The sequence below is a fragment of the Tenrec ecaudatus genome, unplaced genomic scaffold (assembly GCF_050624435.1).
Source record: "Tenrec ecaudatus isolate mTenEca1 unplaced genomic scaffold, mTenEca1.hap1 Scaffold_266, whole genome shotgun sequence".
Lineage (NCBI taxonomy): Eukaryota > Metazoa > Chordata > Mammalia > Afrosoricida > Tenrecidae > Tenrec > Tenrec ecaudatus.
The window spans coordinates 184,388-256,052 of NW_027458836.1; positions in this window are offsets into that span (position 1 = coordinate 184,388).

Sequence of the window (71,665 nt, forward strand, 5' to 3'; positions counted from 1 at the left end):
TAGATAGTCAAAGTGCCTGCTAGGTAACCTAGATAGTCCAAGTGCCCGCTAGGTAACGTACATAGTCCAAGTGCCCGCTAGGCAACCTAAATAGTCCAAATGCCCGCTAGGGAAACTACATAGTCCAAGTGCCCGCTAGTTAACCTAGATAGTCAAGTGCCCCCTAGTAAACCTACATAATCCATGGGCCCGCTAATTAACCTACATAGTGGAAGGGCCCGCTAGTTAACCTAGATCTTGCAAGTGTCCGCTAGTTAACCTACATAGTCCAAGTGCCAGCTAGGTAACCTAGATAGTCCAATTGCCCGCTAGGGATCCTTCATAATCCAAGTGCCTGCTAGGTAACCTAGATAGTCCAAGTGCCCGCTAGTAAACCTAGATTGTCCAAGTGCCCGCTAGTTAACCTAAATCGTCCAAGTGTCCGCTAGGTAACCTACATAGTCCAAGTGCCTGCTAGGTAACCTAGATATTCCAAGTTCCTGATAGCTAACCTACATAGTCCAAGTGTCCGTTCGTTAACGTAGATAGTCCAAGTGCCCATTGGATAACCTACATAGTCCAAGTGCCCGCTTGGTAACCTAGATAGACCAAGTGCCCGCTAGTTAACCTACATAGTCCAAGTGCCTTCTAGGGAGCCTACATAGTCCACGTGACCGCTAGGGAACCTACATAGTCCAAGTGCCCGTTAGGGAACCTACATAGTCCAAGTGCCCGCTAGGTAACCTAGATAGTCCAAGTACCCGTTAGCTAACCTAGATAGTCCAAGTGCCCGCTAGGTAACCTACATAATCAAAGTGCCCGCTAGGTATCCTAGATAGTCCATGTTCCTGTTATTTAACCTAGATAATCCTAGTGCCCGCTGGGTAACCGTACATAGTCCAAGGGCCCGCTAGGTAACCTAGATAGTCCAAGTGCCCGCTAGTTAACCTACATAGTCCAAGGGCCCGCTAGTTAACCTACATAGTCCAAGGTCTGCTAGTTAACCTAGATAGTCAAAGTGCCCGCTAGGTAACCTAGACAGTCCAAGTGCCCACTAGGTTACCTACATAGTCCAAGTGCCCGTTCGTTAACCTACATAGTCCAAGGGCCCGCTTGGTAACCTAGACAGACAAAGTGCCCATTAGGTAACCTAGATAGTCCAAGTGCCTGCTAGGTAACCTACATTGTCCATGTTCCCTCTAGGTAACCTAGATAGTCCAAGTGCCCGTTACCTATCTTAGATAGTCCAAGTGCCCGCTAGGCAACATACATAGTCCAAGTGCCCGTTCGTTAACCTAGAAGTCCAAGTGCCCGCTATGTAACCTAGACAGTCCAAGTGCCCGCAAGGTCACCTGAATAGTCCAAGTGCCCGTTCGTTTACCTAGATAGTCCAAGTGCCCACTATGGAAACTATATAGTCCAAGTGCCCGCTAGGTAACCTACATAGTGCAAATGTCTGCAACTTAACCTACATAGTCCAAGTGCCCGCTAGGGAAGGTACATAGTCCAAGTGCCTGCTAGGTAACCTAGATATTCCAAGTTCCTGATAGCTAACCTACATAGTCCAAGTGTCCGTTCGTTAACGTAGATAGTCCAAGTGCCCATTGGATAACCTACATAGTCCAAGTGCCCGCTTGGTAACCTGGATAGTCCAAGTGCCCGCTAGTTAACCTACATAGTCCAAGTGCCTTCTAGGGAGCCTACATTGTCCACGTGACCGCTAGGGAACCTACATAGTCCAACTGCCCGTTAGGGAACCTACATAGTCCAAGTGCCCGCTAGGTAACCTAGATAGTCTAAGTGCCCACTAGTTAACCTACATAGTCCAAGGGCCTGCTAGTTAACCTACATTGTCCAAGAGCCTGCTAGGTAACGTAGATAGCCCAAGTGCCTGCTAGGTAACCTACATAATCAAACTGCCCGCTAGGTATCCTAGATAGTCCATGTTCCTGTTAGTTAACCTAGATAGTCCTAGTGCCCGCTGGGTAACCTACATAGTCCAAGGGCCCGCTAGGTAACCTAGATAGTCCAAATGCCCGCTAGTTAACCTACATAGTCCAAGGGCCCGCTAGTTAACCTACATAGTCCAAGGTCTGCTAGTTAACCTAGATAGTCAAAGTGCCCGCTAGGTAACCTAGACAGTCCAAGTGCCCGCTAGGTTACCTACATAGTCCAAGTGCCCGTTCGTTAACCTACATAGTCCAAGAGCCCGCTAGGTAACCTAGACAGACAAAGTGCCCATTAGGTAACCTAGATAGTCCAAGTGCCTGCTAGGTAACCTACATTGTCCATGTTCCCTATAGGTAACCTAGATAGTCCAAGTGCCCGTTACCTAACCTAGATAGTCCAAGTGCCCGCTAGGGAACCTATATAGTCCAAGTGCCCGCTAGGTAACCTACATAGTGCAAGTGTCTGCTACGTAACCTACATAGTCCACGTGACCGCTAGGGAACCTACATAGTCCAAGTGCCCATTAGGGAACCTACATAGTCCAAGTGCCCGCTAGGTAACCTAGATAGTCCAAGTACCCGTTAGCTAACCTAGATAGTCCAAGTGCCCGCTAGGTAACCTACATAATCAAAGTGCCCGCTAGGTATCCTAGATAGTCCATGTTCCTGTTAGTTAACCTAGATAGTCCTAGTGCCCGCTGGGTAACCTAGATAGTCCAAGGGCCCGCTAGGTAACCTAGATAGTCCAAGTGCCCGCTAGTTAACCCACATAGTCCAAGGGCCCGCTAGTTAACCTACATAGTCCAAGGTCTGCTAGTTAACCTAGATAGTCAAAGTGCCCGCTAGGTAACCTAGACAGTCCAAGTGCCCGCTAGGTTACCTACATAGTCCAAGTGCCCGTTCGTTAACCTACATAGTCCAAGGGCCCGCTAGGTAACTTAGACAGACAAAGTGCCCATTAGGTAACCTAGATAGTCCAAGTGCCTGCTAGGTAACCTACATTGTCCATGTTCCCGCTAGGTAACCTAGATAGTCCAAGTGCCCGTTACCTAACCTAGATAGTCCAAGTGCCCGCTAGGCAAGATACATAGTCCAAGTGCCCGTTCGTTAACCTAGAAGTCCAAGTGCCCGCTATGTAACCTAGACAATCCAAGTGCCCGCTAGGTCACCTGCATAGTCCAAGTGCCCGCTCATTAACCTAGATAGCCCAAGTGCCCACTAGGGAACCTATATAGTCCAAGTGCCCGCTAGGTAACCTACATAGTGCAAGTGTCTGCTACGTAACCTACATAGTCCAAGTGCACCCTAGGGAAGGTACGTAGTCCAAGTGCCCGCTAAGGAAGGTACATAGTCCATGTGCCCGCTAGGTATCCTAGAGAGTGCAAGTGCCCGCTAGATAACCTACATAGTCCAAGTGCCTGCTAGGTAACCTAGATAGTCCAAGGGCCTGCTAGTTAACCTACATAGTCCAAGTGCCCGCTAGGTAACCTACATAGTGCAAGTGTCCGCTAGTTAACCTACATAGTCCAAGTGCCCGCTAGGTTACCTACATAGTCCAAGTGCACGTTCATTAACCTAGATAGTCGAAGTGCCCCTGGTAACCTACATAGTCCAAGGGCCCGCTAGGTATCCTTGATAGTCCAAGTGCCTTCTAGTTAACCTACATAGTCCAAGTTCCCGCTAGGTAACCTAGACAGTCCAAGTGACCATTAGGTTACCTACATAGTCTAAGTGCCCGTTCGTTAACCTCCATAGTCCAAGTGCCCACTAGGTAACGTAGATAGCCCAAGTGTCCGCTAGGGAACGTACATAGTCCAAGTGCCCGCTAGGTAACCTAGACAGTCCAATTGCCCCCTAGTTAACCTAGACAGTCCAAGTACCCGATAGGGAACCTACATAGTCCTAGTGCCCGCTAGGGAACCTGTATAGTCCAAGTGCCCGTTCGTTAACCTAGATAGTCCAAGTGCCCACTAGGGAACCTATATAGTCCAAGTGCCCGCTAGGTAACCTAGAGAGTGCAAGTGCCCGCTAGTTAACCTACATAGTCCAAGTGCCTGCTAGGTAACCTAGATAGTCCAAGGGCCTGCTAGTTAACCTACATAGTCCAAGTGCCTGCTAGGTAACCTACATAGTCAAAGTGCCCGCTAGTTAACCTACATAGACCAAGGGCCCTCTAGTTAACCTAAATAGTCCAAGTGCCCGCTAGGTAACCTACATAGTCCAAGTGCCCGCTAGGTAACCTATATAGTCCAAATGCCCGCTAGGGAACCTACATAGTCCAAGAGCCCTCTAGTTAACCTAGATAGTCCAAGTGCCCGCTAGTTAACCTAGATAGTCCAAGTGCCCGCTAGTTAACCAGGATCATCAAAGTGCCCTCTAGTTAACTTACATAGTCTAAAGGCCTGCTAGTTAACCTACATAGACAAAGGGCCCGCTAGTTAACCTAGATAGTACAAGTGCCCGCTAGGTAACCTACATAGTGCATGTGTCCGCTAGTTTACCTAGATCGTCCAATTTTCCGCTAGTTAACCTACATAGTCCAAGTGCCCGCCAGGTAAACTAGATAGTCTATGTGCCCGTTCGGTAACCTAGATAGTCCAAGTGTCCTTTTGGGGAGCCTAGATAGTCCAAGTGCCCGCTAGGGAACCTACATAGTCTAATTGCCCGCTCTGGAACATACATAGTCCAAGTGCTCGTTAGTTAACCTAGATAATCCAAGTGCCCGCTAGTTAACCTAGATAGTCCAGTGCCCGCTAGGTAACCTACATAGTCCAAGTGCCCGCTAGGTAACCTAGATAGTCCAAGTGCCCGCTAGTTAACCAGGATCATCAAAGTGCCCTCTAGTTAACTTACATAGTCTAAAGGCCTGCTAGTTAACCTACATAGACCAAGGGCCCGCTAGTTAACCAAGATAGTCCAATTGCCCGCTAGTTAACCTACATAGTCCAAGTTCCCGCTAGGTAACCTAGACAGTCCAAGTGACCATTAGGTTACCTACATAGTCTAAGTGCCCGTTCGTTAACCTCCATAGTCCAAGTGCCCACTAGGTAACGTAGATAGCCCAAGTGCCCGCTAGGGAACGTACATAGTCCAAGTACCCGCTAGGTAACCTAGACAGTCCAATTGCCCCCTAGTTAACCTAGACAGTCCAAGTAGCCGATAGGGAACTTACATAGTCCTAGTGCCCGCTAGGGAATCTACATACTCCAAGGGCCCGCTAGTTAACCTACATAGTCCAAGTTCTTCTCGTTAACCTAGATAGTCAAAGTGCCCGCTAGGTAACCTAGACAGTCCAAGTGCCCGCTAGGTTACCTACATAGTCCAAGTGCCCGTTCGTTAACCTAGATAGTCCAAGTGCCCGCTAGGTAACCTACTTTGTCCAAGGGCCCGCTAGGTAACCTAGACAGACAAAGTGCCCGTTAGGTAACCTAGATAGTCCAAGTGCCTGCTAGGTAACCTACATTGTCCAAGTTCCCTCTAGGTAACCTAGATAGTCCAAGTGCCCGTTACCTAACCTAGATAGTCCAAGTGCCCGCTAGGCAAAATACATAGTCCAAGTGCCCGTTCGTTAACCTAGAAGTCCAAGTGCCCGCTATGTAACCTAGACAGTCCAAGTGCCCGCTAGGTTACCTGTATAGTCCAAGTGCCCGTTCGTTAACCTAGATAGTCCAAGTGCCCACTAGGGAACCTATATAGTCCAAGTGCCCGCTAGGTAACCTACATAGTGCAAGTGTCTGCTAGGTAACCTACATAGTCCAAGTGCCCGCTAGGGAAGGTACATAGTCCAATTGCCCGCTAGGTAACCTAGAGATTGCAAGTGCCCGCTAGTTAACCTACATAGTCCAAGTGCCTGCTAGGTAACCTAGATAGTCCAAGGGCCTGCTAGTTAACCTACATAGTCCAAGTGCCCGCTAGGTAACCTACATAGTGCAAGTGCCCGCTCGGTAACCTAGATAGTCCAAGTGCCCTTTACGGAACCTAGATAGTCCAAGTGCGCGCTAGGGAACCTACATATTCCATATGCCCGCTCTGGAACATACATAGTCCAAGTGCCCGTTAGTTAAACTAGATAATCCAAGTGCCCGCTGTGTAACCTAGATAGTCCAAGTGCCCGCTAGGTTACCTGCATATTCCAAGTGCCCGTTTGTTAACCTAGATAGTCCAAGTGCCCACTAGGGAACCTACATAGTCCAAGTGCCCGCTAGGTAACCTATATAGTCCAAATGCCCGCTAGGGAACCTACATAGTCCAGGAGCGCTCTAGTTAACCTAGATAGTCCAAGTGCCCGCTAGTTAACCAGGATCATCAAAGTGCCCTCTAGTTAACTTACATAGTCTAAAGGCCTGCTAGTTAACCTACATAGACCAAGGGCCCGCTAGTTAACCTAGATAGTCCAAGTGCCCGCTAGTTAACCTAGATAGTCCAGTGCCCGCTAGGTAAACTACATAGTCCAAGTGCCCGCTAGGGAACCTATATAGTCCAAATGCCCGCTAGGGAACCTACGTAGTCCAAGAGCCCTCTAGTTAACCTAGATAGTCCAAGTACCCGTTAGCTAACCTAGATAATCCAAGTGCCCGCTAGGTATTCTAGATAGTCCGTGTTCCTGTTAGTTAACCTAGATAGTCCTAGTGCCCGCTGGGTAACCTACATAGTCCAAGGGCCCGCTAGGTAACCTAGATAGTCCAAGTGCCCTTTCGTTAACCTACATAGTCCAAGGGCCCGCTAGGTAACGTAGACAGACAAAGTGCCCATTAGGTAACCTAGATAGTCCAAGTGCCTGCTAGGTAACCTACATTGTCCATGTTCCCTCTAGGTAACCTAGATAGTCCAAGTGCCCGTTACATAACCTAGATAGTCCAAGTGCCCGCTAGGCAACATACATAGTCAAAGTGCCCGTTCGTTAACCTAGAAGTCCAAGTGCCCACTATGTAACCTAGACAGTCCAAGTGCCCGCTAGGTCACCTGCATAATCCAAGTGCCAGTTCGTTAACCTAGATAGTCCAAGTGCCCACTAGGGAACCTATATAGTCCAAGTGCCCGCTAGGTAACCTACATAGTGCAAGTGTCTGCTACGTAACCTACATAGTCCATGTTCCCGCTAGGGAAGGTACATAGTCCAAGTGCCCGCTAGGTAACCTAGAGAGAGCAAGTGCCCGCTAGTTAATCTACATAGTCCAAGTGCCTGCTAGGTAACCTAGATAGTCCAAGGGCCTGCTAATTAACCTACATAGTCCAAGTGCCCGCTAGGTAACCTAGATAGTCGAAGTGCCCGCTAGTTAACCTAGATAGTCCAAGTGCCCGCTAGTTAACCTAGATTGTCCAAGTGCCCGCTAGGTAACCTAAATAGTGCACGTGTCCGCTAGTTAACCTAGATCGTCCAATTTTCCGCTAGTTAACCTACATAGTCCCAGTGCCCGCTAGGTAACCTAGATAGTCCATGTGCCCGTTCGGTAACCTAGATAGTCCAAGTGCCCTTTTTGGGAACCTAGATAGTCCAAGTGCCCGCTAGGGAACCTACATAGTCCAATTGCCCGCTCTGGAACATACATAGTCCAAGTGCCCGTTAGTTAACCTACATAATCCAAGTGCCCGCTAGTTAACCTAGATAGTCCAGTGCCCGCTAGGTAACCTACATAGTCCAAGTGCCCGCTAGGTAACCTAGATAGTCCAAGTGCCCGCTAGTTAACCAGGATCATCAATGTGCCCTCTAGTTAACTTACATAGTCTAAAGGCCTGCTAGTTAACCTACATAGACCAAGGGCCCGCTAGTTAACCTAGACAGTCCAATTGCCCGCTAGTTAACCTACATAGTCCAAGTTCCCGCTAGGTAACCTAGACAGTCCAAGTGACCATTAGGTTACCTACATAGTCTAAGTGCCCGTTCGTTAACCTCCATAGTCCAAGTGCCCACTAGGTAACGTAAATAGCCCAAGTGCCCGCTAGGGAACGTACATAGTCCAAGTGCCCGCTAGGTAACCTAGACAGTCCAATTGCCCCCTACTTAACCTAGACAGTCCAAGTACCCGATAGGGAACCTACATAGTCCTAGTGCCCGCTAGGGAACCTACATACTCCAAGGGCCCGCTAGTTAACCTACATAGTCCAAGTTCTTCTAGTTAACCTAGATAGTCAAAGTGCCCGCTAGGTAACCTAGACAGTCCAAGTGCCCGCTAGGTTACCTACATAGTCCAAGTGCCCGTTCGTTAACCTAGATAGTCCAAGTGCCCGCTAGGTAACCTACTTTGTCCAAGGGCCCGCTAGGTAACCTAGACAGACAAAGTGCCCGTTAGGTAACCTAGATAGTCCAAGTGCCTGCTAGGTAACCTACATTGTCCAAGTTCCCGCTAGGTAACCTAGATAGTCCATGTGCCCGTTACCTAACCTAGATAGTCCAAGTGCCCGCTAGGCAAAATACATAGTCAAAGTGCCCGTTCGTTAACCTAGAAGTCCAAGTGCCCGCTATGTAACCTAGACAGTCCAAGTGCCCGCTAGGTTACCTGTATAGTCCAAGTGCCCGTTCGTTAACCTAGATAGTTCAAGTGCCCACTAGGGAACCTATATAGTCCAAGTGCCCGCTAGGTAACCTAGAGAGTGCAAGTGCCCGCTAGTTAACCTACATAGTCCAAGTGCCTGCTAGGTAACCTAGATAGTCCAAGTGCCCGCTAGGCAAAATACATAGTCCAAGTGCCCGTTCGTTAACCTAGATAGTCCAAGTGCCCACTAGGGAACCTATATAGTCCAAGTGCCCGCTAGGTAACCTACATAGTGCAAGTGTCTGCTAGGTAACCTACATAGTCCAAGTGCCCGCTAGGGAAGGTACATAGTCCAAGTGCCCGCTAGGTAACCTAGAGAGTGCAAGTGCCCGCTAGTTAACCTACATAGTCCAAGTGCCTGCTAGGTAACCTAGATAGTCCAAGGGCCTGCTAGTTAACCTACATAGTCCAAGTGCCCGCTAGGTAACCTACATAGTGCAAGTGTCCGCTAGTTAACCTACATAGTCAAAGTGCCCGCTAGTTAACCTACATAGACCAAGGGCCCTCTAGTTAACCTAAATAGTCCAAGTGCCCGCTAGGTAACCTACATATTCCAAATGCCCGCTAGGTAACCTATATAGTCCAAATGCCCGCTAGGGAACCTACATAGTCCAAGAGCCCTCTAGTTAACCTAGATAGTCCAAGTGACCGCTAGTTAACCTAGATAGTCCAAGTGCCCGCTAGTTAACCAGGATCATCAAAGTGCCCTCTAGTTAACTTACATAGTCTAAAGGCCTGCTAGTTAACTTACATAGACAAAGGGCCCGCTAGTTAACCTAGATAGTACAAGTGCCCGCTAGGTAACCTACATAGTGCATGTGTCCACTAGTTTACCTAGATCGTCCAATTTTCCGCTAGTTAACCTACATAGTCCAAGTGCCCACCAGGTAAACTAGATAGTCTATGTGCCCGTTCGGTAACCTAGATAGTCCAAGTGTCCTTTTGGGGAACCTAGATAGTCCAAGTGCCCGCTAGGGAACCTACATAGTCTAATTGCCCGCTCTGGAACATACATAGTCCAAGTGCTCGTTAGTTAACCTAGATAATCCAAGTGCCCGCTAGTTAACCTAGATAGTCCAGTGCCCGCTAGGTAACCTACATAGTCCAAGTGCCCGCTGGGTAACCTACATAGTCCAAGTGCCCGCTAGGTTACCTAGATAGTCCAAGTGCCCGCTAGTTAACCAGGATCATCAAAGTGCCCTCTAGTTAACTTACATAGTCTAAAGGCCTGCTAGTTAACCTACATAGACCAAGGGCCCGCTAGTTAACCTAGATAGTCCAAGTGCACGCTAGGTAACCTAGACAGTCCAAGTGACCACTAGGTTACCTACATAGTCTAAGTGCCCGTTCGTTAACCTCCATAGTCCAAGTGCCCACTAGGTAACGTAGATAGTCCAAGTGCCCGCTAGGGAACCTAAATACTCCAAGGGCCCGCTAGTTAACCTACATAGTCCAAGGTCTGCTAGTAACCTAGATAGTCAAAGTGCCCGCTAGGTAACCTAGACAGTCCAAGTGCCCGCTAGGTTACCTGCATAGTCCAAGTGCCCGTTCGTTAACCTAGATAGTCCAAGTGCCCACTAGAGAACCTATATAGTCCAAGTGCCCGCTATGTAACCTAGACAGTCCAAGTGCCCGCTAGGTTAACTGCATAGTTCAAGTGCCCGTTCGTTAACCTAGATAGTCCAAGTGCCCACTAGGTAACCTACATAGTCCAAGTGCCCGCTAGTTAACATAGATAGTCCAAGTGCTCGCTAGGTAACCTAGAGAGTGCAAGTGCCCGCTAGTTAACCTACATAGTCCAAATGCCTGCTAGGTAACCTAGATAGTCCAAGGGCCTGCTAGTTAACCTACATAGTCCAAGTGCCCGCTAGGTAACCTACATAGTGCAAGTGCCGCTCGGTAACCTAGATAGTCCAAGTGCCCTTTACGGAACCTAGATAGTCCAAGTGCGCGCTAGGGAACCTACATAGTCCATATGCCCGCTCTGGAACATACATAGTCCAAGTGCCCGTTAGTTAAACTAGATAATCCAAGTGCCCGCTGTGTAACCTAGATAGTCCAAGTGCCCGCTAGGTTACCTGCATAGTCCAAGTGCCCGTTTGTTAACCTAGATAGTCCAAGTGCCCACTAGGGAACCTACATAGTCCAAGTGCCCGCTAGGTAACCTATATAGTCCAAATGCCCGTTAGGGAACCTACATAGTCCAGGAGCGCTCTAGTTAACCTAGATAGTCCAAGTGCCCGCTAGTTAACCAGGATCATCAAAGTGCCCTCTAGTTAACTTACATAGTCTAAAGGCCTGCTAGTTAACCTACATAGACCAAGGGCCCGCTAGTTAACCTAGATAGTCCAAGTGCCCGCTAGTTAACCTAGATAGTCCAGTGCCCGCTAGGTAACCTACATAGTCCAAGTGCCCGCTAGGGAACCTATATAGTCCAAATGCCCGCTAGGGAACCTACGTAGTCCAAGAGCCCTCTAGTTAACCTAGATAGTCCAAGTACCCGTTAGCTAACCTAGATAATCCAAGTGCCCGCTAGGTATTCTAGATAGTCCGTGTTCCTGTTAGTTAACCTAGATAGTCCTAGTGCCCGCTGGGTAACCTACATAGTCCAAGGGCCCGCTAGGTAACCTAGATAGTCCAAGTGCCCTTTCGTTAACCTACATAGTCCAAGGGCCCGCTAGGTAACCTAGACAGACAAAGTGCCCATTAGGTAACCTAGATAGTCCAAGTGCCTGCTAGGTAACCTACATTGTCCATGTTCCCTCTAGGTAACCTAGATAGTCCAAGTGCCCGTTACATAACCTAGATAGTCCAAGTGCCCGCTAGGCAACATACATAGTCAAAGTGCCCGTTCGTTAACCTAGAAGTCCAAGTGCCCGCTATGTAACCTAGACAGTCCAAGTGCCCGCTAGGTCACCTGCATAATCCAAGTGCCAGTTCGTTAACCTAGATAGTCCAAGTGCCCACTAGGGAACCTATATAGTCCAAGTGCCCGCTAGGTAACCTACATAGTGCAAGTGTCTGCTACGTAACCTACATAGTCCAAGTTCCCGCTAGGGAAGGTACATAGTCCAAGTGCCCGCTAGGTAACCTAGAGAGAGCAAGTGCCCGCTAGTTAATCTACATAGTCCAAGTGCCTGCTAGGTAACCTAGATAGTCCAAGGGCCTGCTAGTTAACCTACATATTCCAAGTGCCCGCTAGGTAACCTAGATAGTCCAAGTGCCCGCTAGTTAACCTAGATAGTCCAAGTGCCCGCTAGTTAACCTAGATTGTCCAAGTGCCCGCTAGGAAACCTAAATAGTGCAAGTGTCCGCTAGTTAACCTACATAGTCAAAGTGCCCGCTAGTTAACCTAGATAGTCCAAGTGCCCGCTAGGTAACCTACATAGTGCAAGTGTCCGCTAGTTAACCTAGATCGTCCAATTTTCCGCTAGTTAACCTACATAGTCCCAGTGCCCGCTAGGTAACCTAGATAGTCCATGTGCCCGTTCGGTAACCTAGATAGTCCAAGTGCCCTTTTGGGGAACCTAGATAGTCCAAGTGCCCGCTAGGGAACCTACATAGTCCAATTGCCCGCTCTGGAACATACATAGTCCAAGTGCCCGTTAGTTAACCTAGATAATCCAAGTGCCCGCTAGTTAACCTAGATAGTCCAGTGCCCGCTAGGTAACCTACATAGTCCAAGTTCCCGCTAGGTAACCTAGATAGTCCAAGTGCCCGCTAGTTAACCAGGATCATCAAAGTGCCCTCTAGTTAACTTACATAGTCTAAAGGCCTGCTAGTTAACCTACATAGACCAAGGGCCCGCTAGTTAACCTAGATAGTCCAATTGCCCGCTAGTTAACCTACATAGTCCAAGTTCCCGCTAGGTAACCTAGACAGTCCAAGTGACCATTAGGTTACCTACATAGTCTAAGTGCCCGTTCGTTAACCTCCATAGTCCAAGTGCCCACTAGGTAACGTAAATAGCCCAAGTGCCCGCTAGGGAACGTACATAGTCCAAGTGCCCGCTAGGTAACCTAGACAGTCCAATTGCCCCCTACTTAACCTAGACAGTCCAAGTACCGGATAGGGAACCTACATAGTCCTAGTGCCCGCTAGGGAACCTACATACTCCAAGGGCCCGCTAGTTAACCTACATAGTCCAAGTTCTTCTAGTTAACCTAGATAGTCAAAGTGCCCGCTAGGTAACCTAGACAGTCCAAGTGCCCGCTAGGTTACCTACATAGTCCAAGTGCCCGTTCGTTAACCTAGATAGTCCAAATGCCCGCTAGGTAACCTACTTTGTCCAAGGGCCCGCTAGGTAACCTAGACAGACAAAGTGCCCGTTAGGTAACCTAGATAGTCCAAGTGCCTGCTAGGTAACCTACATTGTCCAAGTTCCCGCTAGGTAACCTAGATAGTCCATGTGCCCGTTACCTAACCTAGATAGTCCAAGTGCCCGCTAGGCAAAATACATAGTCAAAGTGCCCGTTCGTTAACCTAGAAGTCCAAGTGCCCGCTATGTAACCTAGACAGTCCAAGTGCCCGCTAGGTTACCTGTATAGTCCAAGTGCCCGTTCGTTAACCTAGATAGTCCAAGTGCCCACTAGGGAACCTATATAGTCCAAGTGCCCGCTAGGTAACCTAGAGAGTGCAAGTGCCCGCTAGTTAACCTACATAGTCCAAGTGCCTGCTAGGTAACCTAGATAGTCCAAGTGCCCGCTAGGCAAAATACATAGTCCAAGTGCCCGTTCGTTAACCGAGATAGTCCAAGTGCCCACTAGGGAACCTATATAGTCCAAGTGCCCGCTAGGTAACCTACATAGTGCAAGTGTCTGCTAGGTAACCTACATAGTCCAAGTGCCCGCTAGGGAAGGTACATAGTCCAAGTGCCCGCTAGGTAACCTAGAGAGTGCAAGTGCCCGCTAGTTAACCTACATAGTCCAAGTGCCTGCTAGGTAACCTAGATAGTCCAAGGGCCTGCTAGTTAACCTACATAGTCCAAGTGCCCGCTAGGTAACCTACATAGTGCAAGTGTCCGCTAGTTAACCTACATAGTCAAAGTGCCCGCTAGTTAACCTACATAGACCAAGGGCCCTCTAGTTAACCTAAATAGTCCAAGTGCCCGCTAGGTAACCTACATATTCCAAATGCCCGCTAGGTAACCTATATAGTCCAAATGCCCGCTAGGGAACCTACATAGTCCAAGAGCCCTCTAGTTAACCTAGATAGTCCAAGTGACCGCTAGTTAACCTAGATAGTCCAAGTGCCCGCTAGTTAACCAGGATCATCAAAGTGCCCTCTAGTTAACTTACATAGTCTAAAGGCCTGCTAGTTAACCTACATAGACAAAGGGCCCGCTAGTTAACCTAGATAGTACAAGTGCCCGCTAGGTAACCTACATAGTGCATGTGTCCGCTAGTTTACCTAGATCGTCCAATTTTCCGCTAGTTAACCTACATAGTCCAAGTGCCCACCAGGTAAACTAGATAGTCTATGTGCCCGTTCGGTAACCTAGATAGTCCAAGTGTCCTTTTGGGGAACCTAGATAGTCCAAGTGCCCGCTAGGGAACCTACATAGTCTAATTGCCCGCTCTGGAACATACATAGTCCAAGTGCTCGTTAGTTAACCTAGATAATCCAAGTGCCCGCTAGTTAACCTAGATAGTCCAGTGCCCGCTAGGTAACCTACATAGTCCAAGTGCCCGCTAGGTAACCTACATAGTCCAAGTGCCCGCTAGGTAACCTAGATAGTCCAAGTGCCCGCTAGTTAACCAGGATCATCAAAGTGCCCTCTAGTTAACTTACATAGTCTAAAGGCCTGCTAGTTAACCTACATAGACCAAGGGCCCGCTAGTTAACCTAGATAGTTCAAGTGCCCGCTAGGTAACCTAGACAGTCCAAGTGACCACTAGGTTACCTACATAGTCTAAGTGCCCGTTCGTTAACCTCCATAGTCCAAGTGCCCACTAGGTAACGTAGATAGTCCAAGTGCCCGCTAGGGAACCTAAATACTCCAAGGGCCCGCTAGTTAACCTACATAGTCCAAGGTCTGCTAGTTAACCTAGATAGTCAAAGTGCCCGCTAGGTAACCTAGACAGTCCAAGTGCCCGCTAGGTTACCTGCATAGTCCAAGTGCCCGTTCGTTAACCTAGATAGTCCAAGTGCCCACTAGAGAACCTCTATAGTCCAAGTGCCCGCTATGTAACCTAGACAGTCCAAGTGCCCGCTAGGTTAACTGCATAGTTCAAGTGCCCGTTCGTTAACCTAGATAGTCCAAGTGCCCACTAGGTAACCTACATAGTCCAAGTGCCCGCTAGTTAACATAGATAGTCCAAGTGCCCGCTAGGTAACCTAGAGAGTGCAAGTGCCCGCTAGTTAACCTACATAGTCCAAGTGCCTGCTAGGTAACCTAGATAGTCCAAGGGCCTGCTAGTTAACCTACATAGTCCAAGTGCCCGCTAGGTAACCTACATAGTGCAAGTGCCCGCTCGGTAACCTAGATAGTCCAAGTGCCCTTTACGGAACCTAGATAGTCCAAGTGCGCGCTAGGGAACCTACATAGTCCATATGCCCGCTCTGGAACATACATAGTCCAAGTGCCCGTTAGTTAAACTAGATAATCCAAGTGCCCGCTGTGTAACCTAGATAGTCCAAGTGCCCGCTAGGTTACCTGCATAGTCCAAGTGCCCGTTTGTTAACCTAGATAGTCCAAGTGCCCACTAGGGAACCTACATAGTCCAAGTGCCCGCTAGGTAACCTATATAGTCCAAATGCCCGCTAGGGAACCTACATAGTCCAGGAGCGCTCTAGTTAACCTAGATAGTCCAAGTGCCCGCTAGTTAACCAGGATCATCAAAGTGCCCTCTAGTTAACTTACATAGTCTAAAGGCCTGCTAGTTAACCTACATAGACCAAGGGCCCGCTAGTTAACCTAGATAGTCCAAGTGCCCGCTAGTTAACCTAGATAGTCCAGTGCCCGCTAGGTAACCTACATAGTCCAAGTGCCCGCTAGGGAACCTATATAGTCCAAATGCCCGCTAGGGAACCTACGTAGTCCAAGAGCCCTCTAGTTAACCTAGATAGTCCAAGTACCCGTTAGCTAACCTAGATAATCCAAGTGCCCGCTAGGTATTCTAGATAGTCCGTGTTCCTGTTAGTTAACCTAGATAGTCCTAGTGCCCGCTGGGTAACCTACATAGTCCAAGGGCCCGCTAGGTAACCTAGATAGTCCAAGTGCCCTTTCGTTAACCTACATAGTCCAAGGGCCCGCTAGGTAACCTAGACAGACAAAGTGCCCATTAGGTAACCTAGATAGTCCAAGTGCTTGCTAGGTAACCTACATTGTCCATGTTCCCTCTAGGTAACCTAGATAGTCCATGTGCCCGTTACCTGACCTAGATAGTCCAAGTGCCCGCTAGGCAACATACATAGTCAAAGTGCCCGTTCGTTAACCTAGAAGTCCAAGTGCCCGCTATGTAACCTAGACAGTCCAAGTGCCCGCTAGGTCACCTGCATAATCCAAGTGCCAGTTCGTTAACCTAGATAGTCCAAGTGCCCACTAGGGAACCTATATAGTCCAAGTGCCCGCTAGGTAACCTACATAGTGCAAGTGTCTGCTACGTAACCTACATAGTCCAAGTTCCCGCTAGGGAAGGTACATAGTCCAAGTGCCCGCTAGGTAACCTAGAGAGAGCAAGTGCCCGCTAGTTAATCTACATAGTCCAAGTGCCTGCTAGGTAACCTAGATAGTCCAAGGGCCTGCTAGTTAACCTACATAGTCCAAGTGCCCGCTAGGTAACCTAGATAGTCGAAGTGCCCGCTAGTTAACCTAGATAGTCCAAGTGCCCGCTAGTTAACCTAGATTGTCCAAGTGCCCGCTAGGTAACCTACATAGTGCAAGTGTCCGCTAGTTAACCTAGATCGTCCAATTTTCCGCTAGTTAACCTACATAGTCCCAGTGCCCGCTAGGTAACCTAGATAGTCCATGTGCCCGTTCGATAACCTAGATAGTCCAAGTGCCCTTTTGGGGAACCTAGATAGTCCAAGTGCCCGCTAGGGAACCTACATAGTCCAATTGCCCGCTCTGGAACATACATAGTCCAAGAGCCCGTTAGTTAACCTAGATAATCCAAGTGCCCGCTAGTTAACCTAGATAGTCCAGTGCCCGCTAGGTAACCTACATAGTCCAAGTGCCCGCTAGGTAACCTAGATAGTCCAAGTGCCCGCTAGTTAACCAGGATCATCAATGTGCCCTCTAGTTAACTTACATAGTCTAAAGGCCTGCTAGTTAACCTACATAGACCAAGGGCCCGCTAGTTAACCTAGATAGTCCAATTGCCCGCTAATTAACCTACATAGTCCAAGTTCCCGCTAGGTAACCTAGACAGTCCAAGTGACCATTAGGTTACCTACATAGTCTAAGTGCCCGTTCGTTAACCTCCATAGTCCAAGTGCCCACTAGGTAACGTAGATAGCCCAAGTGCCCGCTAGGGAACGTACATAGTCCAAGTGCCCGCTAGGTAACCTAGACAGTCCAATTGCCCCCTAGTTAACCTAGACAGTCCAAGTACCCGATAGGGAACCTACATAGTCCAAGTGCCCGCTAGGGAACCTACATACTCCAAGGGCCCGCTAGTTAACCTACATAGTCCAAGTTCTTCTAGTTAACCTAGATAGTCAAAGTGCCCGCTAGGTAACCTAGACAGTCCAAGTGCCCGCTAGGTTACCTACATAGTCCAAGTGCCCGTTCGTTAACCTAGATAGTCCAAGTGCCCGCTAGGTAACCTACTTTGTCCAAGGGCCCGCTAGGTAACCTAGACAGACAAAGTGCCCGTTAGGTAACCTAGATAGTCCAAGTGCTTGCTAGGTAACCTACATTGTCCAAGTTCCCTCTAGGTAACCTAGATAGTCCAAGTGCCCGTTACCTAACCTAGATAGTCCAAGTGCCCGCTAGGCAAAATACATAGTCAAACTGCCCGTTCGTTAACCTAGAAGTCCAAGTGCCCGCTAGGTAACCTAGACAGTCCAAGTGCCCGCTAGGTTACCTGTATAGTCCAAGTGCCCGTTCGTTAACCTAGATAGTCCAAGTGCCCACTAGGGACCCTATATAGTCCAAGTGCCCGCTAGGTAACCTACATAGTGCAAGTGTCTGCTAGGTAACCTACATAGTCCAAGTGCCCGCTAGGTAACCTACATAGTCCAAGTGCCCGCTAGTTAACCTAGATAGTCCAAGTGCCCGCTAGTTAACCAGGATCATCAAAGTGCCCTCTAGTTAACTTACATAGTCTAAAGGCCTGCTAGTTAACCTACATAGACAAAGGGCCCGCTAGTTAACCTAGATAGTACAAGTGCCCGCTAGGTAACCTACATAGTGCATGTGTCCGCTAGTTTACCTAGATCGTCCAATTTTCCGCTAGTTAACCTACATAGGCCAAGTGCCCACCAGGTAAACTAGATAGTCTATGTGCCCGTTCGGTAACCTAGATAGTCCAAGTGTCCTTTTGGGGAACCTAGATAGTCCAAGTGCCCGCTAGGGAACCTACATAGTCTAATTGCCCGTTCTGGAACATACATAGTCCAAGTGCTCGTTAGTTAACCTAGATAATCCTAGTGCCCGCTAGTTAACCTAGATAGTCCAGTGCCCGCTAGGTAACCTACATAGTCCAAGTGCCCGCTAGGTAACCTAGATAGTCCAAGTGCCCGCTAGTTAACCAGGATCATCAAAGTGCCCTCTAGTTAACTTACATAGTCTAAAGGCCTGCTAGTTAACCTACATAGACCAAGGGCCCGCTAGTTAACCTAGATAGTCCAAGTGCCCGCTAGGTAACCTAGACAGTCCAAGTGACCACTAGGTTACCTACATAGTCTAAGTGCCCGTTCGTTAACCTCCATAGTCCAAGTGCCCACTAGGTAACGTAGATAGTCCAAGTGCCCGCTAGGGAACCTAAATACTCCAAGGGCCCGCTAGTTAACCTACATAGTCCAAGGTCTGCTAGTTAACCGAGATAGTCAAAGTGCCCGCTAGTTAACCTAGACAGTCCAAGTGCCCGCTAGGTTACCTGCATAGTCCAAGTGCCCGTTCGTTAACCTAGATAGTCCAAGTGCCCACTAGAGAACCTATATAGTCCAAGTGCCCGCTATGTAACCTAGACAGTCCAAGTGCCCGCTAGGTTAACTGCATAGTTCAAGTGCCCGTTCGTTAACCTAGATAGTCCAAGTGCCCACTAGGTAACCTACATAGTCCAAGTGCCCGCTAGTTAACATAGATAGTCCAAGTGCCCGCTAGGTAACCTAGAGAGTGCAAGTGCCCGCTAGTTAGCCTACATAGTCCAAGTGCCTGCTAGGTAACCTAGATAGTCCAAGGGCCTGCTAGTTAACCTACATAGTCCAAGTGCCCGCTAGGTAACCTACATAGTGCAAGTGCCCGCTCGGTAACCTAGATAGTCCAAGTGCCCTTTACGGAACCTAGATAGTCCAAGTGCGCGCTAGGGAACCTACATAGTCCATATGCCCGCTCTGGAACATACATAGTCCAAGTGCCCGTTAGTTAAACTAGATAATCCAAGTGCCCGCTGTGTAACCTAGATAGTCCAAGTGCCCGCTAGGTTACCTGCATAGTCCAAGTGCCCGTTTGTTAACCTAGATAGTCCAAGTGCCCACTAGGGAACCTACATAGTCCAAGTGCCCGCTAGGTAACCTATATAGTCCAAATGCCCGCTAGGGAACCTACATAGTCCAGGAGCGCTCTAGTTAACCTAGATAGTCCAAGTGCCCGCTAGTTAACCAGGATCATCAAAGTGCCCTCTAGTTAACTTACATAGTCTAAAGGCCTGCTAGTTAACCTACATAGACCAAGGGCCCGCTAGTTAACCTAGATAGTCCAAGTGCCCCCTAGTTAACCTACATAGTCCAAGTTCCCGCTAGGTAACCTAGACAGTCCAAGTGACCACTAGGTTACCTACATAGTCTAAGTGCCCGTTCGTTAACATTCATAGCCCAAGTGCCCGCTAGGGAAAGTACATAGTCCAAGTGCCCGTAGGTAACATAGATAGTCCAACTGCCCGCTAGTTAACCTAAATAGTCCAAGAGCCTGCTAGGTAAACTACATAGTCCAAGTGCCCGTTCGTTAATCTACATTGTCCAAGTGCCCGCTAGGTAACGTAGATAGCCCAAGTGCCCGCTAGGGAACGTACATAGTCCAAGTGCCCACTAGGTACCCTAGACAATCCAATTGCCCACTAGTTAACCTAGACCGTCCAAGTGCCCGCTAGGGAACCTACTTAGTCCAAGGGCCCGCTAGTTAACCTACATAGTCCAAGGTTTGCTAGTTAACCTAGATAGTCAAAGTGCCCGCTAGGTAACCTAGACAGTCCAAGTGCCCAGTAGGTTACCTACAGAGTTCAAGTGCCCGTTCGTTAACCTAGATAGTCCACGTGCCTGCTAGGTAACCTACATAGTCCAAGAGCAAGCTAGGTAACCTAGACAGACAAAGTGCCCGTTAGGTAACCTAGATAGTCCAAGTGCCTGCTAAGTAACCTACATTGTCCATGTTCCCTGTAGGTAACCTAGATAGTCCAAGTGCCCGTTACCTAACCTAGATAGTCCAAGTGCCCGCTAGGCAACATACATAGTTCAAGTGCCCGTTCGTTAACCTAGAAGTCCAAGTGCCCGCTGTGTAACCTAGATAGTCCAAGTGCCCGCTAGGTTACCTGCATAGTCCAAGTGCCCGTTCGTTAACCTAGATAGTCCAAGTGCCCACTAGGGAACCTATATAGTCCAAGTGCCCGCTAGGTAACCTACATAGTGCAAGTGTCTGCTAGGTAACTTACATAATCCAAGTACCCGCTCTGCAACATACATAGTCCAAGTGCCCGTTAGTTAACCTAGATAGTCAAAGTGCCTGCTAGGTAACCTAGATAGTCCAAGTGCCCGCTAGGTAACCTACATTGTCCAAGTGCCCGCTAGGCAACCTAAATAGTACAAATGCCCGCTAGGGAAACTACATAGTCCAAGTGCCCGCTAGTTAACCTAGATAGTCAAGTGCCCCCTAGTAAACCTACATAATCCATGGACCCGCTAGTTAACCTACATAGTGCAAGGGACCGCTAGTTAACCTAGATCGTGCAAGTGTCCGCTAGTTAACCTACATAGTCCAAGTGCCAGCTAGGTAACCTAGATAGTCCAATTGCTCGCAAGGGATCCTTCATAATCCAAGTGCCTGCTAGGTAACCTAGACAGTCCAAGTGCCCGCTAGTTAACCTAAATCGTCCAAGTGTCCGCTAGGTAACCTACATAGTCCAAGTGCCTGCTAGGTAACCTAGATATTCCAAGTTCCTGATAGCTAACCTACATAGTCCAAGTGTCCGTTCATTAACTTAGATAGTCCAAGTGCCCATTGGATAACCTACATAGTCCACGTGACCGCTAGGGAACCTACATAGTCCTAGTGCCCGTTAGGGAACCTACATAGTCCAAGTGCCCGCTAGGTAACCTAGATAGTCCAAGTACCCGTTAGCTAACCTAGATAGTCCAAGTGCCCGCTAGGTAACCTACATAATCAAAGTGCCCGCTAGGTATCCTAGATAGTCCATGTTCCTGTTAGTTAACCTAGATAGTCCTAATGCCCGCTGGGTAACCTACATAGTCCAAGGGCCCGCTCGGTAACCTAGATAGTCCAAGGGCCCGTTCGTTAACCTAGACAGTCCAAGTGCCCGCTAGGGAAACCACATAGTCCAGTGCCCGCTAGGGAACTTACATAGTCCAAGTTCCCGCTAGTAACCTAGATAGTCCAATTGCCCGTTCGTTAACCTAGACAGTCCAAGTGCCCGCTAGGGAAACCACATAGTCCAGTGCCCACTAGTTAACCTAGATAGTCCAAGTGCCCGCTAGGTAACCTACATAGTCCAAGGGCCCGCTCGTTAACCTAGTTCGTCCAAGTGTCCGCTAGGTAACCAAGATAGTCAAAGTGTCCGCTACGTAACCTACATAGTCCAAGTTTCCACTAGGTCACCTAGATAGTCCAAGTGCCCGTTACCTAACCTAGATAGTCCAAGTGCCCGCTAGGTAACCTACATAGTCCTAGTGCCCGCTAGTTAACCAACATTGTCCAAGTGCCCGATACGGACCTACATAGTCCAAGTGCCTGTTAGGTAACCTACATAGTCCAAATGCCCGCTAGTAACCTACATAGTCCAAGTGCCCGATAGGGAACTCACATAATCCAAGTGCCCGCTAGGGAACCTATATAGTCCAAGTACCCGTTAGGTAACCTAGATAGTCCAAATGCCCGCTAGGGAGCACACATAGTCCAAGTGCCCACTAGGGAACTTACATAGTTCAAGTTCCCTTTAGTTAACCTAGATAGTCCAAGTGCCCGCTAATTAACCTAGATAGTCCAAGTGCCCGTTCGTTAACCTAGACAATCCAAGTGCTCGCTAGGGAACCACATAGTCCAGTGCCCGCTAGGGAACTTACATAGTCCAAGTGCCCGCTAGTTAACCTAGATAGTCCAAGTGCCCGTTTGTTAACGTAGAAAGTCCAAGTGCCCGCTAGGGAAACCACATAGTTCAGTGCCCGCTAGGGAACTTACATAGTCCAAGTTCACGCAAGTTAACCTAGATAGTCCAAGTGCCCGTTCGTTAACCTACACAGTCCAAGTGCCCGCTAGGGAAACCACATAGTCCAGTGCCCGCTAGGGAACTTACATAGTCCAAGTTCCCGCTAGTTAACCTAGATAGTCCAAGTGCCCGTTCGTTAACCTAGACAGTCCAAGTGCCCACTAGGGAAACCACATATCCAGTGCCCGCTAGTTAACCTACATAGTCCAAGTGCCCGCTAGTTAACCTAGATAGTCCAAGTGCCCTTTCGTTAACCTGGACAGTCCAAGTGCCCACTAGGGAACCCACATAGTCCAAGTGCCCGCTAGCGAACTTACATAGTCCCAGTGCCCGTTAGTAACCTATATAGTCCAAGTACCCGCTAGGTAACGTAGATAGTCCAAGTGCCCACTGGGGGACGTACATACTCCAAGTGCCCGCTAGGTAACCTAGATAGTCCAAGTGCCCGCTAGGGTATGTACATAGACCAAGTGCCCGCTAGGTAACCTACATAGTCCATGTGCCCGTTAGGGAGCCTAGATAGTCCAAGTGCCCTCTAGGGAACCTGCATCGTGCAAGTGCCTGCTAGGTAACCTAGATAATCCACGTGTCCGCTAGTTACACTACATAGTCCAAGTGCCTGCTAGGTAAACTACATAGTCCAAGTGCCCGTTCGTTAACCTACAATGTCCAAGTGCCCGCTAGGTAACGTATATAGCCCAAGTGCCCGCTAGGGAACGTACATAGTCCAAGTGCCCACTAGGTAACCTAGACAGTCCAATTGCCCCCTAGTTAACCTAGACAGTCCAAGTACCCGATAGGGAACCTACATAGTCCAAGTGCTCGCTAGGCAACCTACATAGTCCAAGTGCCCGTTAGTTAACCTAGATAGTCCAATTGCCCGTTAGCTAACCTAGATAGTCGAAGTGTCCGCTAGTTAACCTACATAGTCCAAGTGCCCGTTCGTTAACCTAGATAGTCCAAGGGCCAGCTAGGTAAACTAGACAGTCCAAGTGCCCGCTGGGTTACCTACATAGTCCAAGTGCACGTTCGTTAACCTACATAGTCCAAGGGCCCGCTAGATAACCTTGATAGTCCAAGTGCCTTCTAGTTAACCTACGTAGTCCAAGTGCCCGCTAGGTAACCTACATAGTCCAAGTGCCCACTAGGTTACCTAAGTAATCCAAATACCCGCTAGGGAAACTACATAGTCCAAGTGCCCGCTAGTTAACCTAGATAGTCCAAGGGCCCGCTAGTTAACCTAGATAGTCCAAAGGCCCGCTAGTTAACCTATATAGTCCAAGTGCCCGCTAGTTAACCTAAATCTACCAAGTGTCCGCTAGGTAACCAACATAGTCCAAGTGAGTGCTAGGTAACCTAGATAGTCCAAGTGCCTGATAGCTAACCTACATAGTCCAAGTGTCCGTTCGTTAACCTAGATAGTCCAAGTGCCCATTGGGTAACCTACATAGTCCAAGTGCCGCCTGGTAACCTGGATAGTCCAAGTGCCCGCTAGTTAACCTACATTGTCCAAGTGCCATCTAGGGAGCCTACATAGTCCACGTGACCACTAAGGAACCTACATAGTCCAAGTGCCCGTTAGCTAACCTAGATAGTCCAAGGGCCCGCTAGTTGACCTACATAGTTCAAGTGCCAGCTAGGTAACCTAGATAGTACAAGTGTCCGCTAGGGAACCTAGATAGTCCAAGTGCCTGTTAGCTAACCTAGATAGTCAAAGTGGCGGCTAGGTAACCTACATAGTCCAAGTGCCCGTTCGTTAACCTAGATAATCCAAGTGTCCGCTAGGTAACCTAGACAGTCGAAGTACCCGATAGTTACCCTACATAGTCCAAATGCCCGTTAGTTAACCTAGGTAGTCAAAGTGCCTGCTAGGTAACCTAGATAGTCCAAGTGCCCGCTAGGTAACCTACATAGTCCAAGTGCCCACTAGGGAAACTACATAGTCCAAGTGCCCTCTAGTTAACTTAGATAGTCAAAGTGCCTGCTAGTAAACCTACATAATCCATGGGCCCGCTAGTTAACCTAGATCGTGCAAGTGTCCGCTAGTTACCCTATAGAGTCCAAGGGCCTGCTAGGTAACCTAGATAGTCCAAGTGCCCGCTAGTTAACCTACATAGTCCAAGGGCCCGCTAGTTAACCTACATAGTCCAAGGTCTGCTAGTTAACCTAGATAGTCAAAGTGCCCGCTAGGTAACCTAGACAATCCAAGTGCCCGCTAGGTTACCTACATAGTCCAAGTGCCCGTTCGTTAACCTACATAGTCCAAGGGCCCGCTGGGTAACCTAGACATACAAAGTGCCCATTAGGTAACCTAGATAGTCCAAGTGCCTGCTAGGTAACCTACATTGTCCATGTTCCCTCTAGGTAACCTAGAAAGTCCAAGTGCCCGTTACCTAACCTAGATAGTCCAAGTGCCCGCTAGGCAACATACATAATCCAAGTGCCCGTTCGTTAACCTAGAAGTCCAATTGCTCGCTAGGTAAACTACATAGTGCAAGTGTCTGCTACGTAACCTACATAGTCCATGTGCCCGCTAGGGAAGGTACATAGTCCAAGTGCCCGCTAGGGAAGGTACATAGTCCAAGTGCCCGCTAGGTAACCTAGAGAGTGCAAGTGCCCGCTAGTTAACCTACATAGTCCAAGTGCCTGCTAGGTAACCTAGAGAGTCCAAGGGCCTGCTAGTTAACCTACATAGTCCAAGTGCCCGCTAGGTAACCTACATAGTGCAAGTGTCCGTTAGTTAACCTACATAGTCAAAGTGCCCGCTGGTAAACCTAGATAGTCCAAATGCCCGCTAGGTAACCTTCATAGTGCAAGTGTCTGCTAGTTAACCTAGATCGTCCAATTTTCCGCTAGTTAACCTACATAGTCCAAGTGCCCGCTACGTAACCTAGATAGTCCAAGTGCCCGTTCGGTAACCTAGATAGTCCAAGTGCCCTTTAGGGAACCTAGATAGTCCAAGTGCACGATAGGGAACCTACATAGTCCAATTGCCCGCTCTGGAACATACATAGTCCAAGTGCCCGTTAGTTAACCTAGATAATCCAAGTGCCCGCTAGTTAACCTAGATAGTCCAGTGCCCGCTAGGTAACCTACATAGTCCAAGTGCCCGCTAGGTAACCTAGATAGTCCAAGTGCCCGCTAGTTAACCAGGATCATCAAAGTGCCCTCTAGTTAACTTACATAGTCTAAAGGCCTGCTAGTTAACCTACATAGACCAAGGGCCCGCTAGTTAACCTAGATAGTCCAAGTGCCCGCTAGGTAACCTAGACAGTCCAAGTGACCACTAGGTTACCTATATAGTCTAAGTGCCCGTTCGTTAACCTCCATAGTCCAAGAGCCCACTAGGTAACGTAGATAGTCCAAGTGCCCGCTAGGGAACCTACATACTCCAAGGGCCCGCTAGTTAACCTACATAGTCCAAGGTCTGCTAGTTAACCTAGATAGTCAAAGTGCCCGCTAGGTAACTTAGACAGTCCAAGTGCCCGCTTGGTTACCTACATGGTCAAAGTGCCCGTTCGTTAACCTAGATAGTCCAAGTGCCCGCTAGGTAACCTACATAGTCCAAGGGCCAGCTAGGTAACCTAGACAGTCTAAGTGCCCGTTAGGTAACCTAGATAGTCCAAGTGCCTGCTAGGTAACCTACATTGTCCATGTTCCCTCTAGGTAACCTAGATAGTCCAAGTGCCCGTTTCCTAACCTAGATAGTCCAAGTGCCCGCTAGGCAACATACATAGTCCAAGTGCCCGTTCGTTAACCTTGATAGTCCAAGTGCCCACTAGGGAACCTATATAGCCCAAGTGCCCGCTACGTAACCTACATAGTCCAAGTGCCTGCTAGGGAAGGTATATAGTCCAAGTGCCCGCTAGGGAAGGTACATAGTCCAAGTGCCCGCTAGGTAACCTAGAGAGTGCAAGTGCCCGCTAGTTAACCTACATAGTTCAAGTGCCTGCTAGGTAACTTAGATAGTCCAAGGGCCTGCTAGTTAACCTACATAGTCCAAGTGCCCGCTAGGTAACCTACATAGTGCAAGTGTCCGCTAGTTAACCTACATAGTCAAAGTGCCCGCTAGTTAACCTAGATAGTCCAAGTGCCCGCTAGGTAACCTACATAGTGCATGTGTCCGCTAGTTAACCTAGATCGTCCCATTTTCCGCTAGTTAACCTACAGAGTCCATGTGCCCGCTAGCTAACCTAGATAGTCCAAGTGCCCGTTCGGTAACCTAGATAGTCCAAGTGCCCTTTTGGGGAAACTAGATAGTCCAAGTGCCCGCTAGGGAACCTACATAGTCCAATTGCCCGCTCTGGAACATACATAGTCCAAGTGCCCGTTAGTTAACCTAGATAATCCAAGTGCCCGCTAGTTAACCTAGATCGTCCAATTTTCCGCTAGTTAACCTACATATTCCATGTGCCCGCTAGGTAACCTATATAGTCCAAATGCCCGCTAGGGAACCTACATAGTCCAAGAGCCCTCTAGTTAACCTAGATAGTCCAAGTGCCCGCTAGTTAACCTAGATAGTCCAAGTGCCCGCTAGTTAACCAGGATCATCAAAGTGCCCTCTAGTTAACTTACATAGTCTAAAGGCCTGCTAGTTAACCTACATAGACCAAGGGCCCGCTAGTTAACCTAGATAGTACAAGTGCCCGCTAGGTAACCTACATAGTGCAAGTGTCCGCTAGTTAACCTAGATCGTCCAATTTTCAGCTAGTTAACCTACATAGTCCAAGTGCCTGCTAGGTAACCTAGATAGTCCATGTGCCCGTTCGGTAACCTAGATAGTCCAAGTGCCCTTTTGGGGAACCTAGATATTCCAAGTGCCCGTTAGGGAACCTACATAGTCCAATTGCCCGCTCTGGAACATACATAGTCCAAGTGCCCGTTAGTTAACCTAGATAATCCAAGTGCCCGCTAGTTAACCTAGATAGTCCAGTGCCCGCTAGGTAACCTACATAGTCCAAGTGCCCGCTAGGTAACCTAGATATTCCAAGTGCCCGCTAGTTAACCAGGATCATCAAAGTGCCCTCTAGTTAACTTACATAGTCTAAAGGCCTGCTAGTTAACCTACATAGACCAAGGGCCCGCTAGTTAACCTAGATAGTCCAAGTGCCCGCTAGTTAACCTACATAGTCCAAGTTCCCGCTAGGTAACCTAGACAGTCCAAGTGACCACTAGGTTACCTACATAGTCTAAGTGCCCATTCGTTAACCTCCATAGTCCAAGTGCCCACTAGGTAACGTAGATAGCCCAAGTGCCCGCTAGGGAACGTACATAGTCCAAGTGCCCGCTAGGTAACCTAGACAGTCCAATTGCCCCCTAGTTAACCTACCCAGTCCAAGTACCCGATAGGGAACCTACATAGTCCATGTGCCCGCTAGGGAACCTACATACTCCAAGGGCCCTCTAGTTAACCTACATAGTCCAAGGTCTGCTAGTTAACCTAGATAGTCAAAGTGCCCGCTAGGTAACCTAGACAGTCCAAGTGCCCGCTAGGTTACCTACATAGTCCAAGTGCCCGTTCGTTAACCTAGATAGTCAAAGTGCCCGCTAGGTAACCTACTTTGTCCAAGGGCGGGCTAGGTAACCTAGACAGACAAAGTGCCCGTTAGGTAACCTAGATAGTCCAGGTGCCTGCTAGGTAACCTACATTGTCCAAGTTCCCTCTAGGTAACCTAGATAGTCCAAGTGCCCGTTACCTAACCTAGATAGTCCAAGTGCCCGCTAGGCAAAATACATAGTCCAAGTGCCCGTTTGTTAACCTAGAAGTCCAAGTGCCCGCTATGTAACCTACACAGTCCAAGTGCCTGCTAGGTTACCTGCATAGTCCAAGTGCCCGTTCGTTAACCTAGATAATCCAAGTGCCCACTAGGGAACCTATATAGTCCAAGTGCCCGCTAGGTAACCTACATAGTCCAAGTGCCCACTAGGTTACCTAAGTAATCCAGATGCCCGCTAGGGAAACTACATAGTCCAAGTGCCCGCTAGTTAACCTAGATAGTCCAAATGCCCGCTAGTTAACCTAGATAGTCCAAAGGCCCGCTAGTTAACCTATATAGTCCAAGTTCCCGCTAGTTAACCTAAATCTACCAAGTGTCCGCTAGGTAACCTACATAGTCCAAGTGACTGCTAGGTAACCTACATAGTCCAAATGCCCGCTAGTAACCTACATAGTCCAAGTGCCCGATAGGGAACTCACATAATCCAAGTGCCCGCTAGGGAACCTACATAGTCATAGTACCCGTTAGGTAACCTAGATAGTCCAATGCCCGCTAGGGAACACACATAGTCCAAGTGCCCTTAGGTAACCTAGATAGTCCAAGTGCCCGCTAGGGAACCTACATAGTCCAAGTTCCCGCTAGGTAACCTAGATTGTCAAGGGCCCGTTACCTATCCTAGATCGTCCAAGTGTCCGTTAGGCAACCTACATAATCCTAGTGCCCGTTAGGTAACCTACATAGTCCAAGTGCCCGCTAGGTAACCTAGATAGTCCAAGTACCCGTTAGCTAACCTAGATAGTCCAAGTGCCCGCTAGGTAACCTACATAGTCCAAGGGCCCGCTCGTTAACCTAGTTCGTCCAAGTGTCCGCTAGGTAACCAAGATACTCAAAGTGTCCGCTACGTAACCTACATAGTCCAAGTTCCCACTAGGTCACCTAGATAGTCCAAGTGCCCGTTACCTAACCTAGATAGTCCAAGTGCCCGCTAGGTAACCTACATAGTCCCAGTGCCCGCTAGTTAACCAACATTGTCCAAGTGCCCGATACGGACCTACATAGTCCAAATGCCTTTTAGGTAACCTACATAGTCCAAATGCCCGCTAGTAACCTACATAGTCCAAATGCCCGATAGGGAACTCCCATAATCCAAGTGCCCGCTAGGGAACCTACATAGTCCAAGTACCCGTTAGGTAACCTAGATAGTCCAAATGCCCGCTAGGGAACACACATAGTCCAAGTGCCCACTAGGGAACTTACATAGTTCAAGTTCCCGTTAGTTAACCTAGATAGTCCAAGTGCCCGCTAATTAACCTAGATAGTCCAAGTGCCCGTTCATTAACCTAGACAGTCCAAGTGCCCGCTAGGGAAACCACATGGTCCAGTGCCCGCTAGGGAACTTACATAGTCCAAGTTCCCGCAAGTTAACCTAGATAGTCCAAGTGCCCGTTCGTTAACCTAGACAGTCCAAGTGACCGCTAGGGAAACCACATAGTCCAGTGCCCGCTAGGGAACTTACATAGTCCAAGTTCCCGCTAGTTAACCTAGATAGTCCAATTGCCCGTTCGTTAACCTAGATAGTCCAAGTGCCCGCTAGGGAAACCACATAGTCCAGTGCCCGCTAGTTAACCTAGATAGTCCAAGTGCCCGCTATGTAACCTACATAGTCCAAGGGCCCGCTCGTTAACCTAGTTCGTCCAAGTGTCCGCTAGGTAACCAAGATAGTCAAAGTGTCCGCTACGTAACCTACATAGTCCAAGTTCCCACTAGGTCACCTAGATAGTCCAAGTGCCTGTTACCTAACCTAGATAGTCCAAGTGCCCGCTAGGTAACCTACATAGTCCTAGTGCCCGCTAGTTAACCAACATTGTCCAAGTGCCCGATACGGACCTACATAGTCCAAGTGCCTGTTAGGTAACCTACATAGTCCAAATGCCCGCTAGTAACCTACATAGTCCAAGTGCCCGATAGGGAACTCACATAATCCAAGTGCCCGCTAGGGAACCTATATAGTCCAAGTACCCGTTAGGTAACCTAGATAGTCCAAATGCCCGCTAGGGAACACACATAGTCCAAGTGCCCACTAGGGAACTTACATAGTTCAAGTTCCCTTTAGTTAACCTAGATAGTCCAAGTGCCCGCTAATTAACCTAGATAGTCCAAGTGCCCGTTCGTTAACCTAGACAGTCCAAGTGCTCGCTAGGGAACCACATAGTCCAGTGCCCGCTAGGGAACTTACATAGTCCAAGTGCCCGCTAGTTAACCTAGATAGTCCAAGTGCCCGTTTGTTAACCTAGAAAGTCCAAGTGCCCGCTAGGGAAACCACATAGTTCAGTGCCCGCTAGGGAACTTACATAGTCCAAGTTCACGCAAGTTAACCTAGATAGTCCAAGTGCCCGTTCGTTAACCTACACAGTCCAAGTGCCCGCTAGGGAAACCACATAGTCCAGTGCCCGCTAGGGAACTTACATAGTCCAAGTTCCCGCTAGTTAACCTAGATAGTCCAAGTGCCCACTAGGGAAACCACATATCCAGTGCCCGCTAGTTAACCTACATAGTCCAAGTGCCCGCTAGTTAACCTAGATAGTCCAAGTGCCCTTTCGTTAACCTGGACAGTCCAAGTGCCCACTAGGGAACCCACATAGTCCAAGTGCCCGCTAGCGAACTTACATAGTCCCAGTGCCCGTTAGTAACCTATATAGTCCAAGTACCCGCTAGGTAACGTAGATAGTCCAAGTGCCCACTGGGGGACGTACATACTCCAAGTGCCCGCTAGGTAACCTAGATAGTCCAAGTGCCCGCTAGGGTATGTACATAGACCAAGTGCCCGCTAGGTAACCTACATAGTCCATGTGCCCGTTAGGGAGCCTAGATAGTCCAAGTGCCCTCTAGGGAACCTGCATCGTGCAAGTGCCTGCTAGGTAACCTAGATAATCCACGTGTCCGCTAGTTACACTACATAGTCCAAGTGCCTGCTAGGTAAACTACATAGTCCAAGTGCCCGTTCGTTAACCTACAATGTCCAAGTGCCCGCTAGGTAACGTATATAGCCCAAGTGCCCGCTAGGGAACGTACATAGTCCAAGTGCCCACTAGGTAACCTAGACAGTCCAATTGCCCCCTAGTTAACCTAGACAGTCCAAGTACCCGATAGGGAACCTACATAGTCCAAGTGCTCGCTAGGCAACCTACATAGTCCAAGTGCCCGTTAGTTAACCTAGATAGTCCAATTGCCCGTTAGCTAACCTAGATAGTCGAAGTGTCCGCTAGTTAACCTACATAGTCCAAGTGCCCGTTCGTTAACCTAGATAGTCCAAGGGCCAGCTAGGTAAACTAGACAGTCCAAGTGCCCGCTGGGTTACCTACATAGTCCAAGTGCACGTTCGTTAACCTACATAGTCCAAGGGCCCGCTAGATAACCTTGATAGTCCAAGTGCCTTCTAGTTAACCTACGTAGTCCAAGTGCCCGCTAGGTAACCTACATAGTCCAAGTGCCCACTAGGTTACCTAAGTAATCCAAATACCCGCTAGGGAAACTACATAGTCCAAGTGCCCGCTAGTTAACCTAGATAGTCCAAGGGCCCGCTAGTTAACCTAGATAGTCCAAAGGCCCGCTAGTTAACCTATATAGTCCAAGTGCCCGCTAGTTAACCTAAATCTACCAAGTGTCCGCTAGGTAACCAACATAGTCCAAGTGAGTGCTAGGTAACCTAGATAGTCCAAGTGCCTGATAGCTAACCTACATAGTCCAAGTGTCCGTTCGTTAACCTAGATAGTCCAAGTGCCCATTGGGTAACCTACATAGTCCAAGTGCCGCCTGGTAACCTGGATAGTCCAAGTGCCCGCTAGTTAACCTACATTGTCCAAGTGCCATCTAGGGAGCCTACATAGTCCACGTGACCACTAAGGAACCTACATAGTCCAAGTGCCCGTTAGCTAACCTAGATAGTCCAAGGGCCCGCTAGTTGACCTACATAGTTCAAGTGCCAGCTAGGTAACCTAGATAGTACAAGTGTCCGCTAGGGAACCTAGATAGTCCAAGTGCCTGTTAGCTAACCTAGATAGTCAAAGTGGCGGCTAGGTAACCTACATAGTCCAAGTGCCCGTTCGTTAACCTAGATAATCCAAGTGTCCGCTAGGTAACCTAGACAGTCGAAGTACCCGATAGTTACCCTACATAGTCCAAATGCCCGTTAGTTAACCTAGGTAGTCAAAGTGCCTGCTAGGTAACCTAGATAGTCCAAGTGCCCGCTAGGTAACCTACATAGTCCAAGTGCCCACTAGGGAAACTACATAGTCCAAGTGCCCTCTAGTTAACTTAGATAGTCAAAGTGCCTGCTAGTAAACCTACATAATCCATGGGCCCGCTAGTTAACCTAGATCGTGCAAGTGTCCGCTAGTTACCCTATAGAGTCCAAGGGCCTGCTAGGTAACCTAGATAGTCCAAGTGCCCGCTAGTTAACCTACATAGTCCAAGGGCCCGCTAGTTAACCTACATAGTCCAAGGTCTGCTAGTTAACCTAGATAGTCAAAGTGCCCGCTAGGTAACCTAGACAATCCAAGTGCCCGCTAGGTTACCTACATAGTCCAAGTGCCCGTTCGTTAACCTACATAGTCCAAGGGCCCGCTGGGTAACCTAGACATACAAAGTGCCCATTAGGTAACCTAGATAGTCCAAGTGCCTGCTAGGTAACCTACATTGTCCATGTTCCCTCTAGGTAACCTAGAAAGTCCAAGTGCCCGTTACCTAACCTAGATAGTCCAAGTGCCCGCTAGGCAACATACATAATCCAAGTGCCCGTTCGTTAACCTAGAAGTCCAATTGCTCGCTAGGTAAACTACATAGTGCAAGTGTCTGCTACGTAACCTACATAGTCCATGTGCCCGCTAGGGAAGGTACATAGTCCAAGTGCCCGCTAGGGAAGGTACATAGTCCAAGTGCCCGCTAGGTAACCTAGAGAGTGCAAGTGCCCGCTAGTTAACCTACATAGTCCAAGTGCCTGCTAGGTAACCTAGAGAGTCCAAGGGCCTGCTAGTTAACCTACATAGTCCAAGTGCCCGCTAGGTAACCTACATAGTGCAAGTGTCCGTTAGTTAACCTACATAGTCAAAGTGCCCGCTGGTAAACCTAGATAGTCCAAATGCCCGCTAGGTAACCTTCATAGTGCAAGTGTCTGCTAGTTAACCTAGATCGTCCAATTTTCCGCTAGTTAACCTACATAGTCCAAGTGCCCGCTACGTAACCTAGATAGTCCAAGTGCCCGTTCGGTAACCTAGATAGTCCAAGTGCCCTTTAGGGAACCTAGATAGTCCAAGTGCACGATAGGGAACCTACATAGTCCAATTGCCCGCTCTGGAACATACATAGTCCAAGTGCCCGTTAGTTAACCTAGATAATCCAAGTGCCCGCTAGTTAACCTAGATAGTCCAGTGCCCGCTAGGTAACCTACATAGTCCAAGTGCCCGCTAGGTAACCTAGATAGTCCAAGTGCCCGCTAGTTAACCAGGATCATCAAAGTGCCCTCTAGTTAACTTACATAGTCTAAAGGCCTGCTAGTTAACCTACATAGACCAAGGGCCCGCTAGTTAACCTAGATAGTCCAAGTGCCCGCTAGGTAACCTAGACAGTCCAAGTGACCACTAGGTTACCTATATAGTCTAAGTGCCCGTTCGTTAACCTCCATAGTCCAAGAGCCCACTAGGTAACGTAGATAGTCCAAGTGCCCGCTAGGGAACCTACATACTCCAAGGGCCCGCTAGTTAACCTACATAGTCCAAGGTCTGCTAGTTAACCTAGATAGTCAAAGTGCCCGCTAGGTAACTTAGACAGTCCAAGTGCCCGCTAGGTTACCTACATGGTCAAAGTGCCCGTTCGTTAACCTAGATAGTCCAAGTGCCCGCTAGGTAACCTACATAGTCCAAGGGCCAGCTAGGTAACCTAGACAGTCTAAGTGCCCGTTAGGTAACCTAGATAGTCCAAGTGCCTGCTAGGTAACCTACATTGTCCATGTTCCCTCTAGGTAACCTAGATAGTCCAAGTGCCCGTTTCCTAACCTAGATAGTCCAAGTGCCCGCTAGGCAACATACATAGTCCAAGTGCCCGTTCGTTAACCTTGATAGTCCAAGTGCCCACTAGGGAACCTATATAGCCCAAGTGCCCGCTACGTAACCTACATAGTCCAAGTGCCTGCTAGGGAAGGTATATAGTCCAAGTGCCCGCTAGGGAAGGTACATAGTCCAAGTGCCCGCTAGGTAACCTAGAGAGTGCAAGTGCCCGCTAGTTAACCTACATAGTTCAAGTGCCTGCTAGGTAACTTAGATAGTCCAAGGGCCTGCTAGTTAACCTACATAGTCCAAGTGCCCGCTAGGTAACCTACATAGTGCAAGTGTCCGCTAGTTAACCTACATAGTCAAAGTGCCCGCTAGTTAACCTAGATAGTCCAAGTGCCCGCTAGGTAACCTACATAGTGCATGTGTCCGCTAGTTAACCTAGATCGTCCCATTTTCCGCTAGTTAACCTACAGAGTCCATGTGCCCGCTAGCTAACCTAGATAGTCCAAGTGCCCGTTCGGTAACCTAGATAGTCCAAGTGCCCTTTTGGGGAAACTAGATAGTCCAAGTGCCCGCTAGGGAACCTACATAGTCCAATTGCCCGCTCTGGAACATACATAGTCCAAGTGCCCGTTAGTTAACCTAGATAATCCAAGTGCCCGCTAGTTAACCTAGATCGTCCAATTTTCCGCTAGTTAACCTACATATTCCATGTGCCCGCTAGGTAACCTATATAGTCCAAATGCCCGCTAGGGAACCTACATAGTCCAAGAGCCCTCTAGTTAACCTAGATAGTCCAAGTGCCCGCTAGTTAACCTAGATAGTCCAAGTGCCCGCTAGTTAACCAGGATCATCAAAGTGCCCTCTAGTTAACTTACATAGTCTAAAGGCCTGCTAGTTAACCTACATAGACCAAGGGCCCGCTAGTTAACCTAGATAGTACAAGTGCCCGCTAGGTAACCTACATAGTGCAAGTGTCCGCTAGTTAACCTAGATCGTCCAATTTTCAGCTAGTTAACCTACATAGTCCAAGTGCCTGCTAGGTAACCTAGATAGTCCATGTGCCCGTTCGGTAACCTAGATAGTCCAAGTGCCCTTTTGGGGAACCTAGATATTCCAAGTGCCCGTTAGGGAACCTACATAGTCCAATTGCCCGCTCTGGAACATACATAGTCCAAGTGCCCGTTAGTTAACCTAGATAATCCAAGTGCCCGCTAGTTAACCTAGATAGTCCAGTGCCCGCTAGGTAACCTACATAGTCCAAGTGCCCGCTAGGTAACCTAGATATTCCAAGTGCCCGCTAGTTAACCAGGATCATCAAAGTGCCCTCTAGTTAACTTACATAGTCTAAAGGCCTGCTAGTTAACCTACATAGACCAAGGGCCCGCTAGTTAACCTAGATAGTCCAAGTGCCCGCTAGTTAACCTACATAGTCCAAGTTCCCGCTAGGTAACCTAGACAGTCCAAGTGACCACTAGGTTACCTACATAGTCTAAGTGCCCATTCGTTAACCTCCATAGTCCAAGTGCCCACTAGGTAACGTAGATAGCCCAAGTGCCCGCTAGGGAACGTACATAGTCCAAGTGCCCGCTAGGTAACCTAGACAGTCCAATTGCCCCCTAGTTAACCTACCCAGTCCAAGTACCCGATAGGGAACCTACATAGTCCATGTGCCCGCTAGGGAACCTACATACTCCAAGGGCCCTCTAGTTAACCTACATAGTCCAAGGTCTGCTAGTTAACCTAGATAGTCAAAGTGCCCGCTAGGTAACCTAGACAGTCCAAGTGCCCGCTAGGTTACCTACATAGTCCAAGTGCCCGTTCGTTAACCTAGATAGTCAAAGTGCCCGCTAGGTAACCTACTTTGTCCAAGGGCCCGCTAGGTAACCTAGACAGACAAAGTGCCCGTTAGGTAACCTAGATAGTCCAGGTGCCTGCTAGGTAACCTACATTGTCCAAGTTCCCTCTAGGTAACCTAGATAGTCCAAGTGCCCGTTACCTAACCTAGATAGTCCAAGTGCCCGCTAGGCAAAATACATAGTCCAAGTGCCCGTTTGTTAACCTAGAAGTCCAAGTGCCCGCTATGTAACCTACACAGTCCAAGTGCCTGCTAGGTTACCTGCATAGTCCAAGTGCCCGTTCGTTAACCTAGATAATCCAAGTGCCCACTAGGGAACCTATATAGTCCAAGTGCCCGCTAGGTAACCTACATAGTCCAAGTGCCCACTAGGTTACCTAAGTAATCCAGATGCCCGCTAGGGAAACTACATAGTCCAAGTGCCCGCTAGTTAACCTAGATAGTCCAAATGCCCGCTAGTTAACCTAGATAGTCCAAAGGCCCGCTAGTTAACCTATATAGTCCAAGTTCCCGCTAGTTAACCTAAATCTACCAAGTGTCCGCTAGGTAACCTACATAGTCCAAGTGACTGCTAGGTAACCTACATAGTCCAAATGCCCGCTAGTAACCTACATAGTCCAAGTGCCCGATAGGGAACTCACATAATCCAAGTGCCCGCTAGGGAACCTACATAGTCATAGTACCCGTTAGGTAACCTAGATAGTCCAATGCCCGCTAGGGAACACACATAGTCCAAGTGCCCTTAGGTAACCTAGATAGTCCAAGTGCCCGCTAGGGAACCTACATAGTCCAAGTTCCCGCTAGGTAACCTAGATTGTCAAGGGCCCGTTACCTATCCTAGATCGTCCAAGTGTCCGCTAGGCAACCTACATAATCCTAGTGCCCGTTAGGTAACCTACATAGTCCAAGTGCCCGCTAGGTAACCTAGATAGTCCAAGTACCCGTTAGCTAACCTAGATAGTCCAAGTGCCCGCTAGGTAACCTACATAGTCCAAGGGCCCGCTCGTTAACCTAGTTCGTCCAAGTGTCCGCTAGGTAACCAAGATACTCAAAGTGTCCGCTACGTAACCTACATAGTCCAAGTTCCCACTAGGTCACCTAGATAGTCCAAGTGCCCGTTACCTAACCTAGATAGTCCAAGTGCCCGCTAGGTAACCTACATAGTCCCAGTGCCCGCTAGTTAACCAACATTGTCCAAGTGCCCGATACGGACCTACATAGTCCAAATGCCTTTTAGGTAACCTACATAGTCCAAATGCCCGCTAGTAACCTACATAGTCCAAATGCCCGATAGGGAACTCCCATAATCCAAGTGCCCGCTAGGGAACCTACATAGTCCAAGTACCCGTTAGGTAACCTAGATAGTCCAAATGCCCGCTAGGGAACACACATAGTCCAAGTGCCCACTAGGGAACTTACATAGTTCAAGTTCCCGTTAGTTAACCTAGATAGTCCAAGTGCCCGCTAATTAACCTAGATAGTCCAAGTGCCCGTTCATTAACCTAGACAGTCCAAGTGCCCGCTAGGGAAACCACATGGTCCAGTGCCCGCTAGGGAACTTACATAGTCCAAGTTCCCGCAAGTTAACCTAGATAGTCCAAGTGCCCGTTCGTTAACCTAGACAGTCCAAGTGCCCGCTAGGGAAACCACATAGTCCAGTGCCCGCTAGGGAACTTACATAGTCCAAGTTCCCGCTAGTTAACCTAGATAGTCCAATTGCCCGTTCGTTAACCTAGATAGTCCAAGTGCCCGCTAGGGAAACCACATAGTCCAGTGCCCGCTAGTTAACCTAGATAGTCCAAGTGCCCGCTATGTAACCTACATAGTCCAAGGGCCCGCTCGTTAACCTAGTTCGTCCAAGTGTCCGCTAGGTAACCAAGATAGTCAAAGTGTCCGCTACGTAACCTACATAGTCCAAGTTCCCACTAGGTCACCTAGATAGTCCAAGTGCCTGTTACCTAACCTAGATAGTCCAAGTGCCCGCTAGGTAACCTACATAGTCCTAGTGCCCGCTAGTTAACCAACATTGTCCAAGTGCCCGATACGGACCTACATAGTCCAAGTGCCTGTTAGGTAACCTACATAGTCCAAATGCCCGCTAGTAACCTACATAGTCCAAGTGCCCGATAGGGAACTCACATAATCCAAGTGCCCGCTAGGGAACCTATATAGTCCAAGTACCCGTTAGGTAACCTAGATAGTCCAAATGCCCGCTAGGGAACACACATAGTCCAAGTGCCCACTAGGGAACTTACATAGTTCAAGTTCCCTTTAGTTAACCTAGATAGTCCAAGTGCCCGCTAATTAACCTAGATAGTCCAAGTGCCCGTTCGTTAACCTAGACAGTCCAAGTGCTCGCTAGGGAACCACATAGTCCAGTGCCCGCTAGGGAACTTACATAGTCCAAGTGCCCGCTAGTTAACCTAGATAGTCCAAGTGCCCGTTTGTTAACCTAGAAAGTCCAAGTGCCCGCTAGGGAAACCACATAGTTCAGTGCCCGCTAGGGAACTTACATAGTCCAAGTTCACGCAAGTTAACCTAGATAGTCCAAGTGCCCGTTCGTTAACCTACACAGTCCAAGTGCCCGCTAGGGAAACCACATAGTCCAGTGCCCGCTAGGGAACTTACATAGTCCAAGTTCCCGCTAGTTAACCTAGATAGTCCAAGTGCCCGTTCGTTAACCTAGACAGTCCAAGTGCCCACTAGGGAAACCACATATCCAGTGCCCGCTAGTTAACCTACATAGTCCAAGTGCCCGCTAGTTAACCTAGATAGTCCAAGTGCCCTTTCGTTAACCTGGACAGTCCAAGTGCCCACTAGGGAACCCACATAGTCCAAGTGCCCGCTAGCGAACTTACATAGTCCCAGTGCCCGTTAGTAACCTATATAGTCCAAGTACCCGCTAGGTAACGTAGATAGTCCAAGTGCCCACTGGGGGACGTACATACTCCAAGTGCCCGCTAGGTAACCTAGATAGTCCAAGTGCCCGCTAGGGTATGTACATAGACCAAGTGCCCGCTAGGTAACCTACATAGTCCATGTGCCCGTTAGGGAGCCTAGATAGTCCAAGTGCCCTCTAGGGAACCTGCATCGTGCAAGTGCCTGCTAGGTAACCTAGATAATCCACGTGTCCGCTAGTTACACTACATAGTCCAAGTGCCTGCTAGGTAAACTACATAGTCCAAGTGCCCGTTCGTTAACCTACAATGTCCAAGTGCCCGCTAGGTAACGTATATAGCCCAAGTGCCCGCTAGGGAACGTACATAGTCCAAGTGCCCACTAGGTAACCTAGACAGTCCAATTGCCCCCTAGTTAACCTAGACAGTCCAAGTACCCGATAGGGAACCTACATAGTCCAAGTGCTCGCTAGGCAACCTACATAGTCCAAGTGCCCGTTAGTTAACCTAGATAGTCCAATTGCCCGTTAGCTAACCTAGATAGTCGAAGTGTCCGCTAGTTAACCTACATAGTCCAAGTGCCCGTTCGTTAACCTAGATAGTCCAAGGGCCAGCTAGGTAAACTAGACAGTCCAAGTGCCCGCTGGGTTACCTACATAGTCCAAGTGCACGTTCGTTAACCTACATAGTCCAAGGGCCCGCTAGATAACCTTGATAGTCCAAGTGCCTTCTAGTTAACCTACGTAGTCCAAGTGCCCGCTAGGTAACCTACATAGTCCAAGTGCCCACTAGGTTACCTAAGTAATCCAAATACCCGCTAGGGAAACTACATAGTCCAAGTGCCCGCTAGTTAACCTAGATAGTCCAAGGGCCCGCTAGTTAACCTAGATAGTCCAAAGGCCCGCTAGTTAACCTATATAGTCCAAGTGCCCGCTAGTTAACCTAAATCTACCAAGTGTCCGCTAGGTAACCAACATAGTCCAAGTGAGTGCTAGGTAACCTAGATAGTCCAAGTGCCTGATAGCTAACCTACATAGTCCAAGTGTCCGTTCGTTAACCTAGATAGTCCAAGTGCCCATTGGGTAACCTACATAGTCCAAGTGCCGCCTGGTAACCTGGATAGTCCAAGTGCCCGCTAGTTAACCTACATTGTCCAAGTGCCATCTAGGGAGCCTACATAGTCCACGTGACCACTAAGGAACCTACATAGTCCAAGTGCCCGTTAGCTAACCTAGATAGTCCAAGGGCCCGCTAGTTGACCTACATAGTTCAAGTGCCAGCTAGGTAACCTAGATAGTACAAGTGTCCGCTAGGGAACCTAGATAGTCCAAGTGCCTGTTAGCTAACCTAGATAGTCAAAGTGGCGGCTAGGTAACCTACATAGTCCAAGTGCCCGTTCGTTAACCTAGATAATCCAAGTGTCCGCTAGGTAACCTAGACAGTCGAAGTACCCGATAGTTACCCTACATAGTCCAAATGCCCGTTAGTTAACCTAGGTAGTCAAAGTGCCTGCTAGGTAACCTAGATAGTCCAAGTGCCCGCTAGGTAACCTACATAGTCCAAGTGCCCACTAGGGAAACTACATAGTCCAAGTGCCCTCTAGTTAACTTAGATAGTCAAAGTGCCTGCTAGTAAACCTACATAATCCATGGGCCCGCTAGTTAACCTAGATCGTGCAAGTGTCCGCTAGTTACCCTATAGAGTCCAAGGGCCTGCTAGGTAACCTAGATAGTCCAAGTGCCCGCTAGTTAACCTACATAGTCCAAGGGCCCGCTAGTTAACCTACATAGTCCAAGGTCTGCTAGTTAACCTAGATAGTCAAAGTGCCCGCTAGGTAACCTAGACAATCCAAGTGCCCGCTAGGTTACCTACATAGTCCAAGTGCCCGTTCGTTAACCTACATAGTCCAAGGGCCCGCTGGGTAACCTAGACATACAAAGTGCCCATTAGGTAACCTAGATAGTCCAAGTGCCTGCTAGGTAACCTACATTGTCCATGTTCCCTCTAGGTAACCTAGAAAGTCCAAGTGCCCGTTACCTAACCTAGATAGTCCAAGTGCCCGCTAGGCAACATACATAATCCAAGTGCCCGTTCGTTAACCTAGAAGTCCAATTGCTCGCTAGGTAAACTACATAGTGCAAGTGTCTGCTACGTAACCTACATAGTCCATGTGCCCGCTAGGGAAGGTACATAGTCCAAGTGCCCGCTAGGTAACCTAGAGAGTGCAAGTGCCCGCTAGTTAACCTACATAGTTCAAGTGCCTGCTAGGTAACTTAGATAGTCCAAGGGCCTGCTAGTTAACCTACATAGTCCAAGTGCCCGCTAGGTAACCTACATAGTGCAAGTGTCCGCTAGTTAACCTACATAGTCAAAGTGCCCGCTAGTTAACCTAGATAGTCCAAGTGCCCGCTAGGTAACCTACATAGTGCATGTGTCCGCTAGTTAACCTAGATCGTCCCATTTTCCGCTAGTTAACCTACAGAGTCCATGTGCCCGCTAGCTAACCTAGATAGTCCAAGTGCCCGTTCGGTAACCTAGATAGTCCAAGTGCCCTTTTGGGGAAACTAGATAGTCCAAGTGCCCGCTAGGGAACCTACATAGTCCAATTGCCCGCTCTGGAACATACATAGTCCAAGTGCCCGTTAGTTAACCTAGATAATCCAAGTGCCCGCTAGTTAACCTAGATCGTCCAATTTTCCGCTAGTTAACCTACATATTCCATGTGCCCGCTAGGTAACCTATATAGTCCAAATGCCCGCTAGGGAACCTACATAGTCCAAGAGCCCTCTAGTTAACCTAGATAGTCCAAGTGCCCGCTAGTTAACCTAGATAGTCCAAGTGCCCGCTAGTTAACCTAGATAGTCCAAGTGCCCGCTAGGTAACCTACATAGTGCAAGTGTCCGCTAGTTAACCTAGATCGTCCAATTTTCCGCTAGTTAACCTACATAGTCCATGTGCCCGCTAGGTAACCTAGATAGTCCAAGTGCCCGTTCGGTAACCTAGATAGTCCAAGTGCCCTTTAGGGAACCAGATAGTCCAAGTGCCCGATAGGGAACCTACATAGTCCAATTGCCCGCTCTGGAACATACATAGTCCAAGTGCCCGTTAGTTAACCTAGATAATCCAAGTGCCCGCTAGTTAACCTAGATCGTCCAATTTTCCGCTAGTTAACCTACATAGTCCATGTGCCCGCTAGGTAACCTATATAGTCCAAATGCCCGCTAGGGAACCTACATAGTCCAAGAGCCCTCTAGTTAACCTAGATAGTCCAAGTGCCCGCTAGTTAACCTAGATAGTCCAAGTGCCCGCTAGTTAACCAGGATCATCAAAGTGCCCTCTAGTTAACTTACATAGTCTAAAGGCCTGCTAGTTAACCTACATAGACCAAGGGCCCGCTAGTTAACCTAGATAGTACAAGTGCCCGCTAGGTAACCTACATAGTGCAAGTGTCCGCTAGTTAACCTAGATCGTCCAATTTTCAGCTAGTTAACCTACATAGTCCATGTGCCTGCTAGGTAACCTAGATAGTCCATGTGCCCGTTCGGTAACCTAGATAGTCCAAGTGCCCTTTTGGGGAACCTAGATATTCCAAGTGCCCGTTAGGGAACCTACATAGTCCAATTGCCCGCTCTGGAACATACATAGTCCAAGTGCCCGTTAGTTAACCTAGATAATCCAAGTGCCCGCTAGTTAACCTAGATAGTCCAGTGCCCGCTAGGTAACCTACATAGTCCAAGTGCCCGCTAGGTAACCTAGATATTCCAAGTGCCCGCTAGTTAACCAGGATCATCAAAGTGCCCTCTAGTTAACTTACATAGTCTAAAGGCCTGCTAGTTAACCTACATAGACCAAGGGCCCGCTAGTTAACCTAGATAGTCCAAGTGCCCGCTAGTTAACCTACATAGTCCAAGTTCCCGCTAGGTAACCTAGACAGTCTAAGTGACCACTAGGTTACCTACATAGTCTAAGTGCCCATTCGTTAACCTCCATAGTCCAAGTGCCCACTAGGTAACGTAGATAGCCCAAGTGCCCGCTAGGGAACGTACATAGTCCAAGTGCCCGCTAGGTAACCTAGACAGTCCAATTGCCCCCTAGTTAACCTACCCAGTCCAAGTACCCGATAGGGAACCTACATAGTCCATGTGCCCGCTAGGGAACCTACATACTCCAAGGGCCCTCTAGTTAACCTACATAGTCCAAGGTCTGCTAGTTAACCTAGATAGTCAAAGTGCCCGCTAGGTAACCTAGACAGTCCAAGTGCCCGCTAGGTTACCTACATAGTCCAAGTGCCCGTTCGTTAACCTAGATAGTCAAAGTGCCCGCTAGGTAACCTACTTTGTCCAAGGGCCCGCTAGGTAACCTAGACAGACAAAGTGCCCGTTAGGTAACCTAGATAGTCCAGGTGCCTGCTAGGTAACCTACATTGTCCAAGTTCCCTCTAGGTAACCTAGATAGTCCAAGTGCCCGTTACCTAACCTAGATAGCCCAAGTGCCCGCTAGGCAAAATACATAGTCCAAGTGCCCGTTTGTTAACCTAGAAGTCCAAGTGCCCGCTATGTAACCTACACAGTCCAAGTGCCTGCTAGGTTACCTGCATAGTCCAAGTGCCCGTTCGTTAACCTAGATAATCCAAGTGCCCACTAGGGAACCTATATAGTCCAAGTGCCCGCTAGGTAACCTACATAGTCCAAGTGCCCACTAGGTTACCTAAGTAATCCAGATGCCCGCTAGGGAAACTACATAGTCCAAGTGCCCGCTAGTTAACCTAGATAGTCCAAGTGCCCGCTAGTTAACCTAGATAGTCCAAAGGCCCGCTAGTTAACCTATATAGTCCAAGTTCCCGCTAGTTAACCTAAATCTACCAAGTGTCCGCTAGGTAACCTACATAGTCCAAGTGACTGCTAGGTAACCTACATAGTCCAAATTTCCGTTCGTTAACCTAGATAGTCCAAGTGCCCATTGGGTAACCTACATAGTCCAAGTGCCGCCTGGTAACCTGGATAGTCCAAGTGCCCGCTAGTTAACCTGCATTGTCCAAGTGCCTTCTAGGGAGCCTACATAGTCCACGTGACCGCTAAGGAACCTACATAGTCCAAGTGCCCGTTAGCTAACCTAGATAGTCCAAGGGTCCGCTAGTTGACCTACATAGTCCAAGTGCCAGCTAGGTAACCTGGATAGTACAAGTGTCCGCTAGGGCACCTAGATAGTCCAAGTGCTTTTAGCTAACCTAGATAGTCCAAGTGGCGACTAGGTAACCTACATAGTCCAAGTGCCCGTTCGTTAACCTAGATAATCCAAGTGTCCGCTAGGTAACCTAGAGAGTCCAAGTACCCGATAGTTACCCTACATAGTCCAAGTGCCCGTTAGTTAACCTAGATAGTCAATGTGCCTTCTAGGTAACCTAGATAGTCCAAGTGCCCGCTAGGTAACCTACAGAGTCCAAGTGCCCGCTAGGTCACCTAAATAGTCCAAATGCCCACTAGGGAAACTACATCGTCCAAGTGCCCGCTAGTTAACCTAGATAGTCCAAGTGCCCGCTAGGTAACCTACATAGTGCAAGTGTCCGCTGGTTAACCTAGATCGTCCAATTTTCTGCTAGTTAACCTACATAGTCCATGTGCCCGCTAGGTAACCTAGATAGTCCAAGTGCCCGTTCGGTAACCTAGATAGTCCAAGTGCCCTTTAGGGAACCTAGATAGTCCAAGTGCCTGATAGGGAACCTACATAGTCCAATTGCCCGCTCTGGAACATACATAGTTCAAGTGCCCGTTAGTTAACCTAGATAATCCAAGTGCCCGCTAGTTAACCTAGATAGCCCAGTGCCCGCTAGGTAACCTACATAGTCCAAGTGCCCGCTAGGTAACATATATAGTCCAAATGCACGCTAGGGAACCTACATTGTCCATGTTCCCTCTAGTTAACCTAGATAATCCAAGTGCCCGCTAGTTAACCTAGATAGTACCAGGGCCCGCTAGTTAACCAGAATCATCAAAGTGCCCTCTAGTTAACTTACATAGTCTAAAGACCTGCTAGTTAACCTACATAGACCAAGGGCCCGCTAGTTAACCTAGATAGTACAAGTGCCCGTTCGGTAACCTAGATAGTCCAAGTGCCCTTTTGGGGAACCTAGATAGTCCAAGTGCCCGCTAGGGAGCCTACATAGTCCAATTTCCCGCTCTGGAACATACATAGTCCATGTGCCAGTTAGTTAACCTAGATAATCCAAGTGCCCGCTAGTTAACCTAGATAGTCCTGTGCCCGCTAGGTAACCTACATAGTCCAAGTGCCCGCTAGGTAACCTAGATATTCCAAGTGCCCGCTAGATAAACAGGATCATCAAAGTGCCCTCTAGTTAACTTACATAGTCTAAAGGCCTGCTAGTTAACCTACATAGACCAAGGGCCCACTAGTTACCCTAGATAGTCCAAGTGCCCGCTAGTTAACCTACATAGTCCAAGTTCCCGCTAGGTAACCTAGACAGTCCTAGTGAACACTAGGTTACCTACATAGTCTAAGTGCCCGTTCGTTAACCTCCATAGTCCAAGTGCCCACTAGGTAACATAGATAGCCCAAGTGCCCGCTAGGGAACGTACATAGTCCAAGTGCCCACTAGGTAACCTAGACAGTCCAATTGCCCCCTAGTTAACCTAGACAGTCCAAGTATCCGATAGGGAACCTACATAGTCCAAGTGCCCGCTAGGGAACCTACATACTCCAAGGGCCCGCTAGTTAACCTACATAGTCCAAGGTCTGCTAGTTAACCTAGATAGTCAAAGTGCCCGCTAGGTAACCTAGACAGTCCAAGTGCCCGCTAGGTTACCTACATAGTCCAAGTGCCCGTTCGTTAACCTAGATAGTCCAAGTGCCCGCTAGGTAACCTACTTTGTCCAAGGGCCCGCTAGGTAACCTAGACAGACAAAGTGCCCGTTAGGTAACCTAGATAGTCCAAGTGCCTGCTAGGTAACCTACATTGTCCACGTTCCCTCTAGGTAACCTAGATAGTCCAAGTGCCCGTTACCTAATCTAGATAGTCCAAGTGCCCGCTAGGCAAAATACATAGTCCAAGTGCCCGTTCGTTAACCTAGAAGTCTAAGTGCCCGCTATGTAACCTAGACAGTACAAGTGCCCGCTAGGTTACCTGCATAGTCCAAGTGCCCGTTCGTTAACCTAGATAGTCCAAGTGCCCACTAGGGAACCTACATAGTCCAATTCCCGCTAGGTAACCTACATAGTGCAAGTGTCTGCTAGGTAACCTACATAGTCCAAGTGCCCGCTAGGGAAGGTACATTGTCCAAGTGCCCGCTAGGTAACCTAGAGAGTGCAAGTGCCCGCTAGTTAACCTACATAGTCCAAGTGCCTGCTAGGTAACCTAGATAGTCCAAGGGCCTGCTAGTTAACCTACATAGTCCAAGTGCCCGCTAGGTAACCTCCATAGTGCAAGTGTCCGCTAGTTAACCTACATAGTCAAAGTGCCCACTAGGGAACCTATATAGTCCAAGTGCCCGCTAGGTAATCTACATAGTGCATGTGTCTGCTAGGTAACCTACATAGTCCAAGTTCCCGCTAGTTAACCTAGATAGTCCAAGTGCCCTTTCGTTAACCTAGACAGTCCAAGTGCCTGCTAGGGAAATCACATAGTCCAGTGCCCGCTAGGGAACTTACATAGTCCAAGTGCCCGCTAGTTAAGCTAGATAGTCCAAGTGCCCGTTCGTTAACCTAGACAGTCCAAGTGCCGCTAGGGAAACCACATAGTCCAGTGCCCGCTAGGAAACTTACATAGTTCAAGTGCCCGCTAGTAAAGCTAGATAGTCCAAGTGCCCTTTCGTTAACCTAGACAGTCCAAGTGCCCGCTAGGGAACCCATATAGTCCAAGTGCCCGCTAGGGAACTTACATAGTCCCAGTGCCCGTTAGTAACTTATATAGTCCAAGTACCCGCAAGGTAACGTAGATAGTCCAGTGCCCACTAGGGGAAATACATACTCCAAGTGACCGCTAGGTAACCTAGATAGTCCAAGTGCCCGCTAGGGTATGTACATAAACCTAGTGCCCGCTAGGTAACCTACATAGTCCAAGTGCCCGTTAGGGAGCCTAGATAGTCCAAGTGCCCTCTAGGGAACCTGCATCGTGCAAGTTCCTGCTAGGTAACCTAGATAATCCACGTGCCCGCTAATTAAACTACATAGTCCAAGGGCCTGCTAGGTAAACTACATAGTCCAAGTGCCCGTTCGTTAACCTACATAGTCCAAGTGCCCGCTAGTTAACCTAGATAGTCCAAGTGCCCGCTAGGTAACCTACATAGTGCAAGTGTCCGCTGGTTAACCTAGATCGTCCAATTTTCCGCTAGTTAACCTACATAGTCCATGTGCCCGCTAGGTAACCTAGATAGTCCAAGTGCCCGTTCGGTAACCTAGATAGTCCAAGTGCCCTTTAGGGAACCTGGATAGTCCAAGTGCACGATAGGGAACCTACATAGTCCAATTGCCCGCTCTGGAACATACATAGTCCAAGTGCCCGTTAGTTAACCTAGATAATCCAAGTGCCGTCTAGTTAACCTAGAGAGTCCAGTGCCCGCTAGGTAACCTATATAGTCCAAATACCAGCAGGGAACCTACATAGTCCAAGAGCCCTCTAGTTAACCTAGATAGTCCAAGTGCCCGCTAGTTAACCTAGATAGTCTAAGTGCCCGCTAGATAACCAGGATCATCAAAGTGCCCTCTAGTTAACTTACATAGTCTAAAGGCCTGCTAGTTAACCTACATAGACCAAGGGCCCGCTAGTTAACCTAGATAGTACAAGTGCCCGCTAGGTAACCTACATAGTGCAAGTGTCCGCTAGTTAACCTATATCGTCCAATTTTCCGCTAGTTAACCTACATAGTCCATGTGCCCTCTAGGTAACCTAGATAGTCCAAGTGCCCGTTCGGTAACCTAGATAGTCCAAGTGCCCTTTAGGGAACCTATATAGTCCAAGTGCCCGATAGGGAACCTACATAGTCCAATTGCCCGCTCTGGAACATACATAGTCCAAGTGCCCGCTAGTTAACCTAGATAGTCCAGTGCCCGCTAGGTAACCTATATAGTCCAAATGCCCGCTAGGGAACCTACATAGTCCAAGAGCCCTCTAGTTAACCTAGATAGTCCAAGTGCCCGCTAGTAAACCTAGATAGTCCCAGTGCCCGCTAGTTAACCAGGATCATCCAAGTGACCTCTAGTTAACTTACATAGTCTAAAGGCCTGCTAGTTAACCTACATAGACAAAGGGCCCGCTAGTTAACCTAGATAGTACAAGTGCCCGCTAGGTAACCTACATAGTGCATGTGTCCGCTAGTTAACCTAGATCGTCCAATTTTCCGCTAGTTAACCTACATAGTCCAAGTGCCCGCCAGGCAACATAGATATTCCAAGTGCCCGCTAGTTAACCAGGATCATCAAAGTGCCCTCTAGTTAACTTACATAGTCTAAAGGCCTGCTAGTTAACCTACATAGACCAAGGGCCTGCTAGTTAACCTAGATAGTCCAAGTGCCCGCTAGTTAACCTACATAGTCCAAGTTCCCGCTAGGTAACCTAGACAGTCCAAGTGACCACTAGGTTATCTACATAGTCTAAGTGCCCGTTCGTTAACCTCCATAGTCCAAGTGCCCACTAGGTAACGTAGATATCCCATGTGCCCGCTAGGGAACGTACATAGTCCAAGTGCCCACTAGGTAACCTAGACAGTCCAATTGCCCCCTAGTTAACCTAGACAGTCCAAGTACCCGCTAGGGAACCTACATACTCCAAGGGCCCGCTAGTTAAACTACATAGTCCAAGGTCTGCTAGTTAACCTAGATAGTCAAAGTGCCCGCTAGGTAACCTAGACAGTCCAAGTGCCCGCTAGGTTACCTACATAGTCCAAGTGCCCGTTCGTTAACCTAGATAGTCCAAGTGCCCGCTAGGTAACCTACTTTGTCCAACGGCCCGCTAGGTAACCTAGACAGACAAAGTGCCCGTTAGGTAACCTAGATAGTCCAAGTGCCTGCTAGGTAACCTACATTGTCCAAGTTCCCTCTAGGTAACCTAGATAGTCCAAGTGACCGTTACCTAATCATGATAGTCCAAGTGTCCGCTAGGCAAAATACATAGTCCAAGTGCCCGTTCGTTAACCTAGAAGTCCAAGTGCCCGCTATGTAACCTAGACAGTCCAAGTGCCCGCTAGGTTACCTGCATAGTCCAAGTGCCCGTTCGTTTTCCTAGATAGTCCAAGTGCCCACTAGGGAACCTACATAGTCCAATGCCCGCTAGGTAACCTACATAGTGCAGGTGTCTGCTAGGTAACCTACATAGTCCAAGTGCCCGCTAGGGAAGGTACATAGTCCAAGTGCCCACTAGGTAACCTAGAGAGTGCAAGTGTCCGCTAGTTAACCTACATAGTCAAAGTGCCCGCTAGTTAACCTAGATAGTCCAAGTGCCCGCTAGGTTACCTGCATAGTCCAAGTGCCCGTTCGTTAACCTAGGTAGTCCAAGTGCCCACTAGGGAACATATATAGTCCAAGTGCCCGCTAGGTAATCTACATAGTGCAAGTGTCTGCTAGGTAACCTACATAGTCCAAGTTCCCGCTAATTAACCTAGATAGTCCAAGTGCCCGTTCGTTAACCTAGATAGTCCAAGTGCCCACTAGGGAAACCACATAGTCCAGTGCCCGCTAGGGAACTTACATAGTCCAAGTGCCCGCTAGTTAAGCTAGATAGTCCAAGTGCCCGTTCGTTATCCTAGACAGTCCAAGTGCCCGCTAGGGAAACTACATAGTCCAGTGCCCGCTAGGGAACTTACATAGTCCAAGTGCCTGCTAGTTAACCTAGATAGTCCTGTGCCCGCTAGGTAACCTACATTGTCCAAGTGCCCGCCAGGTAACCTAGATAGTCCAAGTGCCCGCTAGTTAACCAGGATCATCAAAGTGCCCTCTAGTTAACTTACATAGTCTAAAGGCCTGCTAGTTAACCTACATAGACCAAGGGCCTGCTAGTTAACCTAGATAGTCCAAGTGCCCGCTAGTTAACCTACATAGTCCAAGTTCCCGCTAGGTAACCTAGACAGTCCAAGTGACCACTAGGTTACCTACATAGTCTAAGTGCCCGTTCGTTAACCTCCATAGTCCAAATGCCCACTAGGTAACGTAGATAGCCCAAGTGCCCGCTAGGGAACGTACGTAGTCCAAGTGCCCACTAGGTAACCTGGACAGTCCAATTGCCCCCTAGTTAACCTAGACAGTCCAAGTACCCGATAGGGAACCTACATAGTCCATGTGCCCGCTAGGTAACCTAGATAGTCCAAGTTCCCGTTCGGTAACCTAGATAGTCCAAGTGCCCTTTAGGGAACCTAGATAGTCCAAGTGCCTGATAGGGAACCTACATAGTCCAATTGCCCGCTCTGGAACATACATAGTCCAAGTGCCCGTTAGTTAACCTAGATAATCCAAGTGCCCGCTAGTTAACCTAGATAGCCCAGTGCCCGCTAGGTAACCTACATAGTCCAAGTGCCCGCTAGGTAACATATATAGTCCAAATGCACGCTAGGGAACCTACATTGTCCATGTTCCCTCTAGTTAACCTAGATAATCCAAGTGCCCGCTAGTTAACCTAGATAGTACCAGGGCCCGCTAGTTAACCAGAATCATCAAAGTGCCCTCTAGTTAACTTACATAGTCTAAAGACCTGCTAGTTAACCTACATAGACCAAGGGCCCGCTAGTTAACCTAGATAGTACAAGTGCCCGTTCGGTAACCTAGATAGTCCAAGTGCCCTTTTGGGGAACCTAGATAGTCCAAGTGCCCGCTAGGGAGCCTACATAGTCCAATTTCCCGCTCTGGAACATACATAGTCCATGTGCCAGTTAGTTAACCTAGATAATCCAAGTGCCCGCTAGTTAACCTAGATAGTCCTGTGCCCGCTAGGTAACCTACATAGTCCAAGTGCCCGCAAGGTAACCTAGATATTCAGAGTGCCCGCTAGATAAACAGGATCATCAAAGTGCCCTCTAGTTAACTTACATAGTCTAAAGGCCTGCTAGTTAACCTACATAGACCAAGGGCCCACTAGTTACCCTAGATAGTCCAAGTGCCCGCTAGTTAACCTACATAGTCCAAGTTCCCGCTAGGTAACCTAGACAGTCCTAGTGAACACTAGGTTACCTACATAGTCTAAGTGCCCGTTCGTTAACCTCCATAGTCCAAGTGCCCACTAGGTAACATAGATAGCCCAAGTGCCCGCTAGGGAACGTACATAGTCCAAGTGCCCACTAGGTAACCTAGACAGTCCAATTGCCCCCTAGTTAACCTAGACAGTCCAAGTATCCGATAGGGAACCTACATAGTCCAAGTGCCCGCTAGGGAACCTACATACTCCAAGGGCCCGCTAGTTAACCTACATAGTCCAAGGTCTGCTAGTTAACCTAGATAGTCAAAGTGCCCGCTAGGTAACCTAGACAGTCCAAGTGCCCGCTAGGTTACCTACATAGTCCAAGTGCCCGTTCGTTAACCTAGATAGTCCAAGTGCCCGCTAGGTAACCTACTTTGTCTCAGGGCCCGCTAGGTAACCTAGACAGACAAAGTGCCCGTTAGGTAACCTAGATAGTCCAAGTGCCTGCTAGGTAACCTACATTGTCCAAGTTCCCTCTAGGTAACCTAGATAGTTCAAGTGCCCGTTAACTAATCTAGATAGTCCAAGTGCCCGCTAGGCAACATACATTGTCCAAGTGCCCGTTCGTTAACCTAGAAGTCCAAGTGCCAGCTATGTAACCTAGACAGTCCAAGTGCCCGCTAGGTCACCTGCATAGTCCAAGTGCCCGTTCGTTAACCTAGATAGTCCAAGTGCCCACTAGGGAACCTATATAGTCCAAGTGCCCGCTAGGTAACTTACATAGTGCAAGTGTCTGCTACGTAACCTACATAGTCCAAGTGCCCGCTAGGGAAGGTACATAGTCCAAGTGCCCGCTAGGGAAGGTACATAGTCCAAGTGCCCTCTGTGTAACCTAGAGAGTTCAAGTGCCCGCTAGTTAACCTACATAGTCCAAGTGTCTGCTAGGTAACCTAGATAGTCCAAGGGCCTGCTAGTTAACCTACATAGTCCAAGTGCCCGCTAGGTAACCTACATAGTGCAAGTGTCCGCTAGTTAACCTACATAGTCAAAGTGCCCGCTAGTTAACCTAGATAGTCCAAGTGCCCGCTAGGTAACCTACATAGTGCAAGTGTCCGCTAGTTAACCTAGATCGTCCAATTTTCCGCTAGTTAACCTACATAGTCCATGTGCCCGCTAGGTAACCTAGATAGTCCAAGTGCCCGTTCGGTAACCTAGATAGTCCAAGTGCCCTTTAGGGAACCAGATAGTCCAAGTGCCCGATAGGGAACCTACATAGTCCAATTGCCCGCTCTGGAACATACATAGTCCAAGTGCCCGTTAGTTAACCTAGATAATCCAAGTGCCCGCTAGTTAACCTAGATAGTCCAGTGCCCGCTAGGTAACCTACATAGTCCAAGTGCCCGCTAGGTAACATATATAGTCCAAATGCCCGCTAGGGAACCTACATTGTCCAAGAGCCCTCTAGTTAACCTAGATAGTCCAAGTGCCCGCTAGTTAACCTAGATAGTCCAAGTGCCCGCTAGTTAACCAGGATCATCAAAGTGCCCTCTAGTTAACTTACATAGTCTAAAGGCCTGCTAGTTAACCTACATAGACCAAGGGCCCGCTAGTTAACCTAGATAGTACAAGTGCCCGCTAGGTAACCTACATAGTGCAAGTGTCCGCTAGTTAACCTAGATAGTCCATGTGCCCGTTCGGTAACCTAGGTAGTCCAAGTGCCCTTTTGGGGAACCTAGATAGTCCAAGTGCCCGCTAGGGAACCTACATAGTCCAATTTCCCGCTCTGGAACATACATAGTCCAAGTGCCAGTTAGTTAACCTAGATAATCCAAGTGCCCGCTAGTTAACCTAGATAGTCCTGTGCCCGCTAGGTAACCTACATAGTCCAAGTGCCCGCTAGGTAACCTAGATATTCCAAGTGCCCGCTAGTTAACCAGGATCATCAAAGTGCCCTCTAGTTAACTTACATAGTCTAAAGGCCTGCTAGTTAACCTACATAGACCAAGGGCCCACTAGTTACCCTAGATAGTCCAAGTGCCCGCTAGTTAACCTACATAGTCCAAGTTCCCGCTAGGTAACCTAGACAGTCCAAGTGACCACTAGGTTACCTACATAGTCTAAGTGCCCGTTCGTTAACCTCCATAGTCCAAGTGCCCACTAGGTAACATAGATAGCCCAAGTGCCCGCTAGGGAACGTACATAGTCCAAGTGCCCACTAGGTAACCTAGACAGTCCAATTGCCCCCTAGTTAACCTAGACAGTCAAAGTACCCGATAGGGAACCTACATAGTCCAAGTGCCCGCTAGGGAACCTACATACTCCAAGGGCCCGCTAGTTAACCTACATAGTCCAAGGTCTGCTAGTTAACCTAGATAGTCAAAGTGCCCGCTAGGTAACCTAGACAGTCCAAGTGCCCGCTAGGTTACCTACATTGTCCAAGTGCCCGTTCGTTAACCTAGATAGTCAAAGTGCCCGCTAGGTAACCTACTTTGTCCAAGGGCCCGCTAGGTAACCTAGACAGACAAAGTGCCCGTTAGGTAACCTAGATAGTCCAAGTGCCTGCTAGGTAACCTACATTGTCCAAGTTCCCTCTAGGTAACCTAGATAGTCCAAGTGCCCGTTACCTAATCTAGATAGTCCAAGTGCCCGCTAGGCAAAATACATAGTCCAAGTGCCTGATCGTTAACCTAGAAGTCCAAGTGCCCGCTATGTAACCTAGACAGTACAAGTGCCCGCTAGGTTACCTGCATAGTCCAAGTGCCCGTTCGTTAACCTAGATAGTCCAAGTGCCCACTAGGGAACCTACATAGTCCAATGCCCGCTAGGTAACCTACATAGTGCAAGTGTCTGCTAGGTAACCTACATAGTCCAAGTGCCCGCTAGGGAAGGTACATTGTCCAAGTGCCCGCTAGGTAACCTAGAGAGTGCAAGTGCCCGCTAGTTAACCTACATAGTCCAAGTGCCTGCTAGGTAACCTAGATAGTCCAAGGGCCTGCTAGTTAACCTACATAGTCCAAGTGCCCGCTAGGTAACCTCCATAGTGCAAGTGTCCGCTAGTTAACCTACATAGTCAAAGTGCCCACTAGGGAACCTATATAGTCCAAGTGCCCGCTAGGTAATCTACATAGTGCAAGTGTCTGCTAGGTAACCTACATAGTCCAAGTTCCCGCTAGTTAACCTAGATAGTCCAAGTGCCCTTTCGTTAACCTAGACAGTCCAAGTGCCTGCTAGGGAAATCACATAGTCCAGTGCCCGCTAGGGAACTTACATAGTCCAAGTGCCCGCTAGTTAAGCTAGATAGTCCAAGTGCCCGTTCGTTAACCTAGACAGTCCAAGTGCCCGCTAGGGAAACCACATAGTCCAGTGCCCGCTAGGAAACTTACATAGTTCAAGTGCCCGCTAGTAAAGCTAGATAGTCCAAGTGCCCTTTCGTTAACCTAGACAGTCCAAGTGCCCGCTAGGGAACCCATATAGTCCAAGTGCCCGCTAGGGAACTTACATAGTCCCAGTGCCCGTTAGTAACTTATATAGTCCAAGTACCCGCTAGGTAACGTAGATAGTCCAGTGCCCACTAGGGGACATACATACTCCAAGTGACCGCTAGGTAACCTAGATAGTCCAAGTGCCCGCTAGGGTATGTACATAGACCTAGTGCCCGCTAGGTAACCTACATAGTCCAAGTGCCCGTTAGGGAGCCTAGATAGTCCAAGTGCCCTCTAGGGAACCTGCATCGTGCAAGTTCCTGCTAGGTAACCGAGATAATCCACGTGCCCGCTAATTAAACTACATAGTCCAAGGGCCTGCTAGGTAAACTACATAGTCCAAGTGCCCGTTCGTTAACCTACATAGTCCAAGTGCCCGCTAGGTAACCTAAATAGTCCAAATGCCCACTAGGGAAACTACATAGTCCAAGTGCCCGCTAGTTAACCTAGATAGTCCAAGTGCCCGCTAGGTAACCTACATAGTGCAAGTGTCCGCTGGTTAACCTAGACCGTCCAATTTTCCGCTAGTTAACCTACATAGTCCATGTGCCCGCTAGGTAACCTAGATAGTCCAAGTGCCCGTTCGGTAACCTAGATAGTCCAAGTGCCCTTTAGGGAACCTAGATAGTCCAAGTGCACGATAGGGAACCTACATAGTCCAATTGCCCGCTCTGGAACATACATAGTCCAAGTGCCCGTTAGTTAACCTAGATAATCCAAGTGCCGTCTAGTTAACCTAGAGAATCCAGTGCCCGCTAGGTAACCTATATAGTCCAAATGCCAGCAGGGAACCAACATAGTCCAAGAGCCCTCTAGTTAACCTTGATAGTCCAAGTGCCCGCTAGTTAACCTAGATAGTCTAAGTGCCCGCTAGATAACCAGGATCATCAAAGTGCCCTCTAGTTAACTTACATAGTCTAAAGGCCTGCTAGTTAACATACATAGACCAAGGGCCCGCTAGTTAACCTAGATAGTACAAGTGCCCGCTAGGTAACCTACATAGTGCAAGTGTCCGCTAGTTAACCTAGATCGTCTAATTTTCCGCTAGTTAACCTACATAGTCCATGTGCCCTCTAGGTATCCTAGATAGTCCAAGTGCCCGTTCGGTAACCTAGATAGTCCAAGTGCCCGAAAGGGAACCTACATAGTCCAATTGCCCGCTCTGGAACATACATAGTCCAAGAGCCCGTTAGTTAACCTAGATAATCCAAGTGCCCGCTAGTTAACCTAGATAGTCCAGTGCCCGCTAGGTAACCTATATAGTCCAAATGCCCGCTAGGGAACCTACATAGTCCAAGAGCCCTCCAGCTAACCTAGATAGTCCAAGTGCCCACTAGTTAACCAGGATCATCCAAGTGCCCTCTAGTTAACTAACATAGTCTAAAGGCCTGCTAGTTAACCTACATAGACAAAGGGCCCGCTAGTTAACCTAGATAGTACAAGTGCCCGCTAGGTAACCTACATAGTGCATGTGTTCTCTAGTTAACCTAGATCGTCCAATTTTCCGCTAGTTAACCTACATAGTCCAAGTGCCCGCCAGGTAACCTAGATAGTCCAAGTGCCCGCTAGTTAACCAGGATCATCAAAGTGCCCTCTAGTTAACTTACATAGTCTAAAGGCCTGCTAGTTAACCTACATAGACCAAGGGCCTGCTAGTTAACCTAGATAGTCCAAGTGCCCGCTAGTTAACCTACATAGTCCAAGTTCCCGCTAGGTAACCTAGACAGTCCAAGTGACCACTAGGTTATCTACATAGTCTAAGTGCCCGTTCGTTAACCTCCATAGTCCAAGTGCCCACTAGGTAACGTAGATAGCCCAAGTGCCCGCTAGGGAACGTACATAGTCCAAGTGCCCACTAGGTAACCTAGACAGTCCAATTGCCCCCTAGTTAACCTAGACAGTCCAAGTACCCGCTAGGGAACCTACATACTGCAAGGGCCCGCTAGTTAAACTACATAGTTCAAGGTCTGCTAGTTAACCTAGATAGTCAAAGTGCCCGCTAGGTAACCTAGACAGTCCAAGTGCCCGCTAGGTTACCTACATAGTCCAAGTGCCCGTTCGTTAACCTAGATAGTCCAAGTGCCCGCTAGGTAACCTACTTTGTCCAAGGGCCCGCTAGGTAACCTAGACAGACAAAGTGCCCGTTAGGTAACCTAGATAGTCCAAGTGCCTGCTAGGTAACCTACATTGTCCAAGTTCCCTCTAGGTAACTTAGATAGTCCGAATGCCCGTTACCTAATCATGATAGTCCAAGTGTCCGCTAGGCAAAATACATAGTCCAAGTGCCCGTTCGTTAACCTAGAAGTCCAAGTGCCCGCTATGTAACCTAGACAGCCCAAGTGCCCGCTAGGTTACCTGCATAGTCCAAGTGCCCGTTCGTTAACCTAGATAGTCCAAGTGCCCACTAGGGAACCTACATAGTCCAATGCCCGCTAGGCAACCTACATAGTGCAGGTGTCTGCTAGGTAACCTACATAGTCCAAGTGCCCGCTAAGGAAGGTACATACTCCAAGTGCCCACTAGGTAACCTAGAGAGTGCAAGTGCCCGCTAGTTAACCTAGATAGTCCAAGTGCCTGGTAGGTAACCTAGATAGTCCAAGGGCCTGCTAGTTAACCTACATAGTCCAAGTGCCCGCTAGGTGACCTACATAGTGCAAGTGTCCGCTAGTTAACCTACATAGTCAAAGTGCCCGCTAGTTAACCTAGATAGTCCAAGTGCCCGCTAGGTTACCTGCATAGTCCAAGTGCCCGTTCGTTAACCTAGATAGTCCAAGTGCCCACTAGGGAACATATATACTCCAAGTGCCCGCTAGGTAATCTACATAGTGCAAGTGTCTGCTACGTAACCTACATAGTCCAAGTGCCCGCTAGGGAAGGTACATAGTCCAAGTGCCCGCTAGGGAAGGTACATAGTCCAAGTGCCCGCTAGGTAACCTAGAGAGTGCAAGTGCCCGCTAGTTAACCTAGATAGTCCAAGTGCCTGGTAGGTAACCTAGATAGTCCAATGGCCTGCTAGTTAACCTACATAGTCCAAGTGCCCGCTAGGTAACCTACATAGTGCAAGTTTCCGCTAGTTAACCTACATAGTCAAAGTGCCCGCTAGTTAACCTAGATAGTCCAAGTGCCCGCTAGGTTACCTGCATAGTCCAAGTGCCCGTTCGTTAACCTAGGTAGTCCAAGTGCCCACTAGGGAACATATATAGTCCAAGTGCCCGCTAGGTAATCTACATAGTGCAAGTGTCTGCTAGGTAACCTACATAGTCCAAGTTCCCGCTAGTTAACCTAGATAGTCCTAGTGCCCGTTCGTTAACCTAGATAGTCCAAGTGCCCACTAGGGAAACCACATAGTCCAGTGCCCGCTAGGGAACTTACATAGTCCAAGTGCCCGCTAGTTAAGCTAGATAGTCCAAGTGCCCGTTCGTTAACCTAGACAGTCCAAGTGCCCGCTAGGGAAACTACATAGTCCAGTGCCCGCTAGGGAACTTACATAGTCCATGTGCCCGCTAGTTAACCTAGATAGTCCTGTGCCCGCTAGGTAACCTACATTGTCCAAGTGCCCGCTAGGTAACCTAGATAGTCCAAGTGCCCGCTAGTTAACCAGGATCATCAAAGTGCCCTCTAGTTAACTTACATAGTCTAAAGGCCTGCTGTTAACCTACATAGACCAAGGACCCGCTAGTTAACCTAGATAGTCCAAGTGCCCGCTAGTTAACCTACATAGTCCATGTTCCCGCTAGGTAACCTAGACAGTCCAAGTGACCACTAGGTTACCTACATAGTCTAAGTGCCCGTTCGTTAACCTCCATAGTCCAAGTGCCCACTAGGTAACGTAGATAGCCCAAGTGCCCGCTAGGGAACGTACGTAGTCCAAGTGCCCACTAGGTAACCTGGACAGTCCAATTGCCCCCTAGTTAACCTAGACAGTCCAAGTACCCGATAGGGAACCTACATAGTCCAAGTGCCCGCTAGGGAACCTACATACTCCAAGGGCCCGCTAGTTAACCTACATAGTCCAAGGTCTGCTAGTTAACCTAGATAGTCAAAGTGCCCGCTAGGTAACCTAGACAGTCCATGTGCCCGCTAGGTCACCTGCATAGTCCAAGTGCCCGTTCGTTAACCTAGATAGTCCAAGTGCCCACTAGGGAACCTATATAGTCCAAGTGCCCGCTAGGTAACTTACATAGTGCAAGTGTCTGCTACGTAACCTACATAGTCCAAGTGCCCGCTAGGGAAGGTACATAGTCCAAGTGCCCGCTAGGGAAGGTACATAGTCCAAGTGCCCGCTGTGTAACCTAGAGAGTTCAAGTGCCCGCTAGTTAACCTACATAGTCCAAGTGTCTGCTAGGTAACCTAGATAGTCCAAGGGCCTGCTAGTTAACCAACATAGTCCAAGTGCCCGCTAGGTAACCTACATAGTGCAAGTGTCCGCTAGTTAACCTACATAGTCAAAGTGCCCGCTAGTTAACCTAGATAGTCCAAGTGCCCGCTAGGTAACATATATAGTCCAAATGCCCGCTAGGGAACCTACTTTGTCCAAGAGCCCTCTAGTTAACCTAGATAGTCCAAGTGCCCGCTAGTTAACCTAGATAGTCCAAGTGCCCGCTAGTTAACCAGGATCATCAAAGTGCCCTCTAGTTAACTTACATAGTCTAAAGGCCTGCTAGTTAACCTACATAGACCAAGGGCCCGCTAGTTAACCTAGATAGTACAAGTGCCCGCTAGGTAACCTACATAGTGCAAGTGTCCGCTAGTTAACCTAGATAGTCCATGTGCCCGTTCGGTAACCTAGATAGTCCAAGTGCCCTTTTGGGGAACCTAGATAGTCCAAGTGCCCGCTAGGGAACCTACATAGTCCAATTTCCCGCTCTGGAACATACATAGTCCAAGTGCCAGTTAGTTAACCTAGATAATCCAAGTGCCCGCTAGTTAACCTAGTTAGTCCTGTGCCCGCTAGGTAACCTACATAGTCCAAGTGCCCGCTAGGTAACCTAGATATTCCAAGTGCCCGCTAGTTAACCAGGATCATCAAAGTGCCCTCTAGTTAACATACATAGTCTAAAGGCCTGCTAGTTAACCTACATAGACCAAGGGCCCACTAGTTACCCTAGATAGTCCAAGTGCCCGCTAGTTAACCTACATAGTCCAAGTTCCCGCTAGGTAACCTAGACAGTCCAAGTGACCACTAGGTTACCTACATAGTCTAAGTGCCCGTTCGTTAACCTCCATAGTCCAAGTGCCCACTAGGTAACATAGATAGCCCAAGTGCCCTCTAGGGAACGTACATAGTCCAAGTGCCCACTAGGTAACCTAGACAGTCCAATTGCCCCCTAGTTAACCTAGACAGTCAAAGTACCCGATAGGGAACCTACATAGTCCAAGTGCCCGCTAGGGAACCTACATACTCCAAGGGCCCGCTAGTTAACCTACATAGTCCAAGGTCTGCTAGTTAACCTAGATAGTCAAAGTGCCCGCTAGGTAACCTAGACAGTCCAAGTGCCCGCTAGGTTACCTACATAGTCCAAGTGCCCGTTCGTTAACCTAGATAGTCCAAATGCCCGCTAGGTAAACTACTTTGTCCAAGGGCCCGCTAGGTAACCTAGACAGACAAAGTGCCCGTTAGGTAACCTAGATAGTCCAAGTGCCTGCTAGGTAACCTACATTGTCCAAGTTCCCTCTAGGTAACCTAGATAGTCCGAGTGCCCGTTACCTAATCATGATAGTCCAAGTGTCCGCTAGGCAAAATACATAGTCCAAGTGCCCGTTCGTTAACCTAGAAGTCCAAGTGCCCGCTATGTAACCTAGACAGTCCAAGTGCCCGCTAGGTTACCTGCATAGTCCAAGTGCCCGTTCGTTAACCTAGATAGTCCAAGTGCCCACTAGGGAACCTACATAGTCCAATGCCCGCTAGGCAACCTACATAGTGCAGGTGTCTGCTAGGTAACCTACATAGTCCAAGTGCCCGCTAGGGAAGGTACATAGTCCAAGTGCCCACTAGGTAACCTAGAGAGTGCAAGTGCCCGCTAGTTAACCTAGATAGTCCAAGTGCCTGGTAGGTAACCTAGATAGTCCAAGGGCCTGCTAGTTAACCTACATAGTCCAAGTGCCCGCTAGGTGACCTACATAGTGCAAGTGTCCGCTAGTTAACCTACATAGTCAAAGTGCCCGCTAGTTAACCTAGACAGTCCAAGTGCCCGCTAGGTTACTTGCATAGTCCAAGTGCCCGTTCGTTAACCTAGATAGTCCAAGTGCCCACTAGGGAACATATATAGTCCAAGTGCCCGCTAGGTAATCTACATAGTGCAAGAGTCTGCTACGTAACCTACATAGTCCAAGTGCCCGCTAGGAAGGTACATAGTCCAAGAGCCCGCTAGGGAAGGTACATAGTCCAAGTGCCCGCTAGGTAACCTAGAGAGTGCAAGTGCCCGCTAGTTAACCTAGATAGTCCAAGTGCCTGCTAGGTAACCTAGATAGTCCAATGGCCTGCTAGTTAACCTACATAGTCCAAGTGCCCGCTAGGTAACCTACATAGTGCAAGTTTCCGCTAGTTAACCTACATAGTCAAAGTGCCCGCAAGTTAACCTAGATAGTCCAAGTGCCCGCTAGGTTACCTGCATAGTCCAAGTGCCCGTTCGTTAACCTAGGTAGTCCAAGTGCCCACTAGGGAACATATATAGTCCAAGTGCCCGCTAGGTAATCTACATAGTGCAAGTGTCTGCTAGGTAACCTACATAGTCCAAGTTCCCGCTAGTTAACCTAGATAGTCCAAGTGCCCGTTCGTTAACCTAGATAGTCCAAGTGCCCACTAGGGAAACCACATAGTCCAGTGCCCGCTAGGGAACTTACATAGTCCAAGTGCCCGCTAGTTAAGCTAGATAGTCCAAGTGCCCGTTCGTTAACCTAGACAGTCCAAGTGCCCGCTAGGGAAACTACATAGTCCAGTGCCCGCTAGGGAACTTACATAGTCCATGTGCCCGCTAGTTAACCTAGATAGTCCTGTGCCCGGTAGGTAACCTACATTGTCCAAGTGCCCGCTAGGTAACCTAGATAGTCCAAGTGCCCGCTAGTTAACCAGGATCATCAAAGTGCCCTCTAGTTAACTTACATAGTCTAAAGGCCTGCTAGTTAACCTACATAGACCAAGGACCCGCTAGTTAACCTAGATAGTCCAAGTGCCCGCTAGTTAACCTACATAGTCCAAGTTCCCGCTAGTTAACCTAGACAGTCCAAGTGACCACTAGGTTACCTACATAGTCTAAGTGCCCGTTCGTTAACCTCCATAGTCCAAGTGCCCACTAGGTAACGTAGATAGCCCAAGTGCCCGCTAGGGAACGTACGTAGTCCAAGTGCCCACTAGGTAACCTGGACAGTCCAATTGCCCCCTAGTTAACATAGACAGTCCAAGTACCCGATAGGGAACCTACATAGTCCAAGTGCCCGCTAGGGAACCTACATACTCCAAGGGCCCGCTAGTTAACCTACATAGTCCAAGGTCTGCTAGTTAACCTAGATAGTCAAAGTTCCCGATAGGTAACCTAGACAGTCCAAGTGCCCGCTAGGTTACCTACATAGTCCAAGTGCCCGTTCGTTAACCTAGATAGTCCAAGTGCCCGCTAGGTAACCTACTTTGTCTCAGGGCCTGCTAGGTAACCTAGACAGACAAAGTGCCCGTTAGGTAACCTAGATAGTCCATGTGCCTGCTAGGTAACCTACATTGTCCAAGTTCCCTCTAGGTAACCTAGATAGTTCAAGTGCCCGTTAACTAATCTAGATAGCCCAAGTGCCCGCTAGGCAACATACATTGTCCAAGTGCCCGTTCGTTAACCTAGAAGTCCAAGTGCCAGCTATGTAACCTAGACAGTCCAAGTGCCCGCTAGGTCACCTGCATAGTCCAAGTGCCCGTTCGTTAACCTGGATAGTCCAAGTGCCCACTAGGGAACCTACATAGTCCAATGCCCGCTAGGTAACCTACATAGTGCAGGTGTCTGCTAGGTAACCTACATAGTCCAAGTGCCCGCTAGGGAAGGTACATAGTCCAAGTGCCCACTAGGTAACCTAGAGAGTGCAAGTGCCCGCTAGTTAACCTAGATAGTCCAAGTGCCTGGTAGGTAACCTAGATAGTCCAAGGGCCTGCTAGTTAACCTACATAGTCCAAGTGCCCGCTAGGTGACCTCCATAGTGCAAGTGTCCGCTAGTTAACCTACATAGTCAAAGTGCCCGCTAGTTAACCTAGATAGTCCAAGTGCCCGCTAGGTTACTTGCATAGTCCAAGTGCCCGTTCGTTAACCTAGATAGTCCAAGTGCCCACTAGGGAACATATATAGTCCAAGTGCCCGCTAGGTAATCTACATAGTGCAAGAGTCTGCTACGTAACGTACATAGTCCAAGTGCCCGCTAGGAAGGTACATAGTCCAAGTGCCCGCTAGGGAAGGTACATAGTCCAAGTGCCCGCTATGTAACCTAGAGAGTGCAAGTGCCCGCAAGTTAACCTAGATAGTCCAAGTGCCTGGTAGGTAACCTAGATAGTCCAATGGCCTGCTAGTTAACCTACATAGTCCAAGTGCCCGCTAGGTAACCTACATAGTGCAAGTTTCCGCTAGTTAACAAACATAGTCAAAGTGCCCGCTAGTTAACCTAGATAGTCCAAGTGCCCGCTAGGTTACCTGCATAGTCCAAGTGCCCGTTCGTTAACCTAGGTAGTCCAAGTGCCCACTAGGGAACATATATAGTCCAAGTGCCCGCTAGGTAATCTACATAGTGCATGTGTCTGCTAGGTAACCTACATAGTCCAAGTTCCCGCTAGTTAACCTAGATAGACCAAGTGCCCGTTCGTTAACCTAGATAGTCCAAGTGCCCACTAGGGAAACCACATAGTCCAGTGCCCTCTAGGGAACTTACATAGTCCAAGTGCCCGCTAGTTAAGCTAGATAGTCCAAGTGCCCGTTCGTTAACCTAGACAGTCCAAGTGCCCGCTAGGAAAACTACATAGTCCAGTGCCCGCTAGGGAACTTACATAGTCCATGTGCCCGCTAGTTAACTTAGATAGTCCTGTGCCCGCTAGGTAACCTACATTGTCCAAGTGCCCGCTAGGTAACCTAGATAGTCCAAGTGCCCGCTAGTTAACCAGGATCATCAAAGTGCCCTCTAGTTAACTTACATAGTCTAAAGGCCTGCTAGTTAACCTACATAGACCAAGGACCCGCTAGTTAACCTAGATAGTCCAAGTGCCCGCTAGTTAACCTACATAGTCCAAGTTCCCGCTAGGTAACCTAGACAGTCCAAGTGACCACTAGGTTACCTACATAGTCTAAGTGCCCGTTCGTTAACCTCCATAGTCCAAGTGCCCACTAGGTAACGTAGATAGCCCAAGTGCCCGCTAGGGAACATACGTAGTCCAAGTGCCCACTAGGTAACCTGGACAGTCCAATTGCCCCCTAGTTAACCTAGACAGTCCAAGTACCCGATAGGGAACCTACATAGTCCAAGTGCCCGCTAGGGAACCTACATACTCCAAGGGCCCGCTAGTTAACCTACATAGTCCAAGGTCTGCTAGTTAACCTAGATAGTCAAAGTGCCCGCTAGGTAACCTAGACAGTCCAAGTGCCCGCTAGGTTACCTACATAGTCCAAGTGCCCGTTCGTTAACCTAGATAGTCCAAGTGCCCGCTAGGTAACCTACTTTGTCTCAGGGCCTGCTAGGTAACCTAGACAGACAAAGTGCCCGTTAGGTAACCTAGATTGTCCAAGTGCCTGCTAGGTAACCTACATTGTCCAAGTTCCCTCTAGGTAACCTAGATAGTTCAAGTGCCCGTTAACTAATCTAGATAGTCCAAGTGCCCGCTAGGCAACATACATTGTCCAAGTGCCCGTTCGTTAACCTAGAAGTCCAAGTGCCAGCTATGTAACCTAGACAGTCCAAGTGCCCGCTAGGTCACCTGCATAGTCCAAGTGCCCGTTCGTTAACCTGGATAGTCCAAGTGCCCACTAGGGAACCTACATAGTCCAATGCCCGCTAGGTAACCTACATAGTGCAGGTGTCTGCTAGGTAACCTACATAGTCCAAGTGCCCGCTAGGGAAGGTACATAGTCCAAGTGCCCACTAGGTAACCTAGAGAGTGCAAGTGCCCGCTAGTTAACCTAGATAGTCCAAGTGCCTGGTAGGTAACCTAGATAGTCCAAGGGCCTGCTAGTTAACCTACATAGTCCAAGTGCCCGCTAGGTAACCTACATAGTGAAAGTGTCCGCTAGTTAACCTACATAGTCAAAGTGCCCGCTAGTTAACCTAGATAGTCCAAGTGCCCGCTAGGTTACCTGCATAGTCCAAGTGCCCGTTCGTTAACCAAATAGTCCAAGTGCCCACTAGGGAACATATATAGTCCAAGTGCCCGCTAGGTAATCTACATAGTGCAAGTGTCTGCTACGTAACCTACATAGTCCAAGTGCCCGCTAGGGAAGGTACATAGTCCAAGTGCCCGCTAGGGAAGGTACATAGTCCAAGTGCCCGCTAGGTAAACTAGAGAGTGCAAGTGCCCGCTAGTTAACCTAGATAGTCCAAGTGCCTGGTAGGTAACCTAGATAGTCCAAGGGCCTGCTAGTTAACCTACATAGTCCAAGTGCCCGCTAGGTAACCTACATAGTGCAAGTGTCCGCTAGTTAACCTACATAGTCAAAGAGCCCGCTAGTTAACCTAGATAGTCCAAGTGCCCGCTAGGTTACCTGCATAGTCCAAGTGCCCGTTCGTTAACCTAGATAGTCCAAGTGCCCACTAGGGAACATATATAGTCCAAGTGCCCGCTAGGTAATCTACATAGTGCAAGTGTCTGCTAGGTAACCTACATAGTCCAAGTTCCCGCTAGTTAACCTAGATAGTCCAAGTGCCCGTTCGTTAACCTAGATAGTCCAAGTGTCCACTAGGGAAACCACATAGTCCAGTGCCCGCTAGGGAACTTACATAGTCCAAGTGCCCGCTAGTTAAGCTAGATAGTCCAAGTGCCCGTTCGTTAACCTAGACAGTCCAAGTGCCCGCTAGGGAAACTACATAGTCCAGTGCCCGCTAGGGAACTTACATAGTCCAAGTGCCCGCTAGTTAACCTAGATAGTCCTGTGCCCGCTAGGTAACCTACATTGTCCAAGTGCCCGCTAGGTAACCTAGATAGTCCAAGTGCCCGCTAGTTAACCAGGATCATCAAAGTGCCCTCTAGTTAACTTACATAGTCTAAAGGCCTGCTAGTTAACCTACATAGACCAAGGACCCGCTAGTTAACCTAGATAGTCCAAGTGCCCGCTAGTTAACCTACATAGTCCAAGTTCCCGCTAGGTAACCTAGACAGTCCAAGTGACCACTAGGTTACCTACATAGTCTAAGTGCCCGTTCGTTAACCTCCATAGTCCAAGTGCCCACTAGGTAACGTAGATAGCCCAAGTGCCCGCTAGGGAACGTACGTAGTCCCAGTGCCCACTAGGTAACCTGGACAGTCCAATTGCCCCCTAGTTAATCTAGACAGTCCAAGTACCCGATAGGGAACCTACATAGTCCAAGTGCCCGCTAGGGAACCTACATACTCCAAGGGCCCGCTAGTTAACCTACATAGTCCAAGGTCTGCTAGTTAACCTAGATAGTCAAAGTGCCCGCTAGGTAACCTAGACAGTCCAAGTGCCCGCTAGGTTACCTACATAGTCCAAGTGCCCGTTCGTTAACCTAGATAGTCCAAGTGCCCGCTAGGTAACCTACTTTGTCTCAGGGCCTGCTAGGTAACCTAGACAGACAAAGTGCCCGTTAGGTAACTTAGATAGTCCAAGTGCCTGCTAGGTAACCTACATTGTCCAAGTTCCCTCTAGGTAACCTAGATAGTTCAAGTGCCCGTTAACTAATCTAGATAGTCCAAGTGCCCGCTAGGCAACATACATTGTCCAAGTGCCCGTTCGTTAACCTAGAAGTCCAAGTGCCAGCTATGTAACCTAGACAGTCCAAGTGCCCGCTAGGTCACCTGCATAGTCCAAGTGCCCGTTCGTTAACCTAGATAGTCCAAGTGCCCACTAGGGAACCTATATAGTCCAAGTGCCCGCTAGGTAACTTACATAGTGCAAGTGTCTGCTACGTAACCTACATAGTCCAAGTGCCCGCTAGGGAAGGTACATAGTCCAAGTGCCCGCTAGGGAAGGTACATAGTCCAAGTGCCCGCTGTGTAACCTAGAGAGTTCAAGTGCCCGCTAGTTAACCTACATAGTCCAAGTGTCTGCTAGGTAACCTAGATAGTCCAAGGGCCTGCTAGTTAACCTACATAGTCCAAGTGCCCGCTAGGTAACCTACATAGTGCAAGTGTCCGCTAGTTAACCTACATAGTCAAAGTGCCCGCTAGTTAACCTAGATAGTCCAAGTGCCCGCTAGGTAACCTACATAGTGCAAGTGTCCGCTAGTTAACCTAGATCGTCCAATTTTCCGCTAGTTAACCTACATAGTCCATGTGCCCGCTAGGTAACCTAGATAGTCCAAGTGCCCGTTCGGTAACCTAGATAGTCCAAGTGCCCTTTAGGGAACCTAGATAGTCCAAGTGCCCGATAGGGAACCTACATATTCCAATTGCCCGCTCTGGAAAATACATAGTCCAAGTGCCCGTTAGTTAACCTAGATAATCCAAGTGCCCGCTAGTTAACCTAGATAGTCCAGTGCCCGCTAGGTAACCTACATAGTCCAAGTGCCCGCTAGGTAACATATATAGTCCAAATGCCCGCTAGGGAACCTACATTGTCCAAGAGCCCTCTAGTTAACCTAGATAGTCCAAGTGCCCGCTAGTTAACCTAGATAGTCCAAGTGCCCGCTAGTTAACCAGGATCATCAAAGTGCCCTCTAGTTAACTTACATAGTCTAAAGGCCTGCTAGTTAACCTACATAGACCAAGGGCCCGCTAGTTAACCTAGATAGTACAAGTGCCCGCTAGGTAACCTACATAGTGCAAGTGTCCGCTAGTTAACCTAGATAGTCCATGTGCCCGTTCGGTAACCTAGATAGTCCAAGTGCCCTTTTGGGGAACCTAGATAGTCCAAGTGCCCGCTCTGGAACATACATAGTCCAAGTGCCAGTTAGTTAACCTAGATAATCCAAGTGCCCGCTAGTTAACCTAGATAATCCTGTGCCCGCTAGGTAACCTACATAGTCCAAGTGCCCGCTAGGTAACCTAGATATTCCAAGTGCCCGCTAGTTAACCAGGATCATCAAAGTGCCCTCTAGTTAACTTACATAGTCTAAAGGCCTGCTAGTTAACCTACATAGACCAAGGGCCCACTAGTTACCCTAGATAGTCCAAGTGCCCGCTAGTTAACCTACATAGTCCAAGTTCCCGCTAGGTAACCTAGACAGTCCAAGTGACCACTAGGTTACCTACATAGTCTAAGTGCCCGTTCGTTAACCTCCATAGTCCAAGTGCCCACTAGGTAACATAGATAGCCCAAGTGCCCGCTAGGGAATGTACATAGTCCAAGTGCCCACTAGGTAACCTAGACAGTCCAATTGCCCCCTAGTTAAGCTAGACAGTCAAAGTACCCGATAGGGAACCTACATAGTCCAAGTGCCCGCTAGGGAACCTACATACTCCAAGGGCCCGCTAGTTAACCTACATAGTCCAAGGTCTGCTAGTTAACCTAGATAGTCAAAGTGCCCGCTAGGTAACCTAGACAGTCCAAGTGCCCGCTAGGTTACCTACATAGTCCAAGTGCCCGTTCGTTAACCTAGATAGTCCAAGTGCCCGCTAGGTAACCTACTTTGTCCAAGGGCCCGCTAGGTAACCTAGACAGACAAAGTGCCCGTTAGGTAACCTAGATTGTCCAAGTGCCTGCTAGGTAACCTACATTGTCCAAGTTCCCTCTAGGTAACCTAGATAGTTCAAGTGCCCGTTAACTAATCTAGATAGTCCAAGTGCCCGCTAGGCAACATACATTGTCCAAGTGCCCGTTCGTTAACCTAGAAGTCCAAGTGCCAGCTATGTAACCTAGACAGTCCAAGTGCCCGCTAGGTCACCTGCATAGTCCAAGTGCCCGTTCGTTAACCTGGATAGTCCAAGTGCCCACTAGGGAACCTACATAGTCCAATGCCCGCTAGGTAACCTACATAGTGCAGGTGTCTGCTAGGTAACCTACATAGTCCAAGTGCCCGCTAGGGAAGGTACATAGTCCAAGTGCCCACTAGGTAACCTAGAGAGTGCAAGTGCCCGCTAGTTAACCTAGATAGTCCAAGTGCCTGGTAGGTAACCTAGATAGTCCAAGGGCCTGCTAGTTAACCTACATAGTCCAAGTGCCCGCTAGGTAACCTACATAGTGAAAGTGTCCGCTAGTTAACCTACATAGTCAAAGTGCCCGCTAGTTAACCTAGATAGTCCAAGTGCCCGCTAGGTTACCTGCATAGTCCAAGTGCCCGTTCGTTAACCAAATAGTCCAAGTGCCCACTAGGGAACATATATAGTCCAAGTGCCCGCTAGGTAATCTACATAGTGCAAGTGTCTGCTACGTAACCTACATAGTCCAAGTGCCCGCTAGGGAAGGTACATAGTCCAAGTGCCCGCTAGGGAAGGTACATAGTCCAAGTGCCCGCTAGGTAAACTAGAGAGTGCAAGTGCCCGCTAGTTAACCTAGATAGTCCAAGTGCCTGGTAGGTAACCTAGATAGTCCAAGGGCCTGCTAGTTAACCTACATAGTCCAAGTGCCCGCTAGGTAACCTACATAGTGCAAGTGTCCGCTAGTTAACCTACATAGTCAAAGAGCCCGCTAGTTAACCTAGATAGTCCAAGTGCCCGCTAGGTTACCTGCATAGTCCAAGTGCCCGTTCGTTAACCTAGATAGTCCAAGTGCCCACTAGGGAACATATATAGTCCAAGTGCCCGCTAGGTAATCTACATAGTGCAAGTGTCTGCTAGGTAACCTACATAGTCCAAGTTCCCGCTAGTTAACCTAGATAGTCCAAGTGCCCGTTCGTTAACCTAGATAGTCCAAGTGTCCACTAGGGAAACCACATAGTCCAGTGCCCGCTAGGGAACTTACATAGTCCAAGTGCCCGCTAGTTAAGCTAGATAGTCCAAGTGCCCGTTCGTTAACCTAGACAGTCCAAGTGCCCGCTAGGGAAACTACATAGTCCAGTGCCCGCTAGGGAACTTACATAGTCCAAGTGCCCGCTAGTTAACCTAGATAGTCCTGTGCCCGCTAGGTAACCTACATTGTCCAAGTGCCCGCTAGGTAACCTAGATAGTCCAAGTGCCCGCTAGTTAACCAGGATCATCAAAGTGCCCTCTAGTTAACTTACATAGTCTAAAGGCCTGCTAGTTAACCTACATAGACCAAGGACCCGCTAGTTAACCTAGATAGTCCAAGTGCCCGCTAGTTAACCTACATAGTCCAAGTTCCCGCTAGGTAACCTAGACAGTCCAAGTGACCACTAGGTTACCTACATAGTCTAAGTGCCCGTTCGTTAACCTCCATAGTCCAAGTGCCCACTAGGTAACGTAGATAGCCCAAGTGCCCGCTAGGGAACGTACGTAGTCCCAGTGCCCACTAGGTAACCTGGACAGTCCAATTGCCCCCTAGTTAATCTAGACAGTCCAAGTACCCGATAGGGAACCTACATAGTCCAAGTGCCCGCTAGGGAACCTACATACTCCAAGGGCCCGCTAGTTAACCTACATAGTCCAAGGTCTGCTAGTTAACCTAGATAGTCAAAGTGCCCGCTAGGTAACCTAGACAGTCCAAGTGCCCGCTAGGTTACCTACATAGTCCAAGTGCCCGTTCGTTAACCTAGATAGTCCAAGTGCCCGCTAGGTAACCTACTTTGTCTCAGGGCCTGCTAGGTAACCTAGACAGACAAAGTGCCCGTTAGGTAACTTAGATAGTCCAAGTGCCTGCTAGGTAACCTACATTGTCCAAGTTCCCTCTAGGTAACCTAGATAGTTCAAGTGCCCGTTAACTAATCTAGATAGTCCAAGTGCCCGCTAGGCAACATACATTGTCCAAGTGCCCGTTCGTTAACCTAGAAGTCCAAGTGCCAGCTATGTAACCTAGACAGTCCAAGTGCCCGCTAGGTCACCTGCATAGTCCAAGTGCCCGTTCGTTAACCTAGATAGTCCAAGTGCCCACTAGGGAACCTATATAGTCCAAGTGCCCGCTAGGTAACTTACATAGTGCAAGTGTCTGCTACGTAACCTACATAGTCCAAGTGCCCGCTAGGGAAGGTACATAGTCCAAGTGCCCGCTAGGGAAGGTACATAGTCCAAGTGCCCGCTGTGTAACCTAGAGAGTTCAAGTGCCCGCTAGTTAACCTACATAGTCCAAGTGTCTGCTAGGTAACCTAGATAGTCCAAGGGCCTGCTAGTTAACCTACATAGTCCAAGTGCCCGCTAGGTAACCTACATAGTGCAAGTGTCCGCTAGTTAACCTACATAGTCAAAGTGCCCGCTAGTTAACCTAGATAGTCCAAGTGCCCGCTAGGTAACCTACATAGTGCAAGTGTCCGCTAGTTAACCTAGATCGTCCAGTTTTCCGCTAGTTAACCTACATAGTCCATGTGCCCGCTAGGTAACCTAGATAGTCCAAGTGCCCGTTCGGTAACCTAGATAGTCCAAGTGCCCTTTAGGGAACCTAGATAGTCCAAGTGCCCGATAGGGAACCTACATATTCCAATTGCCCGCTCTGGAAAATACATAGTCCAAGTGCCCGTTAGTTAACCTAGATAATCCAAGTGCCCGCTAGTTAACCTAGATAGTCCAGTGCCCGCTAGGTAACCTACATAGTCCAAGTGCCCGCTAGGTAACATATATAGTCCAAATGCCCGCTAGGGAACCTACATTGTCCAAGAGCCCTCTAGTTAACCTAGATAGTCCAAGTGCCCGCTAGTTAACCTAGATAGTCCAAGTGCCCGCTAGTTAACCAGGATCATCAAAGTGCCCTCTAGTTAACTTACATAGTCTAAAGGCCTGCTAGTTAACCTACATAGACCAAGGGCCCGCTAGTTAACCTAGATAGTACAAGTGCCCGCTAGGTAACCTACATAGTGCAAGTGTCCGCTAGTTAACCTAGATAGTCCATGTGCCCGTTCGGTAACCTAGATAGTCCAAGTGCCCTTTTGGGGAACCTAGATAGTCCAAGTGCCCGCTCTGGAACATACATAGTCCAAGTGCCAGTTAGTTAACCTAGATAATCCAAGTGCCCGCTAGTTAACCTAGATAATCCTGTGCCCGCTAGGTAACCTACATAGTCCAAGTGCCCGCTAGGTAACCTAGATATTCCAAGTGCCCGCTAGTTAACCAGGATCATCAAAGTGCCCTCTAGTTAACTTACATAGTCTAAAGGCCTGCTAGTTAACCTACATAGACCAAGGGCCCACTAGTTACCCTAGATAGTCCAAGTGCCCGCTAGTTAACCTACATAGTCCAAGTTCCCGCTAGGTAACCTAGACAGTCCAAGTGACCACTAGGTTACCTACATAGTCTAAGTGCCCGTTCGTTAACCTCCA